This window comes from Pinus tabuliformis, chromosome 1_1 (assembly GCF_031772625.1).
Source record: "Pinus tabuliformis cultivar Carrire ecotype Pingquan chromosome 1_1, CPIR1, whole genome shotgun sequence".
Lineage (NCBI taxonomy): Eukaryota > Viridiplantae > Streptophyta > Pinopsida > Pinales > Pinaceae > Pinus > Pinus tabuliformis.
This window is the reverse complement of record NC_142297.1, coordinates 747,605,533-747,677,621: the sequence shown is the minus strand read 5'-3', so window position 1 is coordinate 747,677,621 and position 72,089 is coordinate 747,605,533. Positions and strand designations below refer to the sequence as shown.

At 37.3% G+C, this 72,089-nt stretch overlaps 2 pseudogenes; both read left to right on the top strand.

Annotated features, from left to right (window-relative positions):
- Window positions 1–13,555: 13,555 nt before the first annotated feature.
- On the top strand, window positions 13,556–14,110 carry LOC149216153 (protein SUPPRESSOR OF K(+) TRANSPORT GROWTH DEFECT 1 pseudogene; annotated as a pseudogene).
- A 30,926-nt stretch (window positions 14,111–45,036) lies between these two features.
- Window positions 45,037–61,548, top strand: LOC149216152 (uncharacterized; annotated as a pseudogene).
- The last annotated feature ends 10,541 nt before the right edge of the window (window positions 61,549–72,089 follow it).

Below are 72,089 nucleotides of genomic sequence, written 5' to 3'. Positions count from 1 at the left end.
TGATCAAAAGTATGCAATAAGTTGTGAGAATATTTGTTTTGACTAAGCTAGGAGGTGAATTAAGGCCAATTAAAGCCCATATAATTACCCAATGACAAGGCTCATCATCACCCCCTATTGAAAGTGTTGCTCATCCTCTAAAAAACTCAGTCAATTTCCATGTCCTTCATGGCTCTGGTAGCCTTTTTGACATCCCATGCTTCTATTGTGGTCTCTTATTCTTGTTTATAGAAGCCTGCTTTCCTTTCTACTTTTTCCCACTACCTCTCTTCCTCTTCTTCTTTTCTCCCTTCTAGCATGCCTAGGAGTAGTGGTGGACTAAGTTTTAGGACTATAAAATTGATCTTCAACCTTTGCATTGATTGCTTATACATAGGTGTCCTATTGAGTGCCTCTCTCAACCTTTGAGGGGAGTGATATTCTCTGATCTTAAAGTTGTGTGGCAGTGTTTTCCATCTCCTTTAGTAGAGATGTATATTATCATCTCTTAGCAGCCTAAACATATCCTCAAAATGTGAAATTTCTTTCTCTTGGGTAGCAAGATATCTAAGTGCCAGTTGAGGATCATTTCCAATTAGACTATGGGTGCTGATTAGGGCCATGGGATTTGATTGTTCAGCTCTGATGAAAAGAGGTTCATTTTCCTCTCTGGCCAATATTGTTTTCATCTCTGCAGCCCTTGACTTCTCATGGTTCATCTATGATGCCAAAGCCATTAATTGTAGATCTCCTAGCTCTGCATTAGGATCCAAAATATTCATGTCTGTGAGGGCCATGTTCTGTAAGTAAAAATTAGTCATTTTTGCCCTATCCTCTAGTGTACTTTGATCACAAAGATCAACAAACTGCATGCAGTCTTGAAATGGCATGGTACCCCTTTGTGCTAGTGTTTTTATCTAAAATTGCAGCCATTGCTCTCTGAGGTAAAGAGCATAGGATTTAGCTAGCATCCTACATTGGATGGCTTCCAAGAAGAGGCTGGCCATATATGCTAGTTGGTTTTCCTTTTGCTGCAGTTGTTCTCTCATCTTCTTTCTTTTGCTGTTCTTTCTCATCTCCATAAATTTCTTCCTCTATTTCAACATCATCCTCCTTCTCTTTTGCTTCATCATGTTCCTTTGTATTAGTTTCTTCTTCATCCATCTCATCCCTGTCTCGCTCTGTATCTTCTTTTTCTTGTTTTTCCTCCTCCTCAGTAACAGAAGGACTAACATCATAGGTAAGGGTTTCGATGTCCTCCTCTACTGGTAAGTTTCTAAAGATTGACTATGTTATAGGGATCCTGAGAGTTTGGAGGGCATCCTTAATGAGGATCCTGATCAACCCAAGGTGAGCCAACTATTGGGAATTCCATTCCTTTACTTTGCTGCTGGAGTCTATGAGTGATTGCATCAAGAAATAGGGTATGATGAGCCTTTGGTGAACTGGTGTTTCTACCCCAAGTCTTAATTATTCAAGCATTCTAAAATGGTTGCCATCACAACACTATCTATGGAACGGAAGATGAGGTGACAGGGTATGGTGAATGGGGTGGACAGTAATGAATAAGGATGGTGGATGACGTGGAGGAGATGAGATGGAGTGGAGAAATGGTGGTGGCCTATTGCGGTGGTAAGGAGTGTACAGGAAGGTCATTAGGCTTGAACCCCCACAACAGTCTCAGGCTGTAGATCTCGGTCAAACATCATGATGTCATGGTCAACTGCGGGGGTTGAACCTGAGTTATAGTTTGTTCTCGTTGCTCCCCCGTAGAGCAGTTTATCTGCCTCTCGAACCCACGTTTACTTAAATATTGTGCCACCTCTTGAACTTTAATATGGGTCAGGGCCCCACCTTATGTCACTGTTTTCGGACTCTTGCATTGTCTTTTTACTTATTAAATAATTTCCTTTTTTTCCACCTTTTCACTTATAAACCAACTACCTCATACCCTTTACAACTTTTGATCAAATGATGCATATGAGAGAGTGAGCGGGATACTTACTTGTGGTTTCGATGCCACACTGCAGTTGTCGAAGATCAGAGGTGTTGCTGATGGTCATTCTTCTTCCTCCTCTAGTGTCTACTGATGGTTTATTGGATTTTTAGGTCTCTGTGATTGAAGACCTGATGTTGTTGCTGCTGTTGTGAAGCTCCTAGATCATATTAGTGAAGACCTGTAGCTGACGATTGATATTCTGTGGGATAGGCCGCCACAATATTTCCTATAGGATGTCCTGTAGTTGATGTCCTATTGTTGGTTTGGGTTGTGAGGATGCTGCAATGAATGGACATAGGGAGTAGGAGTGTGTATGGATTTAGGAATGATGGTAATGGATGAGGTGAGGGGTTAGATAATGTCTAGTGAATTTTTGTGACCTAAATAATCTACCATTCAGGGGATCTTGTAGGAATACAGGGGATCCTGTAGAAAACACAATCTTCACCTTAAATTGAACCAATGAAGTAAGAAAACAATGGAATTGATGGAGGGATGCATGGTAAGGAGTGGAGGAGATGAATATATGTGAGGTAGGGTTCCCTTTCGATCTTCTCTTTTCCTTGATTATCTTTCTCACCCACCTACAAATAACAATTATGTCTTTTTCTTTTTTTTCTTTTATTAGTATATCGTTTTGAAAAACACCTAGGCTACCTCAGATAGGTTTTCACCCTAGATATTTTCCCTGGGCACCTCAAGGAAGGTTTCCACCCAGGTATCTTCTTACTCTTTTTCATTTTTTTTTTCATCGTTGGGCCGCCTCACAAGGTTTTCATCCCAAAGATGGGACTCAGGTGCCTCATGGAGGTTTTCACCTAAATCCTTATTCTTATTTCTCTTTTTTAGTGACCTGATGAGGGAGGAGATGGAACTTGCTCCACCATCATCACTATATTATTGATATTTTCAATGAAATCTTGTTTTGATAAATGCCTCTTCTACATTTTCAATTAGTGTCCATTAACTAGCAATGGATTGGCTTCTTCATTTATAGTTCTGATTTGCACTGAACCATTGTCATGGAATCTTTCCACCACATAAGGTCCGAGCCATATTTTCCTTAGCATTCCCTTGAAGTATTTATACCTATAATTAGCATTACCTTGAAGTATTTATTCCTAGTATCCCTTTTGAAATTGCTTCTCCTTAATATGTTTATCATGCTAGATCTTCCTTTGACACTGAACTATCTCTGTATGTAGGAGGGCTTGCATATTGAATTCATCCAAGCCATTCAGATTGAACAATATTTCTTTCTATGCATGACTGAGATCCAAATCTAGTTGGGCTACCATCCTCAATGTGTTATATTTAAAATCGATGGACAAAAAAACCTTTCTCCCATAGACCAACTCATAGGGTGTAAATCCAGTGGTTGTCTTCCATGTTGTACTATAGGCCCAGGTGGCCTCAACTAGTCTCTCCGCCCAATTTTTCCTACTAATACTCACTACCTTGGTTAAGATGTTCTCTAGTGCCCTTTTGGTCACCTCCACTTGCCCATTAGCTTGTGGATGATAAGGAGTGGAGGTCTTATGCTTGATTTTTTGATGGCTGAGCAGTTCTTCAATCATGTTCGAGGTAAACTGGTTGCCTTGGTCTATGAATAGCTCTCTAGGGTTCCCAATTTTTTAGAATACATTATCCCCTAGGAACTCAACCACCTACTTTCTCGTTTCTACCTTAATAACCTTGATTTCAACCCACTTAGTCAAATAATCAGTGCACACAATAATGTACTACTTTCACTTTGAAGGAGGGTTGATAGGCCTAATGAAGTCCATGCCCCACTTGTCAAATGGCTCGAAAGTCACTTGAGGTTGTAGGGGCATTTCATCTCTTGGAGTAGGCTTTCCCATATTCTGGAACCACTCACACTGACTATTGTACTTTTTCACACCTTGATGAAGAGTAAGCCAATAATAGCCTTCTTGCAACACTTTGAATGTTGCCCTCTTTATTGCAAAGTGACATCCACAACACCCATCATGACATGTTAGAAGGATGTCAAAGACTTCCTCTTCCCTTACACACCTTCTCGAGATTTGATCTAGGCCAAGTTTGAATAGATTGCCCTCGATCTAGATGAAGGGGTCACTTTTCTTGACTATCATGCTCTTTTCCTTGGGGGGAAAGTTTGGTGGGAACTGTGCTGATACCAAATAGTTTGCTATATCAGCAAACCATGGGGAGAGAACTGAAATAGAAAAAAATGCTTGTCTGGTAATTGGTCATCCACCATTCTTTCTTCACCTGTAGGAAGATTCATCATTAATAGAAAGTTTGCAATGACATTTTCCTTACTAGCCTTATCAATAATAGTTAGATCAAACTGTTGTAATAAAAGAAACCATCTTATAATTCTAGCATTCACATCTGGTTTGTTCATTAAATATTTGATTACAGCATGGTTAGTATGCACAAATGTCTAATAGCCCGTAATGTAATGCCTAAATTTGTTTAATGAATGCACAACAGGCAAGAGTTCCTTTTTGGTCACAGTATAATTTAGCTCAGCCTTTGACAGGTTTTTACTGGTAAAATAGATGGCACAGGGTAATTTCTTCTCTTCCTCACCTAAGGTTACTCCTATGGCTTTGTGTGAGGCATCAACATGAATATGAAAAGGAAGGGCCCAATTTGGACCTTGAATAGTTGGTGCAGTCATTAACATAGAATGTCTAAGGCCTCCTTACAACTCTTTGACCATATAAACTAAGAATCTTTGGCCAACAACCCAAACAAAGGAGAGGCAAACTTGCTGAAGTTCGTTATGAACCTTTCGTAGTATCCAGTTAACCCTAAGAAACTCCCGACATATCTCTGCCTTTGTGCACGTGGGACCCTTTGGATGAATGCTATTTTGTATGGGTCCACCTGTAGTTCTTGCTGAGATATTGAATGACCTAGTACAGTCCCTTCAGTCATTAAGAATTCACATTTTTCTAGACTAACAGATAGATCCATTTCAATCCATTTGTGCAATACTTTGCCTAGGTTAGTCAGGGCTTCTTGAAAATCACAGCCATAAGGTGTAAAGCCATCCATATAAATTTCCATCGAATCATGTACTAATTTAGCAAAAATACTCAAGACTGTTCTTTAGAAGGTGGCAGGAGAATTGCATGGACCAAAAGGAAGGACCCTATAGGAAAAATTACCCCAAGTATAGGTGAATGTGGTCTTATCCTGGTCTTAGTGTTAGTACCCACTGAATCCATATAGAAATGAGAAAAACTTCTTCCCTACCAGGCCATCTAGCACTTGTTTAATGAATGGTAGGGGAAAATGATCCTTCCTTGTGGATTTTTTCAACTCCATGTAATCTACACATTTCCTCCACTTACCATTTTTCTTGGGAACTAACACTAAAGAAGAGACCCATGCACTGTCTGAAATAGGGTAAACGAATCATGCGTCTAGCAGTTTTTGCAGAACTTCTTTGACTACATCTTTAAGAGCTTGATTCATCCTACTTTCTGGTTGCCTGACTGGCTTGCAACCTTCTTTGATGTATATGTGGTGAGTACACACTCAAGGGTGTACCCCCTTCATTTCCTTATAGCTGCAAGTGAAGGCTTCTAGGTTTTCTCTCAGCATGTTGCATGGATTTTCCTATTCAAGAAAAGAAAGAGATGGATTAATTTTCAAAGTTTTCTATGGGCCGAATTCTATGGTTTTGATACAGAGTGGGTTGGAATTGGCCAAGAATAAGTCAATTGGATGATTTATCTGGGTTTCCCTTACCTCTTCTTTTAATGGTAATGAACTAGGATTTGGACTTTGGAGGAGGTGTTCAATTAAATCATTCTTATCTTGTTGTCCTCCTCCTATGGTTGCTTCCAAAGCATAAAGTTGGGTAAAATAAACCTCATCTTCTTCCTCCTCCTCCAATGATAAAGGTAAATCATGCTCTAGGGAAGGTTGAGCAGGAGGGTACATGACTAACTTTTTGGAGATATGCCGATTCTTGATGGTCATATTCCTAGCTCTACAGCTAATTTAAGCATCAGCAGTGGCCAGCCATGGCTTCCCAAGGATGAGAGGGTAACCAGTGAGCTTAGCCTTAGGCTAGAGAACTAGAAAATATGTAGGGTACTCCTAGGAGTCAATGGAGACCATCACATCCTCCACAATTCCCTCAGGGGTGATTGTGGAATGGTCTTCAAGTTGCAGAACTGTTGTGGTCTTCCTCAATGACCCTTGGAGGTTGAGCTTCAGCATGGTGACCTTGGTCATCACATTAATGGCAGCCCCAAGATCATTCGAGTGTGTGGTACAATGGTGCCATTGATGTGCACATCTACTACAAGGCTTTCGAGGTCTAAATATTTTGGACATATTACCTACCCCAGCATTATGTCACACAACTTCCCACTGACATTAATGGTAGGGGCATCCATTTTTCTTCTTCCTATATGCTTGAAGAACTTCTCCTTAATAAACTTATTGCAAATGGGAACATCTTTGATTTCCTGGAGAAGGGGTCTCTTTACACATAGATTTTTCAATTCTCCCAGAAGTTCAGTTTCTTCTGGGGTAGGCTGGAGTGGTTAGGCTAATCTCTTAGGAAAGGGTGGATTTACTTTAAGGTTGTTTTCCTCTCTTTCTTACTCAACCTCCCTATGTGGAGAGGGAGGTTGTTTATCGGGGATAATTCTCCTAGATCTTAGGTTGATCTCCTGGATTTCTACAGCATAAGTTGGTATGATGTCTCTACACTATATACTTGTTGAGCCTTCCTATTATTCGGGTTCAGATTTGGCTGGGTAGGCATCTTGGGTTGCTTAGGTGGAGAAAAGTGCAGGAGATGTGGTTGGGTAGGTGGCAAAGGCAATAGGGCTGGAACATTGTTGAATTGGGGCCTCCATTCCTGGAGTTGGGTATTCCACTGATGTTGTGGCTGAACATAAGTTTGAAATTACTAGCTGGCTAGCTGGGAATGATACTGAGATGCATAGGACCAAGGAAGGGGTGTATACCAGGAAGGATGAGTGGGGGGTCTCCAAGAAGGTATAGTTGTGGTTTGGTTGGGGTTGTAATATGCATGGGCTAACCCTTGCATACCCTGCTAGAATGGTATAGGCCCAGGAAGTCTCCTTCGGTTGATGTAGCAAAGCTGCTCAATGACCCCTTCAACTCCTTAATATACAACTTTGAGTCTAAGTAAAGAAGGGTACTTGTCTGTGGAGTGGTTTTCCTCGTAGACTGAGAAAATCTTAATACAATTCAATGGAAATTCGTTCCTAGGATGCCTCTTAGTGCATCTAGGACAAAATATGGCCAAGGTTCTCTCTACTTCCTCTTACTTCCTTTTGATGTTCATGTTTTCCAATTGCAAGGAAAGGGTTTGCATCATATCACTTTTGAAATCTTCCAGCATATTTCCAATTTCACCCTTGATGGATGAGTTGTAGGATGATGTACTAGCCATAGGTTGACTACCCCTACCCTTTTTCCTGGCTACCCTAGAATGGTTTCTAAAGACATTCTTTATATCCTCATAGTGTAATTGGTAGATATCTCCTCCTGTTAACATGTGTAAGGTATCCATAAGATATTCCCTTACTCCTCTAAGCAAGACCAACTTTAGTGACCCAGGGTCAAGTGTGCACTTGGCCCTTTTGTAACTGAGTTGGAACCTTTCTTCATAGTCTTCTAGGGATTCATCCTAGCCTATGGTCATCGTGGCCTATGGTCATCCTGGAAATATCTTCTCTAGTATCCTTTGACCTACAGTAGTCCTTATATTTGTTGTTAAAAGCCTGCTGCATCTGAGCCCAAGTTGTGATGCTATCACCAGGTAAACCCATGAAATAGTACAATGTTGCATCCTTGAGGGTAGATGGAAACAGTTTTAACTTTTTCTCATCATCTGTATAGTCATAGGTTCGTCATATAAAAACAAACAAAAATAGGAAAGTGTCACGGTCCTCTATGGTTAGGCCATGGAAACGAGGTAGAGCAGAGGGGCTTATATTCTTGATCTTAGTGTCCCCATTAGTCTCCTTGATGGGGAAGGAACCCTCAATTCTCTCTCTATTTCCTTTTTCATTTCGGTTTTTAGCCATTGGTTCAGTACGAATGGGTTCTTCCTCTTCTTCTTCCCCTGTAGGTTCTTCAAATTTGTAAGGTTGCTCACCTAAAGGTTCTTCCAGTTCACAACCATCGAAGAAGATAGAAGGCTGAATGTTGGATGTAGTGGGGGTATTTGGCAATAATTTCCCTAAATTGTCCCTATTCCTACAAGGCATGAAAGGAAATGTTTTTGGGTTGGTTTTTGTAAGATTTTTTTAAAGCTAGAAAGTACTTTGCAGAAATGAAATTGCTGACTGAATGAAAACTACTGACAAAAAAAAACTACTTGTTGAATTAAAATTCTACTTGTAGAATAGAAAGGAAAGAAGATAATCAAAAATGGAAGATAGGAAGCTACTAGATTACTTTTGTAGAAATAAAATAATGGAAGAAAATTGAAGACTATAAAATAGAAGGAAGAAGTAATCATATTCTACTTAGATACCTCCCCAGCAATGACGCCAAAAAAGTGATGAGCCTAGGTATTGCAACAAGAATGCTGCAACTCCCAGTTCTACCAGCTTTACTTATCAACCCGGGTTTGTACGAACTTGGAGGTGATAGTGCTATATGCACAAGTAAAAATGAAGGTCCTACCTGTTGTCAGTGTTCATCTGGAAAGAGACCCCAGGGGTTCCAAGCCAGACTTCTATAGGGTCAGAAGAAGATTGATTCTTTGATGGAAGGAAAGAAAATCTATTCTAAGAGAGAGCTACACTACTACAGTAATGAAGAAAACAACATGTAATGCTAACTCAAACCATAACCTAATTAACCATTTAAACAACTAAACTAAGCAGAATTGCTAAATCACCACTAACCTAATGCTGCTATCTAAGTTCAAACCATACTATGGTGTAAGCAAAGGAACTAAGCTAAATCCTTTTTCAAGCGGAAGAGCAGTCGGAGATTGGCATTGGTGAAAGGAGGATGTAACAAAGCAATAATGCATAAGAACTATTGGATCAGTTGAATTAACAGTAAATGAATGGCAGAGATCATATCGGAGGTTTAAGTGAATAGGCAGATGGACAGGATTAACAGAAGAATGGGTTTCATAGGTGGTAAGCAGTTTCTCGCATGCCTTCAATGTTGTAAGTGGAATTCTAAAATTGTGCACGGTTAGCCTAAGTGAATGACACATAACATGGGAAAACCACTTTTCTCATGTGCTCTCAGGCAAATATTGATCATGCAAGAATCCACGCAAGGTTGCGTGATAGCCATTGGATCAGGTGGAGGTGATCATCAGTAGAGATTGGCCAAGCTAGTTGGCAAACGAGTGATGCGATAGCCGTCGGATCAGGTGAGGCAGATTGACAGTGGTGGTTTAAAGCAAATAAAGTATTGAGGTGATGTGATAGTTGTTGGATCAAGATACAGATCGACGGTGGAGATTGGGGCACATAAATTAGGTGGAATACATCATGCATGATGGCCGTTGGATAAACTAGTGGATCAGAAGGTAAGGAAATTATGCATGAAGAATGTGCTGAAGGAGGTTTCAATTAAAATGAAAGAAAAGCCATTGATGGTGAAGGTGGGCTAAGAGTGAGGGAAAATGATGAAAATTAAATGAAGCAAGTCACTGCATCAAACAACACAATCCAAAGCTCATGTGAGAACTAGAGACTTGTGTTTTTGGGGTTGCTGAAGGGTCTCCTCCTTAAGTCAGGATCCCAAAGCGAGGAGGTTAGGCTAAGACACTTGTGGAAAACCTTATGGTGATCTTCTTCTGCTAGCCAACCTGCTAATTGGAAGAAGGCACAAATGGAAGTAAACTAAAGCACAACTGATCTACTCTACACTACTGTAATGGGAATGCAACTTATTAAGAAAATGAATAGTTAAACCATGAATCTTGTACGTTATACTACTATAATGAAAATGTAGCTACTTAAGCAAATGAACAGTTAAACCATGAATCATCTACGCTATATTGCTGTAATGGAAATGCAACTACTTAAGAAAATGAACAGTTAAGTCATGAATCATCTATGTTGTATTGTTGTAATGGAAATGAAGCTACTTAAACAAATGAACAGAAAACCAGGAATCTATGCTAGCATACATGAATAATAAAGAGGAGTTTTTGCTACTTGGGTTGGGCCCTAACCCAAGAGCTTCAGCCCTCTGAGTTAACTTAGTGCTAGCTCAAAATGAAACTCCTTCTCATTATCAAAACCATGGATTACATAACAATTGTCACAAGTCTTGGAGCTCAGAAATAAAGTAGAGTTTCACAATAAAAATATCAATCCTACTCACATCCTAAGCCTCTCTACTTATACCTCTAAAGTTTCCAACGACTTCCTTCAAATTAGGGAGGCTCGGTTCCCCACTCAAGATTATCTGGTTTCTGTCACTTTCACTTGCTTGGCTGTCTTCTAGTCCTCATGATTTGGTTGTTTGCAATCTAAGGTGATGGAGGAATATTCGAATGGAGTGGTAGTAAATGAGGAGGATTTGCCTCCTATAATTCCTCTCCCTTGTCCCATTTGAGTTTTTACCAAGGTCTTTTCCATAGTTCCTTGCTTTTATCCTTTATTCCTACATTAAAGGAACATTAGACCACAAAGAAAAATATCCAACTCTGTTAAACAGACATGGACAGTAAAACAATAGGAAAGATAAATCAGTGAGTGCGATTTTTATTAACAAAAGATGTACATTTATAGTACAATAGGTGACTCTTGGGATTCAGATCCCAAGGTCTCTTGGACTGCTTTGTCCATTCAACTTCCACGCTAACCCTTTAGGATTAGGTGTCCAACATTCCCCCCCTTAATCCGAAGGGTTATGTATGAGTCCAAGAAGAGATCTGTAATACAAAATGTGCAGAAAATGCATGGCAGCACTAGGCTGAATGTGCTCTATGAAATGTTGGTAAAAACAGGGCGGTGGTTTAAGGATGACCACCAACACTGGAACGCTTAGTGCAGTTCCCGGAACTCTTCCAAAACTGGCAAGAAACTGAAGTTTTCTGCTAGAGGAAGTGTTCTCAATCTGTGATGGTTTAAGGCTGACCAACAACTCTGGAATGCTTAATGCAATTCCTGGAACTCTTCCAATACTGGCAAGAAGCTGAAGTCTCCTGCTAGAGGAAGTGTTCTCAATCTGTGTTCACGGGCATCTTTGTCTCTGGCTACAACTCTGAAACTGGTGTGGCAAGTTGTGGCTCAGGCTCGCTTGATGTGACTTTGAAGCTTGTAGATGACCATCATTTCCCCCCCTGTCAGATACAAGGTGAGAAGATGGAGAAAACTCAACTGCAAGACTGTTCAATACTCTGGAACAAGTTCTGACATGTGTTTGGAATATCTTCTTGGCTGTTGATGCCCATTGCCAAGAAGCGATCCATCCAAGATGAATCTTTGTTCTTGCAGGACGTTTGTTTTTGAAGCACCTGTGTGAAGAATGGCTGGTTTTATGACAGTGCTCACATGGATGAAGATCAAAACAGTGATCTTTCATATGGCCAACTCGGTCACAGTGTTGGCATTTCACGATCTGTTGTTGTTGTTGCTGTGGAAGAGGGGCAGAGTCTGGAACAGTTGAAGCTGAACTGTCATTAGGAGCAGGTGAACCGTCATTAATGAAACCAGCACTCTGAAACTGAATGGGCTTGGCATAGTCTGGAATATGAAAGGACAAGTCCTTGTCATATCCAAGACCGGTTCTGTGCTTGTTGTGGACAAGTTGTTCCCAAGGTCTGATGATGGGCTTGGGAAGTGCAGACTGAACCTCTGCATCTGCATGTAACTTTGCTGCTTTATCTTAATGAACTGTAACATTATTGACTTGTTTTTTATGGGAGTCTGCTTCATTGTTCTAAACAGAAACAGGTTCAGAATGATGACTCCACTGGTGTAATTCTTCCTGCTGTAGCTTTGTTTCAAGCTGCAAAAACTCAATATTCTCATGTGCAGTTTGCAGAGAGGTTTGGATGTCAAAGAGAGTTTCTTTGTTAACTTTGACCATCTCATCAACAGTGGAATGAATTAGGATATTCAATAACTTTAATGCATCTTCAAGTCTGGCCATTTTTCTTCAATGACACTTAAAAAACACAACTGAGTAAGCTGGATGTTACCAAGTTAAACTGCAATAAACATTTCTCGTCAAGCTACAATAAACATTGGTACAATTGGGCACATGGTAAATCAATAGTCCACAGTTCGTTTCAGACTTCAGAGCATCTAGCTGCTATGGAAATCATGCAAAATCTCTACAAGAAACTGCTCCAAAATCTATACAAGAAAAATGGAAGTTGAGAAAGTTTAAACTATCGATTTTATCTTTTGTTCCAATTTCTGAGAAACCACTCAATATTTCGTCTGAGCAAGTATCTGAACTCTTCAAACAGTTCTTACACCTCACAGTAGAGAATATCGTATAAGCTGGCACTGGGAATTAGACCATTGAACCTAAATGCGTTTTTATCTAAGAGTATATATCTCAATCAGACTTTGCTCCTTTGCTGACAAGTACATATTGTTTGCCCTTCAAATTAAAAATCTGAGCCATTTCTGCATATTCTCGAGAAAAGCGTTGACAATCACAACCCAGTCAACTTGTTTTCATATGAAATTCATATGTTTTCCGTGCCTGTGCACCGTCCCTCGTATCTTTCCAGATGTGAAATGGAGTTTAATTAAAAAGTAAAGCGGTTTTCCGTGCTTGTGCACACTTTAGATGATAACATCATTCACGTTTACAGTTCTGTTTACACATTTTGTGCTTGAGAAATTAGTCATGCTGTCAAAGACTCAAATGTACCAAATATATCAGAGTATTTACATACAATGACTGTAATCTGAACCCGTGTACTTTATTCTTTATCGCAGCAAAGTAGAACAGAATACAACCCGTTGGCTATGCAAATCCTTGAGAACGATACACCATGCCTATGTCGAGAATCAAGGCAGTGTCCACACTACATTAAATAGTCAAGGTCGCTCACGTTCTATGAATCCAAATGTTTCATAGCTTGAGTGCTTTGCCCACTAACTTTTCAACTTCAATGTCATGACAATAGATGAAGATGGAAGAATAAACATATACTGTGCTCTTATTTCCCATGAGCACCCGCGGACAACTGTTTGTATTCCTTCTTACATGCCACCTAGAAGATATATACAAGGATCATGACATACAATGAATCACATGATGCAATGGATTTATACATTTAAAACAACTTGCAAGAGCTCATAAATTCAGGGCAAGTAATCCACTACTTAGGCAGAGGAATCCTGGGCACAGTAATAATCAGAATCCATATACCACAGACTGCGTATATAACAAATTTCTCAACAATACATAGAAACTGCCATAAAAAATTAACTGCATAATACTAAAGCCCGTGCAGTCTTTATGATATCCAGTATTATGGCAAATGTTGCGTTCTACGAAAAGTTCTTTGATTGTCGGCGTCGAATTGGACCCAAGAAACTGAAATCTTTGCCCTTTTTTTAATTATTCAAGGAACATGCCATAGAGTATGTTAGACAGGCAGTGAAAGAAGATAATGCCGGGAATTTTGCCAAGGCCTTTCCTCTTTACATGAATGCCCTTGAATACTTCAAAACTCATCTGAAGTATGAGAAGAACCCCAAGATTAAAGAGGCCATTACACAGAAGTTTACTGAGTATTTGCGAAGGGCGGAGGAAATCCGTGTTGTGTTAGACGATGGAGCTAGTGCAGGGCCTACTGCAAATGGTGATGCAGCTGTTGTGACCAGAGCGAAGACCAAGCCCGGCAACAAGGACGGGGATGGAGATGGAGAGGATCCTGAGCAAACGAAATTGCGTGCGGGCCTCAATTCGGCGATTATTCGTGAGAAGCCTAACGTGAAATGGAGTGATGTGTCAGGGCTTGAAAGTGCCAAACAGACTTTGCAAGAGGCAGTTATCCTTCCTGTAAAATTTCCCCAATTTTTCACAGGGAGACGAAAGCCCTGGAAAGCTTTTCTTTTATATGGACCTCCTGGAACTGGAAAGTCATACTTGGCAAAAGCTGTTGCGACCGAAGCAGATTCAATCGACTTGTAAGATTCAGGTTTCAAAACCTAAAGGCAGCTCGGATGTTTCTCATACTCTGGTGCTTTGTCAGCTCAAAAAGAAGGCCGACAGGATCAGGAGCGAGAACATGCAATATATCACAGTTCATGAAATGATATTTCTAGAAGCAACTTCATCCATACAATAAGCAGTAACCCACTAAAACTAACAGCAGATTTGATTCTCAAACACCTTAGACATAGATTATAAAGTTCACTTCCTTTGATACGGCTACTCTGTCGCCCATAAGTTTATGTTCGTTGCTGATGAAAGACCATGCTATCTGCAGTTCAGTTCCATGGCATCATCGAACCGAATCCTTGCATTCATGAGTGACTTTTCTCCACGTCAATATATACGCACCAACACAGTCAACATACCATAACATACCAAGTTTTTTTTTTATAACTGTATTTCCAGGTTTCAATACATTTTCATAGCATTAAACGCAGGTCTCAATAGCACACCATTAACGCAGGTCTCAATATATATCACTGAAACGCGGTCATGAAGAAGGCACCATTAACGCAGTGGTCATAAGGACGCACTCAGCCAGCATTAAAAAACGCAGCGATACCATTTTCAATGAACAACCAGCCCAGATTTGAATGCACAGAACGCTTTCAAATGTTTCACCCAGACTATCCAATTTCACACATGAACATAAAGAAATGCATCACACCAATAATACGCGTTCATACCATAAAATGCCTCCTCTCTTTATATCTTACATACAATGGAGTTTAAAGCCAACGCACACCAATAACACACAGTCAAGCGTAGAGTAGTAGTCCAACGTTCCATTCAACGCAGGGTAGCCCAAACGTTTTACAGAAAAAACGCAGTCCATCAAATGAACAACACAGTCCACAGCATTTAGTATACTCATACCTCCATTAACAAAACGATACCTCAATTCAACGTACTGGCAGCAACGTACTTAATGGCAGAGGGCGCAGAGAGCATATGCAGCGCTGGTGTGTCAGATAAACGCTCAGGCTTAGAGGCGCAGAGACAGGTATGTCAGAGGCAGATTATCAAGGGTATATTTTCTGCATGAACGCTTATGCTTCTCAGGTGCATTCAATATCAAAAACGCCCATTTAGTAGCGCATAACTATGGACAATGCACATTCTCACAGAGGTGATCAGGACAGAGGCAAGCAGTCTCAGGACAGTGCTCAGTGTCAGGACAGAGGCACGCGGGACAGAGGCGCTCAGCTAAAATAAACCATGAAAAAACTACACAGGCCACACATCATTGCTCCGATACCATGTTAAACAGACATGGACAGTAAAACAATAGGAAAGATAAATCAGTGAGTGCGATTTTTATTAACAAAAGATGTACATTTATAGTACAATAGGTGACTCTTGGGATTCAGATCCCAAGGTCTCTTAGACTGCTTTGTCCATTCAACTTCCACGCTAACCCAAAACAAAATATGATCAAAAGTATGCAATAAGTTGTAAGAATAGTTGGTTTGACTAAGTTAGGAGGTTCACTAAGGCCAATTAAGGCCTATATAATTACCCAATGATGAGGCTCATCACTGATATATAAAATTTTGTTGTTTGACTTCTGATATTTCAACTTTCCCTTTACAATAAACTACTGAGGTCCCTATGTTCCAACCTCCAATATTCCAAATTTCCAATATGACGAGGTTCTTATATTATGAGACACTCACATCTAATAAATTCAACCCTCCTGCCCTAGTATTAGATCAAAAATTTCTTAAAAAGGACTTCCATTAATGACATGAAGTTCTGAGGTCCTGAGGTTTTGATATGATTCCTGCCAATGCTTCCTATATTAGGTTCAGATGTTCTGAGCCCTCCCTGATATCAAATGTTCTGGGAACCAACTCCCAATTGTTGGCGTGTTCCTTTTGAGATAAAAATAGGACCATTGAACACAATTACAAGAGGGTATTCCAAGTGACAATAGACTTGCGCATGGATCATTTTAATTAGTGTAGCAAAATCTTCCATATCAACACTTTGGTTCTCTCCTCTCCCCAAACTCTTGAGTTTAGAAATACCTCTCAGATGCATGTCATAAAGAATCTAAAAAGGACTTTTCTTGTGCTCCTATTAGGAGAATAATTATGGGAAAAGTCATCTCGTGGGATAAATGGATCCCATTGTTTATTATGTTCATTAACCAAACACCTTAGTAAAATTCCTAGAATTATATTAACTAGATTTGTTCTACCATCTGTTTGGGGCTGATAAGTTGAACTATATGCCAAATTTGTTCTTGATTTATTCCATAAATTTCTCTATAAATGACCCATGAACTTAGTTTCTTGGTTTGAGACAATTATAATAGGTAATCCATGTAGTCTCATCACTTCCTAGAAAAAACAAGTTTTCAATATGGGAAGCATCACTCATTTTAGAAAATGTTATAAAGTGTAACATTTTAGAAAACCTATCCACAACTACAAAAATTGAGTCATGGATTCTTCGAGTTCTTGGAAAACCCAGAACAAAATCCATACTTATGGCTTCCCAAGGCCTATTAGGTCTGGGTAGTGGCTGATATAGCCTTGCATTTTGTTGTCTCCCTTTAGCATGTTAGAAAATTATGCATCTGTCCATGAACCTTTTGAAATTTGTCGTCGTGTTTGGATAATAGTAAAAATATCTTAATTATGCATAGGTCTTGTGCTGGGAAAAATGACGAGCAAGTACTCCATCATGCTTGTCTTTCAACAAATTATCCCTCATTGATCCTCGGGAATTAATAACTTGTTTCCCTTAAACAACAATCCTTCCTATATAGGTTCATACCCAAGAGTGTTAATTTGGAATTCCTTCAAAATTAAAGATTTCCTGCTCAAATCGTCGACAACTTTATTAGCACTTCAAATAATATGCTTCAAAACAAAAGAAAAATTCTACATACACTTGACTTATTTTGCACGTTATTGGTTCATCTTGTCTTGTTTTCTTATATATTACAACGCCTAGTTGTCTGTGTACAAAATAAACTCCTTGGGCATAAGGAAACACCTCCACTTCTTTAGAGACTAAATTACTTCATAAAGTTTTTTAATCATAGGTAGAATAATTATGTCTCGTCTCATTCATTTTCTTGTTGAAATACACATCTGGTTTGTCATATTGGCTAAGGACAACTCCAATTATTGATCCACTGTCATCAAATTATACCTTAAAAGGCTTCTGAAAATCAAGAAAAACTAAAATAGGTTTCTTAGTGATTTTCTTCTTCAAAAATTTGAATGTTTCTTCTAGAGTTGTTGTCTATCTAAAAGGTTATTGTTCCTTTTTAATAATCTCCACTATAGGTGCACAAATGAAACTGAAATTTCGAGTACATTTAAAGTAAAAGATGGAAAACCCATGGAAGCTTCTCACTTCAGGAATATTGGTTGGATAAGGCGAATATTTAATGGCTTTAACCTTCTCAGGGTCCATTTTTAGCCCTTTAGTAAAAATTACAAATCCCAAATAAAAATTTATATTTTAAGAAAGAACACTTCTTCAAATTTATTAGAAGTTTTCCCTACTGCAATTTCTTTAATACCATTTTTAAAAACCTGAGATGTTCCTCCCTCATTTTTCTATACACATGGATATCATCCAAATAAGTAAAAAATTTACCAATGAATTCCTTGGGGACTTCATTCATGAGCCTCATAAACATTTTGGGTGCATTCATCAAGCCAAAAGGCATAATGAACCATTCATACAAGTCATCTTTGGTTTTGAAGTTTTTCTTCCACTCGTTCCATTCTCTCATTTAAATTTGATGATGCCGATTCTTTAAATATATTTTGGAAGAATAATTAGCACCACTAAGACAATCCATTTTATCATCCATGTGGGGTAAAGGGAACTTATTCCTGAGAGTTATCTTGGTAATGACTATGGATTCAATGCACATTCTCTATCCTCCATCTTTTTTTTGGACTCAAGACAGCTGGTACAACACAAGCGGTCAAGTTCTCTCTAATCAACCATTTTTCCAACAAAACCTGCCCTTATTTTTTGGTTTCCACATTTTCCTTGAGGGTCATTTTATAAGTTGTATTATTAGGTAGACTAGCACCTGGGATTAAGTCTATATGATGACTAATACTCCTTAAAGGTAGTAGAGTATCATCTATCTAACCCAAAATAACATCAACAAATTCATCTAATATTGTCAATTGAATTTTATAAGGAAAGTCATTTAGATTAGTATGTGTAAGAATGGTTTGAGGCTTACCAATTATAGTGAATTGTACCTCCCCTTCTCGCTTGGCCTATTGTAGAATCTCCTTCCTAGACATCATTAATACACTTGGAACTGCGTGCTCTTTGGCTCCTTTCTATTCAAATGGTAACATCACATGCCTGCATTTGTCTTTCTCAAAAGAGTAGGTATTCTTTCTCCCATCATGGATGACATCTGTGTCATACTTCCATTATCTCTAGAGAAATGTTTACGGAAGGAATTTTATTTTAAAGTTTATAAATCTTGGTGAATCTCGCTAGCGTCTAACATGAAAACTGTATAATGTTTGTTGATATCTTTATAAAAATATCCAAATTTACAATTATTTTATAGGTAGATTCCATATCATTTTTTCTATTTTTAGGGTAAAATGGTTTTATACTGTAAAACTTGGGTGAATTGTTTTTAGAAGAAATGGAAATTGGCAAAAAAAAAATTTGGAAAAATATTAGCCCCTAAAATTTTCAATGATGACATCCCTAATAAGACATGGAAAATTCATGGGCATGATGTTACACAACACTTCGTCCTTATTGCTACCGATTTGGAATTCCACCTGTTAGGTTCCTATACCAATAGGAGTCATAATTTTTGAATGGATGAGATTAAACCTGTAATACGTACATACCTTTTCTTTCTGCAAATGTTTTCCATGTTCAAAAAATAAAAAAATGTAAAGACAGTATGTCCTAAAAGGAAAATAAAACGGCAAAAAGAATAAAAAGGTCAAAAAAGATGAAAAGTATGAACCCCAAAGAAATAGAAGACCAGGAAAGTGTGCTAGTAAAAATGCCACTACTATTTACTTTTTATGCAAAATAAATGATTGTGTGCAGTTTGTAACCTATGCCACAAATCCATGATAGTCAAAATGTTTAAACTTGGCTATTTCATGCTTTCAATTTAATGTTTATAGATAGAGAAATAAGTTCTGACCAAACAGTGTAATCTTGGCAGATGATTAGATTAGGTATAGTGAATAAAAGGAGCTCAGCTATTTAATTTGAGCCCTTGGATGTAATAAAGTTAGACTTAGTTAGATTACTATTGTAAAAGAAACTAATAATGTTTTGATAAGGGTTTTCCAGCTTAAGTGCACACTAGTAAAGAGAAGTAAAAATGGTAGGGTGAGTAGATGGGTAAGTAGTAGAAAGGTTGCAGAATTGTGATGATTGTTAGAAAAAAGCACATTTATCACCCTCATCATGAAAATTCCAAGTTTGAATGAGCAATAGGGCATGCCTTAAGCTTACAAAGTCAACTGATTAATTTCCCCATTCATTTCACCCTTAATTTTACTAATTTCCAATAAGCAAAGTCTTAAGTACCCAAAATCTTAAGTTAAAGGGGCTCAGAGCATTTATCTGACTTCTGGAGGAACTAGACCCTTGGTCCAATGACTTATAGGTCCTAAGTACTAAAGTTCCCCCCAAAAACACTACCTCCCTTCACTATCCCTCATTTTCCCAAACAAATCCCTTTCCTAAGGTAAAACACCATTTTTCCTAAGGAAAAACCATTACCCCCAAGTAAACCCATTTTCCTAAGAAAACCCACAAAAATAACACTATGCCTAAGTTGTAATGTGTTTATACAAAGCCAATGAATTATAAATGTACATTGTACTTAGCGCTAAATCCATTTACCACTTTCGTTCATATTAACTTTTAATTTTATTTATATATTTCCCAAAAATACCTTCTCCCGTATCTATTTATTAAATCCCTTTAATTTTAATATCCCATCCTCGAAGTTTGTAATATAAACTTTATAAATAAGACCCTAACAAATGACGTAAATTAATCGATTTGCGATTAATTAAAAAGTCAATCCTTTCACCAATAAAATCACATCTGATGCATTAACCCCACCTTAATCCATCATTTAATTAAAACCACCATGCTTAAACATTAGCTGAACCCCTCCATTACCCTCTGCACAACTCCCAAACATGATCATCGTGCAATTTCCTCCCCTTTGATCCAACAATTATTAACCATATTGGGTGGGCTCGATGTTGGGTAGCGGAGGTCCCGCGTAAGGGTTTTGGGGCAGAAAGCTCGAAAAAAAGGATTAAATGATTGTAAAAACTCTGTTGAAAGTGTGGAGCATGAATCATAATAGGTTGAGGCAAAGGGTAGTCCACCCGAAAATAATGTAAAGAAATATAGATAGAGTCATCCCATGTAGGATCGCGGGCCAAGAAAGGGTATAAATAGAGTGCGACTCTATGAGGGAAAGGCAGTTCTTGGAAGAATGAAATGTAATGGGTACTTGACGAAGGTAATTTAGAAGCGTCTGTAAGTTCGAGTCAAGAGATAAGGGTAGTAGGTAGAGGCTTTGCAGCTGTGTGTGCAGAGGCATAGAAAGCCTGTAGCTGTGTGCGCGAACCCCTGCAGCTGAGTGTGCAGGGTGGATCTGGATGTATTAAAGATAAAGTGGAAATAAAGATAATTTCTTCTGAAATTCTTTGTTTCTTCTAAGCTGTCATAATATCTGTTTAATTTAATCTGCTTATGGTTTAAATGAATGTAAATTTGGGTTCATTTTAATGTGCGAATTAGTTATGTTGGTTAAATGTTTGCTTAAAGACCTTGGTAAGTGGTAACTACTTCATCTAATTGAAAACTGCACTAATAAGAAAGATATAATCAAGCTGGATCTGTGTGAAGACCGAGCAGTGCAGAGCTGTAAACCAATGTGTGAAACCTCTGGACCACACCAAGACATCCATAGGGTGTGGAAACCTAGTTCCAGCACCCTCCCCTGCTACCTTGGGTGAGACCTCAGTCCGCACTCCGCAGGCTGTTTCCAAAAGGGCCGGTAGCTGCGGGATTTGTTTAGCTAAATAACTCTTCCTAACCTGGGTCAGGTTCATATAAGCCGACACCAAATGTCCTAATGTTACCCGCCCGATATGAGTAGTTTTAGGTCGAGCTCCCTTACTACGTGTTGTTTAGTCTATGGAATCTAGTAGCCTCCCCCAAAAACCACCCAGCGGTCATAAGCGGTGCGAAATAAACCGCATACTGCCACTTGCTACATGACAACCCGTTTAGTATTCACTTTGCTCCAAAATTCAAACAAATCAAATGTTTACCCGCATAAACACAAAAACCCCTATTTTTCTCGTTTTTAGTTGTTTTTGTATTAAAACTTTGTGTAACCCTTATGCACCACCTGAAGGCCTTGCTAACCAATTCAAGCATGGTTTACCTCCTGAAATCATTTTGGACTCACTCCATAGACCTATAAAGCTCGACAAAGCCATTAATGACCCTCCCTGTCAACCCAACGTTTTCCTAACAATTTGTTTTGTTTTACAGGCGATCAAAAGACTGCAACCTTGGATAAATAGTCTTAATACTAGTCATAAGACCTGTTTACTCCAAGATTGTTATCAAATCTATTCAAACAGAGATGCAAAATAAAACATACAGTTAAAAGACAAGTAGAGGAAACATGAAATTAAATGATTTATTGTTGAAATAGACAGTGAAAAACCTTAAATATACAGTGAAGGTAAAAGGAAACAGTAAGGAACAGTCAAAGTGTATCAGGGTTAAAGAGTATCAGATTGAAGATCAAGTCAAGTAAATCAGCTAGCATGAAGATAAATAGCAAGGAAGACAGTATAGAGCATACAAATTCATGTCAAAGTGAAGACAAATGAAAAAACAAAGCAATAAAAGTAAACAGTAAAAGTAAACATGGAGGCAATAAGGGTTAAACAGAGATGAAATCAATTTCACCAGAAACAATGAAGTTTATCCAAATTAAATGTGAAAAACAGTTAAAAGAAATTTAAGATTAAAAGATGAAATCAGAGCAGAAATGGTACATTCTTTAGAAATTTCCTGTTTAAGTCATAGTTTTACAGAAAATATTGTAGCCAATGCAAGACATATTTTGAGATACTTGAGGAGGTTTTTGTTCCCAAACTACTAATCTACAAAAACCTATCTCATGTTTTACACAAGTGTTACCAAAATGGAGATAACTGTGTATCTTCAAAGCCTAGTTTTTGGACTGTGCAAAATCCTGTTTTTGACATCATTTTGCAGAGAATATTGTGAACATTTGGAGCTTAATTTTGGGACACGAAGAGAGGTTTATTTCAATAACATATTTATCTACAATAACCACTTTCATTTTTTACATATATATCTCGGATTGAGATATAAAAGCGTATCATTGGACCCTAAGTTTGCAGGATTTCTGGGGCAGAATGCACAAAGGAATGAGGCTAGTGACTTGGAAGCCTCATCATCACTTAAGAGTTGCTATCAAATTCGAATTTATATTCTTTGGTACCATAAATCCATAACCACAAAGCCAAATAGATTCATTAGTTTTGAGTGTCCTTTATTTAAGTTCTATTAATGTAAAATAGTTTGAGATATTTGTAAAACCAATCTTGATATTTTTTCAAGATATTTCAGTTTAGAATTTGTATAAATACTTCTTCATTTGAAGTATTTTGGGTGGATTAAAATACATTTCTGTAGAAATTTTATATCAGGCTAAGGAGCTATCGTATTCAAGGCTGGACTGGTTTTTGCTGGGTCATGAAATAAAGCTAAAGACATTTCATTGGATTATTGTGCATAGTTGGAACAAAATAAGTATTATCTCTTCATGTTTAATTATTGTTTTCTCGTCATGTTATAAATATTCACATCTTTTCTCTATGAAATCTGAATAGTAAACAAGGAATGATATTTCATAATTAGCTTGAATGCTCTTTGTCTTGACTGTTTACTTTCTCATTATTTTCTGCTAAACTATCTTGGTCTGGGAATTCTTAATTGCTCCCTTACTTTCGTAGTCCCCCCCCACTAGGTCCATAGTAAAGGGTTCTTAGTTTCCCTTTGCTACTAATCTCCTTCTGCTCTTCATCTTGATCCCAGTCTAAGGATTCTTCATTGCCCTTTCACCCTGGTTAGGACTACCTCATCCATTGGAACCTGAAGATTTTCCTTTTTCTTTGCTAGCCTGCCCTGCGAACTCTTCCTTTAATGATTGATCTGATCCAGTTAAGCTATCATTTGATTGACTCCATAGCCCAATGGCTTGAAAGCCTTTCTCTGTCCATCTGTTCCTAGAATTCCACCACCCAACCAAAATCAAAACCTTATGAGTACTAAGAACTAGCCTAAAGTCCCACCAAAACAAAGTTAAACTATAAAAGGAGAGCCCTCTCTGGACTTAGGTTGGCTAGAACCCGAGTCTAAAAGATTAGGTTTGTGGTTACCTCAGAAATTTCTTCCTTTAAGCTTAAGAAAATTCTGAGTGATAACACCACCTTGCTTTATTCATTGACTAAAACCTGATGTCCCTTTTGCATCCATGTAACCCTATAAGGAGTGGGGTGTGTCATCCTTTCTAGCCACAATTTCTCCACCATTTCTACAGAACCCAAGTTATTACTACTTCCATTATCAATGGTTACATTCCATAATTTTCCTTTAGAGGTTCAGACCGTTCTAAACAAATTTCTTCTTTATGCTGGCCCATGCATCTCCTCCTCTCCTTTAATTAAAATCCTCTTCAATAATAGAGACTCACGTAATTCAAGGGTTTCCTCTTTTACCTCTATTGTGGCTACCTCATCCCTATATTCTATAACATGCACTCCTATCTATCCTACTGATTTATTTTCATGACAGTTCGATGAGAAAAATCCTATCTTGCCACATACGTAGCATCTAACTTCACTCTCTCTACCTTTGCCTATTGGGAAAAATATTATTCCCCTTGACTATCCTCTTCTTGGAGATTGATTTCTTGAAATATTTGTTTCCTCTCTTAGAGTTTGGACTCTCCCCTTATTGGGAGATCCCTTCCTCTAGCTAGACTCCTTCCTCTATTGGGTTGGCTCTGCCTCCCAACCAACTTTTCTTCTACCCTCATCATTGCTAGATAGGCACCCTCCACAATATTCAAGGGTAAGAGGTTGATTTCATCTTGAATTTAAAACCTTATGCCATTTATGTACCAGGAACCTTCTCCACATCCTCCTCAATGTGATCTGCTCTTATATTCTTCATGTAAAATACCTTTGTGTATTCTTTCACCATCATGCATTTATGCCTCAAATTCTACAACTGCCTAAATAAATTGAGTTCGTAACCCTTGTGCATAAAATTTCTCTTGAATTTAGCCACCATCCTATTCTATCTTTTAATCTTCTCATTTGCCTTAATGATTTTTTCGATCTACCCGCAAATCATTCCACCATAATGCTGCATGTCCTCTTAGCCTGGTCATGAAGCACTTGACCATTTGGTCCTCCTCAACATCCTCATAGTCAAAATACTTATTTAGAGTGTTGATATAATCCAATAGCTCTTCCACATTCATATTGCCATGATATAACGACACTTCCATCTTCATTTTATACCTCCCCTCAGTAACGAGTTTGATTAGTTGTTCATTTATATCCTCTCTTCCTTGAGTTATTTCCACCTCTTCCTCAAAACTCGTGTCCTAACTTTCAGTGATGTCTCCTGCATCAAGTTATTGTCTTTGGTAAGCTTCCTCGACCTCCATTCTTACCTAGATGTTCCTCAATTATAATATCCAATCCTTGTCCATTCTCAACAATTTCTTCAAATTCGCTTGTAGTTACAAGATTTTTGCAGAGCTTAAAGGCATGCTATGATACCACAAATAACAAAAAGACAACATGTATTCAAACCTCTTTCTTCCACCAAAGAAGAAAACCATTATGATATAAAAGGAATGGAGTTCCCCTAGTCATTCTTGTAAGTTGGCTCCAAAGTACGCACCACAAAAAACAAATTTGAGACTACTCTAAGTTTTTCGTCCCATGATTTCCCTTGAGGAAAACTCCTTCGCGATTATAAAATTCAATCCATGAAACAAATATTATTATATCTTATTTCTCACTTCCCCACATGAGGAATATCCTTTGGACCCTCTTTTTGTTTAGGAAATTAGTCAACACTTTAAAGAGGATGGCCCACACATGACTCCCAAAACATATATGATTCCTAAGATTGGTCTAAAGTTGAGAATCCACTCTCTTGACTACCAGGTTATTGCACCAAATTTCTCTTACCGCCAACTAGATGATAATCTACTACATGAGTTTGAGGTTGGGTTGGAATGAGTTAGCACTTATATAGGTTTCGAAGGGTGTGACCTTCGACTAATGGTCTACCACCACAATATTCTTTTAATAAAATTAGAAACTTACGTTAATCACACTCTCTACAACAATTATTTCTCTCAATTTTGTGAGGATTCCAAATTTGTGTCATCATGATTCAACTTGGCCCTTTTAACTCGAAATCATAGGCATTCAAGCATGGAAGCTTGTCACTATTCGTGACTAGTAAATAATTTGGCTACAGTTCTGGATTCATTATACTCGAAATTAGTTTAGATGTAGATCATGGTAGCTCAAAAAAATGAAACACAGGAATTAACAAAAATAATCATTCAGACAGTAGTGAAACATAAATGAAATCACTTAAGGTACAAACGAAACATAGTTCCTTCTTTTTTCTTCTCTAACTCTTTTTTTCCCATCGGCCCTCAAGCATACATATATATAATCTGAAAATATAAAATATCCTCTAATGAACATAGGTATGCTACCAATAGTAAATTCTCTAAAATTGATAACTGGCCTACTTCTAGAAGCCACTAAGACACAATTACGCCTACTGTGAACATAAAGAAACATATGCTTAACTAATAATAATCAATTTGTACATGTGCCCCTACCAAGGGCCACATAGACACAACAAAATGAAATATATTTACAAGAATTGTTTCTAGAGAAAAATGTGGAGTGATGCTCCTACATCAATTAATACACAAGGCCTCACCCAAGACCTATCTATTTCTAGGAGACTGCACCCATTGTTTAGGTGGTTTAGTAGCTAGATTTTTAACGAAAGTACTATAGGAACCTATATCCCACTTTCCAAAGTGGTTTATTAGTTTACTTACCAAGCACTAAGTGGCTTATCATCTTCCTCAACAAGCACTTAGTGGTTTAACAACTCTTTTTGCAAGCACCATAGTGGCTTAACTTACTTGCATAGTGTTTTATTAGCCCATTCAGCAAGAAGTAAGTGTTTTAACATAAGCACTACATGGTTAAATTCTCCACTAAGCCTCCCATTATCCATATAGGATTTGACACATGTAGTTCATGGCCTTCTCATAATCTTACAAGAAATTTCATCCCAAACTTTAGGTAAATTTCATCCATGCTCCAGTTTCCTTCACTAGTTTACATTATTCCTTAGCTGCCATTAGTTTGTCTATGCTCTCACTAAGTTTCCATTTTGTTTGCTTCTTTCTCATATCCTTCTTGTCTACTCTCTATTTTTTTTATAATTGACTCCTATCATTTTCTTTATTACTACCCTTTTATTTTGAATGCCTATCCTCTTCACGTTGTTGGCTTGCCTCCTCTTCTCGAGGTATTTTCCCTCCTCGGCCTTGATCCACTAAGAGGATGGGGATGGAGCTATCCTTTTTGATCCTATTTCCACTAGAGAACTCCAATATTTTAGTTGGTTGGTAAAGAGAAGGTGTCAAAGTAGTTAAATGAAGTCAGGTATACCCCTACTCATGGCACACCATAAGCAACTCGACAAGAAAACAATACAAAACCCCCTCGAAGCTTTAGATATATACATCCTTCCATTTAAGTAATTCATCAATTAATTTTCCCATAGATTCACGTAAATATATAATTCATATAGTTGTGTTTACATACAAGGGGTGTTATGAAAAAGGGTTCTTACAGAACCCACCACTGTAGCGAAACACAACCTCGGTGTTCTAAAAGTAGAACAAAAAAATTAACTAGTGAGCTTTATATTTATAATTATTAAAATTATTTACAGAGTAAACAAAAATGGGTAAGATACCCTTATTTGATCTGCCATTTCCAAGGTGGCTTAATCTGGTCCAAAGTTCTTCTATTGCACCTTTACCTACTCTATCACTCAATTATGGAGTGCAATATGCCTCTAGTCTAAGATGCATAATGGTTCTAGTTAGAACTCTCCCTTGGAATCCACGTGTACCCCATACCAATCAAAAGTGTGCTTAGTGTTATGTACATACTTCTTAAGTAAAGAGATATGAAAACGTCATGTGCTTTCACTGTGGGTGGTAAAGCCAATCTATAAGCCATTGGCCTCACTCTTTCCAAAATATGAAATGGTCCATGAAATATAAGTGCCAAATTAACATAATACCCCACTTTCAGTGAGTTGTTATTTAGTCTAATGCAATGATACACATGCTCTCCCACTTGAAGTTCCTTGTGTATACATTTTTATTTTGCATAAATCTTTTTCCTATCCTATGATGCCTCCAATTTTTCCCTGATATCAAGCAATTTCCTCTCCATATCCTTTAACATGTTCTATTGGGCATAGATCAACTTGGACTAGATTTTGGAAAACAATTCGCATTTTTTGGGGTGGAGCGCATAGTGGAGCATGCAGGGGAGTGCAAAGTGAACCATTAGTGGAGCAGCAGGGCATAGTTTTAGGGATTAAATATATTGTGTGGTGTAAGGGATTCAAGGTGGGCCGAAGCCACTCCATTTTGTAAAAGCATGTGATTTAGTAAGGGACCAAGGGTTTTGTGACCTTAGTTTCTTGTTTTAGGAAATCCATGGTATTTGGACCATGGTACTTTGATGATGTAACCTTTCGATGTAATAGTATATATAGGGTAAAATAATAAGAAGAGAATCATCAATCGGTCCATATCAGTGTTATGGGTAAATTATTGTGATCCATAATTTGATAGAGAAAGTAAGGTGCTGTAGCTGAGTGCACAGAGGCTTGAGTCTGCAGCTAAGTGCGCAGACATCTTGCAACTTAGTACAGAGGTCAAGAACTCTTTGTTATTCAAATATTTACTATATTAAGCAAAAAATATTTTGGAAGTAGCCGTACACTAGGGTGAATCCTGGTAACTTGGTGTTTGATGTGTATATTTTCTTATTATCTGTTGTAGAGTAGAAGTTATTACAATTGCATTTTTATTTCAACACAGTGATGGTTTATTCTTTTATATGGCTTGTTGAAGTGATTAATCTAATGCGAAGAAGTGATTTATAAATGTTAAGAATAATATAACGTAATAATACCACATCTCTTAGTCCCTAAAAGTTGCAAAACTTGCTTCTACATCCTCCCATAGTAACTTCAAGTGTGATGATGATCTTCTTTCAGGTCATTGCCAAAAGGGCCAGTGCTTGAGGGTTTTGTTGGTGCACAATATAGATCAAACCCGGGTCAGCCCAAATCCTGCCAACAAATGGTTCCATTGCCAGGACCAGGATCTATTTGAGGGATATGCGGATGTGGTACCCATCAATGAAAGAGATTCAAGTCTGTAAATAACTACAAGAGCGAGAATTTGCAGATCAAGAAAACATAAATCCTCATCTGACATACGAAGCTTGGTTATAGAAGTATATATTTACAGATTGATACAAGATTTTCTTTGCTTCATTTCCTATTGAGTTGTATGATTGGATATCGAGGTTGACTGAAAGGAAGAGTTGTTTTAAGGGTGAAGAACCTATAGTGTGGACTCCTGAACGAATACATCGACTCAAGAGCAGTGACAATAGGATTTAAAAGGCTGTCAATTTCTAGATTGATATCATCTTGGGAGGATTCATTACTGAGTTCGCCGTAGACTTGACTGTGTCCTACAGCAAAGCAGAATGACCATTCTTAAAAGGACCACGGGGTAAGTATTTAAAATATCTGAAACTTTGGAGTAAGATGCTTCTGTGTGAAAAGGGAGTTTTACAGATGCAATCAGATTGCTAGTTTAATTATGTTTGGAAGAAGAGAAAATAAATATGAACAAGATATCAGAGTAACGTGAAGTGGAAAAGACCCAAACACATTTATAGAAACTAATTATAGTCCTCTTTTAAGTGAATCTAAAAGTGAAAGAGAAGAGAGCCAAGTTGATAACCCCCAGGTAGCTTCATAGTATTTTCCCTTCCATCCTGATAATTCGCAGAAGCCAAAATCCAGTAATAGCCAGGGTATTTTTGGCTTTCCCCCTCCCCCTTCCCCTCCCCCTCCTACCACCCATCCCCCTCCCTTTACTCCTCCACCTCCCCATCCAAGAAGAAGTATGGTTGATGATATTAAGCTACCTATTTTCAAAGGAACTGGATTGGAGGATCCGTAGCAGTTTTAGTTTTATGTGAAGCTATATGGACAACAAGGCATATCGATGATGAGAATATAAAGAAAACACAACTCGTTATGATGTTCTGAGATAGAGAAATGAAATTTTATATGAATTATTCAAATAATCATAACAAAACATTCACAGATATTAAAACAACCTTGATAAAAGAGTTTAAGAAGCCAGAGTCTGAGTTGCAGTGCATCACCGAGTTGAAAGAAATGAAATAGAAACCTACTAAGTCTATTTGGGAGTTTGATTAGATATTTAAGGTGTTATTGGATCAAGTAAGCTTCGACATATCTCTATAGAAACATCAATAATGGTTAATAGATGCACTGCTACCGCATATCATAATGCCATTGATGCAACAAAATATATAAAGTCAAGCTGAAACTCTACAAATTACGATGAAATTGGAAGCTTTACCTATAGGAGATACTAATGTAGGCATGCAAAAGATTCATAATCAACTAGTGAACCTAACCCTACATATATAATACATCAAGAAAAGTAAATAAGTTAGAGAAGAAGTATGGTGTACGAAGTGCAGATGAGAGGTCCATTCTAAAGAACAATGGCCTATCTTCAGAAATTACATGGCTAGTGGAGTGTCGAATCCCTTGAATGTAGGATCCAACTTGTGGCATGAAATATGTAGGACTATAAGATGATCTTATAGCATAGATAGAATAGCGGCGTGCGGAGTCGATCACTGCGCTCGAGATGCAGACGGAGGAAACTCCATCAGAGGACGACATGATGCATTACGAGGAAGCTAGTGGAAAGGATAAGGATGAACTAGAGTCAGAAAAATAGGAGAAATATGATGAAGGTCAGTAGGATCCTCCTGAAGATGTTAAGAAGAATAGAGAATCTAAAAATATAGAGAAATACCAAGATTTCACAGAGAGGAGGAAGATAGGCACCAAATACTCCATAAGAAGAAATGGGGACCTGGATCAGATTGGGGATAAAATTCAAGAAGAAATGGTAGAATCATGGAACAAGTTAAAGGATCACTACAACACACTTCTAACAGGTGTTGAGGAGCACATTTATGAACTAAAGATATTGGCACAGATGGTCATACAACTAGTGCAGGAAGAGGAAAATATTGGAGAGGAAAGACCAATAGAGCCTACACTTGCAGCACAGATAGCACCAATACCTATCGAAGCCCTATATTTTGACTCTGTCAAGGTATAGAAACAGGCCAAAGAGTGGAGCTATGTGAACACGAACATCACAGTAGTACCACTTTAGAGATTACATAAGTCGCACCTAGAGATCATAGTTGAGTTGAAGTTGTGCGAACATCACACTTCATAGTTAAACATTCAAGTAGAGAGAGAGAAATATTTGCTATAGTAGAAGCTTGACTAGGTGATCCAAGAGAGGGATCAAGCATTACAGTAGCAGTAGAATCTAAAGGAGGTGGTCGAAGCAACGTGCCATGAGATTCTAGACATTGATGTCTAAGAAGAGGAACTGGTGGAGGAAAAGGCCGTGAAGCACGGTCTTGCAGTAAAAGGATAAAATAACAACATCGCATATGTACAATTTACATATGAGATGAAGATAAATGAGGTATATATGAAGCTACAACCAACCACACCACAAGAAGTGTGAGAGAAGAGGGAGGCCGACCTGAAGGATGCAATGTTCGGCATCTCCACAGCAGTTGCAAATTGTGGGAAGTTATTGGATGAGATCTTATAGATTTTGAGTTCGTTGCAAGAATATCGAAATGCCCTGAAGATATAAGAGGATATTCAGCATAAGAAACAACAATTGGAGGATATTCAAGAAACTGTAAGAACCTTACCACTCTCAAAGAATATCGCAAAGATCAATGAGGAAAATGCCCTCTAGAAGAAGACAGAGGAGATGAGAAAGGAAGAGAAGACTCTGACAGAGAGGACTCAGCCATGGAAGTATAAGGCTCTCCAACTATCCCAAGCATTAGATGATAGGCTTCAAGAGATTTGACAGAGAGAGAAAACAATGATGCTGAATGCTACAAGATCTGTGACAGAATCATTGCTGGAGGAAGTGTGTAGTGAAGAGAAGAAGGTCACAGACATTTTGCAACAGTTCAACAGTGCTTACAACAACATTGGAGTGAATATTAGAGGAAAATCAGCTAAGTAACTTGGGACAAGTCACATGTGAGTGTTGGGGGGAATTTGGGCGCAACCCAACTTGGCCTAGATTTTTGCAAAAACTGCAGGTTTTTTGGGGTAGAGCGTGGAACAGAGAGTGAAGTGGACTGGGCAGTGGAGGAATAGAGTGAATTTTGTGAGATTAAAAATATTGCTCAGTGTAAGGGATTTGGGGTGGGTCAAAACCCCTCCTTTTTGTAAAAGTGTGTGATTTTGTAAGGGATCAATGGTTTTGGGACCATAGTTGCTTTCTTTAGGGAGTCCATGGTATTTGGGCCATGGAATTTTGATGATGTAACCCTTCGATGTAATAGTATATCGATCCAAATCAGTGTTATGGGTAAATTATTGTGATATGTAATTTGGTACAGAAAGTGAGGCTCTGCAACTGAGTGTGTAGAGGCTTGATTCTGTAGTTGAGTGTGAAGATAGCGTGCAACTTAGTGCGAAGGTCAAGAATTGTTTCTTGTTCAAAGATTTATTATATTAAGAAATAGTTCTTGTGGATGTATCCCTACATTGGGGTGAACTATAGCAATTTGGCGTTTGATGTGTATATTTTCTTATTATCTGTTGTAGAGTAGCAGTTATTACAGTGGCATTTTATTTCAACACAGTGATGGTTTATGGTTTTATATCACATGTTTAAGTGATTAATCTAATGTGGGGAAGTGATTTATAAATTTTAAGAATAAGATAGCATAATAATACCACATCTCCTAGTCCCTACACATTGCAGAAACCTGGTTCTGCATCCTCCCATATTCATTTCGGGTGAGACTGTGATCTACTTATGGGTTGTTTTTGAAAGGGCCAGTGATTGAGGGTTTTGTTGGTGCATAGTATAGATCAAACATGGCTCAACCCAAATCAAGGCAACATGTTATGCCCAAGGACCACCCCCTTTACTGGGTTAGGGATATATTATAGGAGTGGTACATTTTATGCCATATAAAGCATAGAAAGGGACACTCTTTAGCAACTCTTCATACCCGTTGTTGTGAGAAAATTAAAATACATCCTCAGCATGTCTTCTAAAATTCTATTCACTCTCTTGGATTTTCCATCATTTTGAGAGTGATACGTTGTACTAAAATTTACCTAGGTTCCAAAATCAATAAATATTACCTTTCAAAATTTAGAAATAAACTTGGCATCATGATCTGAAATTATCTTCTTTAGTATGTCATGCAATATGACTATTTCCATCATGAAAACATAATCCATGTCAATTTCCATGTGGGTGGACTTGATAGCTACAGAGTTGTTGTCCTTACTCAAATTTTCCACTACCACCATTATAACATTTTGATCCTTGGATGTCCTGCGAAGCCCTGTGATGATGTCCATATATATATATATGAGTTATGACTTCCACCTACAGATGGGTAGTTGTATGAATTTAGCTAGGTTTCTAATTTCCAATTTAACTCATTGGCAATTTAGTGAATTCCCTCTTCATACAAGGCCAAGAATATATTTCCTTTATGGATTTTAGCATTTTTTGATAATAGGATCACCTGAGTGAGTTGTTTTGTGAAACTCATCCAAGACGAGCTTCCTCAAGTCACCCGTACAAGGTAATACCACCTTTCCTTGAATTTCAACATTCCATCATTTTTGAACATGTACTTATTACTTAATGGCCCTTATGGCTCCTTCTGCAAGTGATATTTTGCATGCTGAAAGTGCTCATCTTATATCAATGCTTCCTTGATCTTTTCTTTTATATCAAATTGACAAGCGATCATGGCGATCATGGTGATCATGGCTTCCAAGTGTGCCAATTGTAGGATTATACTAAGTGTCTCTACTACTTTAATTTTATGGCCTTGGATGTGATTTATCTCAAAGTAAAACTTAATGATCAAATCCAACCATCAGGTGTGTCTAGTGTTTAGCTTGTGTTAGTAAAACAAGTATTCGATCCCTCCATGATTTGACGTCAACACCTGCTTCCTTCTAAGTGAGTAGGGCCTCCAAATTTTCAATGGACCACGTGTCATTCCTACATTAGGAATCCACCTATTCTTTACTTGGAAGAATTTTTGAGTACTAGGAATTACATTTGTGGATATATTACTCGCAATATAGGTGCACAAATAAGCAATTTATTATTCCATTCAAAACTAGCTATGCACTTTGATGTCCATTGGAATTTGACTCATTTTCTTTGCAGGGTTGTGACTGGATTCTAGATCTTTAAAAAAAATCGAATAAATAACATGTAATATCCATTCAATCCCATAAAATATCTCACTTCACTCACATTCCTGTGAGTGGACCACTCGCTAATGGCCTTGATATTCTAAAGGTCCACTAACACTCCTTCTCTTCAGATGAAATGTCCCAAGTATTTGTGATCAAAAGAAATCACATTATTGAGTTTCAAATAGTGCTTATGCTCTCCTAGTGAGTATAGTACTTCTTTCAAATCTTCTTCCTTATCTTCTATGGCTTTCGATTAGACCAATATGCCATCCATGAAGATTAATACAAACTTGTCCAAATAAGGGCTAAGAAAATTGTTCATCAAACAAAATCACCACAAACTCGTAGTGTTCATATGTTATCTTGAAAGTCATTTTATGGGTGTTTTCATCCTTAATTTAAAACTAATGATAACCAAATATTAGGCCTATTTTGTAGAACATTACAACCGCTTTCAACTAATCAAACAAGCCCTCAACTTTGGGTAATGGGTACTTTTTCTTCATTGTTACTTTATTCAACTATAAAATATTGATGCACAATCGGAACATGCCATCCTTTTCCATTATCAATAGCACTTGGGCATCCCATGGCGATAGACTGGGTGTGATATAACCCTGGTCCAACATTTCCTTCAGCTACAATTTTAGCTTCAATAACTCCAATGAGATCGTATGATATGGGGATTTTGAGAGTAGAATTGTTCTAGGAAGAAACTCAATGGAGAAATCAATTTCTTTCCTATGTGGCAATTGCCACATTTCCTTTCGAGACACATCATTGAACTAATTTATCATTGGGTCAGCTTCCATTCCAACCTATTTTTTCTCTGTCTCGCTGGTCACTTGAACCACATAGAGTGTACATCCCTTTTTGCTACACATATTTAATGACAATGCCAATATTTTCCTGATAGAAATGGGCTCCCTTATTCCTCGAAGCAGCATTTCCTCACCTTCATCGCTAAGAAATTCCAGCGACTTATTGTAGCAGTCAACTTTTTCTTTATGGGCCACTAGAAAATCCATGTCAATTAGAATATCATATAAGGCACAATTCCACCATGTTTATCACTTGTCTTTTGGTTGTCATTGCTTGTTGAATTTGGCACTATTTCGCATGGGCTTTCTTTTGTAGAGCACAATTTTCTATGATATTCAGGTTGATATAATTGATATTACAACCAGGGTCAATTAAAATTGAATTGGTCTATTATCGACCATACCTTCCATCTAGATTACCTAAGCTTCATGGTTGGCGTTCTTGTTTTCCAATGAAACATAAATTCATTGCACTTTCTAATCCACATCATTCACCATTTTTTCCTATTGTACATTGCACAACCTTTTTCCATTCTACTATTACTAAGGATAGTCTCTATGCATGTGGTTCCCTCCACATGTCCAACACTGTAAAGGCTTCTTCTTAACTCCAAAACCTCTTCTCTCATTGGCTAAGAAAGTTGGTATCTACTTGCAGTAACAACCTTGCATTGAAAATTACCCTTGGAGAGGGGTGAAATTCACACTTCTTCCTCTCCACATATATCCTAGGGGAACCTTATCTCCCTTTTTCTAGTCCGTTCAAAACTTGGCCTTATGATTGGACTACTCATAACAATATTTAGCCTTTCTAGTATAGTCCTCTACGTTTTTTGGCTCATCAAACTCAATTTTATCTTCATAAGTTTGAGTTAATAGACTAAGCTATCGTTTAATCTTCGATGTATGGTGCATACCTCAACAAATCTAAAAATATGTTAGTCTACTTACTATTAGTAAGCTACGTTAGCTTATGCTCTTGAAATTATTTAACTTTGTTGTCATAATACTCGTGAGACAAGTGCTTCTAACAAATGCCTTTCTCAAGCCTTATCCATTACAACTCCTTCTCACTAATTCCTTTTACATTTATTAAATATTCCCACAACATGTCAGATTTACCTTTTAATCCAAAAATAGCCACTTTGGCCTTCATATTATTAGAGTAGTCATGGACATTGACATACTTCCTCATTCTTGACAGTGAGGTTTCTACCTCTTCAGCCTTTTTATTTTATCCATCAAAAGGGGGAGACTTATCTTACTTGAACAACTTTGACATTGGGCTCTTCTCGCTCCTCCTTTGTCAGAGGTGTCTCTTGGTTGTTGGAGTAGACATTTGGTTATGACTACTTGATTCTCTTTCTAAAGTAGTAAGTGGTATTTATCCCATCATGATGTTTTCACTAGATCGCCTATGTATCTGTTGGGTGTGGATCTTGATTATCTTCTTTATTTAGAGGTATCACCGCATTGGACCCCAGTTCGTAATGTGGCGGGAACGCCACCCGTAAATATGCACCGCTAGGAGGGTCCAGGGGGGCGACGATGATTATTTGGAGCCCCACCTAGCTGGGGATCGAGGGCAGCACCCTAGAAGCTCAAAATAACTTTTAAATTGCCTTGTAAAATGTTGTAACTTCATAGTCAATCTGAGCCATTCATTAGGCAGAAATGTGACAGTAGAAGTTATGCTTAATTTAGGCTCTTTTTACCTAGAAGGAAACCCCTCACTATATATGAGGGAATTGTATTGAAGCTATGTAGATGTGTATTCTGAGCAAGAAAGAAAGAGGAGATTGTTTGAGAGAAAAGAGGGAATTACAACAGATTTGCTATAGGTTGTATCTGTTCATTTGGCTAGGTAATTTAAAAGGAAGGACTGACTGTTTCTTCGTGGATGTAGCCCAAATTGGGTGAACCACGTATATCTATGTCTCCCTTGTTTTATGTGTTTTCTGTGTTTATACTTATGCAGTATAATTTATTTGTTCCATTTCTCTGTAATATATAATTTTTAACAACTAGTATCAGAGACGAAGGTCTATTTGGCTGATAAAATCGCAGGAGAGAAGGGTTCCTGGTTCGAGTGGGAGAATGGTGGAAGAAGGTAGGTTTAGGGTCAAAAAATTTAACAGCCAAAACTACAAGTTGTGGAATATGTAGATGGAATATTACTTGTATAAAAAATATTTGTACCTACCATTAAGCATAAAGAAAAAGAAGCTGACGGATATGATAGACACATAATGGGATATTCTTGACAGAAAGGAATTTGGAACAATATGGTTGTACCTAGAAGCATCGATAACCTTTAATATTTCAAAGGAAATGACAACAAGGGGTTTAATGACGACATTAGCCAAACTATATGAAAAACCCTCAGCCTAAAATAAGGTACTTCTTATGAAGCATTTATTTAATATGAAGATGTCAAAAGGTGGATATCTTGTTGATCATTCAAATGAATTTAATACAGTTACTAGTTAGTTAATCTCTGTAGGGGTAAATTTTGATGATGAAGTTAGGGCTCTGTAATTTCTATTCTCATTGCTAGAAATTTGGAATGGTTTAGTTATGGCCATTAGTAACTATGTCTCTGGATCTAGTACTTTAAAGTTTGATGATGTTGTCGGTGCAATCCTTAGCGAGGAAATGCGACAAAAAATCTCCGGTGAGACATTAGGTAATTCTTTGACTGTAGAGACTAGGGGATGAAAAATGGAAAAAGGAAAGAGCCTAGGATGTTGCAGTAAGTGAAGGAAAGACAAACCCAAGTCCAGATCAGGGATAGTGTGCTAGAAATGTGGGAAGAAAGGACACCTAAAGAAAGACTGCAAGTCTCATAAGGGAAAAGAAGTAGACGTGTAGTAAGAAAACAATCATGAGGAAAATGTGACAGGTGATGTGTTGCAAGATGCTTTGATTCTTTCATTAGAAAATATTATTGATGCCTGGGTGGTAGATTCAGGGTCCTCATTCCATGCCACACATGATAGGAAACATTTTCATGCTTATTTTCAAGGAGATATTGGAAAAGTTTGATTGGGTGATGACAAACCCTGTAAAATCATTGGAATGGGTAGAATTTTCATAAAACAACAGAATAGAAATCAATGGTTGTTGAAGGAGGTAAGGCATGTTCCGGATATGAAGAAAAATCTAATTTCAACAGGTCAGTTGGGAGGTGAAGGTTGTGTAACTACTTTTACAAATAAATCCTAGGTCACTAAAGGAGCCTTGGTAAAAGCAAAGGGACAAAAGGTTGGTACATTGTATTTATGCAATGATATTTCTAATTCTATTAATGCTTTAACCTCTATAGGAGAAGATACGACTTTGTGGCATCATAGGATCGGGCACATAAGTGAGAAGGGGATCCAGATTTGAAGCATGTTGATTTGGAATTCTATGAGAATTTTGTTTATGGAAAGCATAAGAGATTTAGATTCCTCAGAGTTGGGAAAGAAAAGAAGAGTGAAAAATTAGAGCTTGTGCATATAGATGTATAGGGACTTGCTCATGTATCATCTCTCGGTGGCTCTCGTTATTATGTTACTTTTATTGATGATGCAACCAGAAAAACCTGGATTTATTGTATTCGAAATACATCTGATGTATTTGATACTTTCAAGAAATGGAAAGCTTTGGTTGAAAACGAGATAGAAAAAATATTGAAGTGTCTCAGATCAGAAAATGGACGTGAATATTGCAGCAAAGATTTTGATAGGTACTATTCAGAGAATGGAATTCGTAGAGAGAATATAGTTCCAGGAACGCCACAATAAAATGGTGTGTCAAAAAGGATGAACAGGACAATTATGGAGCGTGCAAGGTGTATGAGATTGCATGTAGGATTGCTTTTATAAATTTTGGTAGATGTTGTAGATATTATTGTTTATCCAATATTACATAGGGCTTTCAAGTTCCTTGGATGGTGGTATTATAGAGGAGGCATGGATAGGTAAAAAGGAAAACTACTCATTTTTAAAGACTTTTGGTTGTGAAGCCTTTGTCCACATTAATAAAGAAAATAGAACGAATCTTGAGTAAAAATCAAAGAAATGCATCTTTATTGGATATAGTGTTAATGATTTTGGTTATCTCTTTTATGATTATGAAAAACAAAAAACCATTAGGAGCAAAGATGTCACATTCAATGAAAAGGTTTTGTATAAGGAATATACGCAAGAAAAGAAACATGAAAAACAAAACAGAGAATACACAGTGCTTGATGAGATCATAGAGAAAGTGAAGGTGCCTGAAAATCATAATGATCAACAACCAGAACAACAATAGCAACCACAACAGCAAAAAGCACCTCAAACACCTAAAAGTGGTATTAGAAGATTTACCAAGATAAGTAGACCTACTTAGCGATACTCTCTTTCATTATATTATGTATTGTTGACTGATTCTAGTGAACTAGAATGTTATGAAGAAACAGTACAGGTAGAAACCAGGAAGAAGTGGGAGCAAGCCATGAAAGGAGAGATGGACTCCTTAGTACGTAAGCAGATTTCGGACTTAGCTAGGTTGCCTAAAGGTAAAACCACATTGCAGAATAAATGAGAGTTTAGGTTTAGGGAAGAAGATGGAGGTAGAAAAAGGTATAAAGATAGACTTTTGGTGAAGGGGTTTGCACAAAAAAAGGGTATAGAATTTCATGAGATATTTTCTCTTGTTGTTAAAATGACTTCAATTAGGACTATTTTAAGTCTAGTAGCTGCTGAAGATTTTCATCTTGAGAAGTTAGATGTAAAGGTAGCCTTTCTCCATGGGGATTTGGAGCAAGAGATATATATTCAACAACAATAAGGATATGAGGTCAAAGGAAAGGAGAAAATAGTGTGTAGGTTGAAGAAGAGCTTGTATGGCTTAAAATAGGCTCCAAGGTAGTGGTATCTAAAATTTTACAAGTTTATGTATGAACAAGGTTATACTAGATGTCACTCCGATCAACGTGTTTATCTCAAAATGAAAAATGATGGCAGCTATATTATATTGTTGTTGTATGTACATGACATGCTGGTTGTAGGTTCTAACATGCAGGAAATAAATGTGCTCAAAAGAAAATTGGAAAAATCATTTGCAATGAAGGATTTGGGTGCTACAAAACAAATCCTTGGTATGAGAATAACTAGAGACAAGAAGAAAATTAACATTGTCTCAAAGTGATTACATACAAAAGGTGTTGAAAAGATTTAATATGCAGAGTGCAAAACCAGTTAGTATACCTTAGGCTATCCATTTGAAACTAAGTAAGGATGTGTGTCCTAAGACTAAGGAAGAAATGACTTATATGTCTAAATTTCCATATGCATCAGCAGTTGGAAGCTTAATGTACGCAATGGTCTGCACAAGGCCTGATATTGCACATGCACTGGGAGTTGTAAGTAAGTACATGAACAATCCAGGAAAAGAACATTGGATGGTAGTGAAGTGGATTCTCAGGCATTTGAAAGGTACCACAAATCAAGCATTATTCTTTGGTGGTTCAAACATTGCTCTACAAGGATATGTTGATGAAGATATGGCAGGTGATACAGATAACATAAGGAACACCAAAGGGTATGTGTTTACTGTGGGTGGAACAACTGTTAGTTGGGTTTCAAAACTGTAAAGTGTTGTTGCACTCTCAACGGGAGGAAGCAAAGTATGCTATTGCTAGAGAGGCTAGTAAAGAAATTATTTGGTTACAAAGGTTTCTGGATGTGTTGCGTAAGAAGCAAGAGTTTGGAAGGTTATATAGTGACAACCAGAGTGCCATACATCTTGCAAAGAAATCTGCATTTCATTCCAATACTAAAGATATACAACTCAAGTACCATTTAATATGATCAGTGTTGGAAGATGGATAGTTGAGGCTGGAAAAGATACCCACTAGCTAGAATCCTACAGATATGTTAACAAAAGTTGTAACCAGGGAGAAAGTGACATTCTTTTGAGTTTCAATTGGTCTTCAAGTATGATGATGAAGATGAGAAATAATGACCTCCAAAGTGGAGTCATTGTACAACAAATGAATCAGTGGTGGAGTTGCTATAATCAATCTCCATGTGGGAGGTTGTTGGGTATGGAGCCTGATTATCTTCTTTATTCAGAGGCATCACCACATTGGTCCCCAATTCATAATGTGGTGGCAACTCCCCCTGTAAATGTGCGCCGCTAGGAGGGTCCGGGGGGGGCACAATGATTATTTGGAGTGCCCCGTGGCAGGGGATCAGGGGAAATGCCCTCGAAGCTAAAAAGAGCTGTGAAATTTCCTTGCAAAATTTTGTAACTTTGTAGTCAATCTGAGTCGTTCATTAGGCAGAAATATGACAGTAGAAGTTATGTTTACTTTAGGGTTTTTTTTTTCCCTAGAAGGAAACCCCTCCCTATATATGAGGGAATTGTATTGCGGCTATGTAGACATGTATTCTGAGCTAGAAAGAGAGAGGACATTTTGTGAGAGCGAAGAGGGAATTACAACAGATCTCTTGTAGATTGTATCTCTTCATTTTACTAGATGATATAAAAGGAAGGACTAGTTGTTTCTCCGTCGATGTAGCCCAAATTGGGTGAACCACGTATACTTTTGTCTCTCTTGTTTTATGTGTTTATATTTACGAAATATAATTTATGTGTTCCATTGCTCTGTAATATACAATTTTCTAACAATATATTCCTCAACTTAGTGACCTTCTCTATATTATCCTTTAGTCCTCTTTTTTAGGTTTTAGAAGGAATTTACCTGGATTTGTGCCTATCTACATATCTAGCACCAGGATAATGTTACTTCTACCTTTCCATATCTAACAGACTCTACAAAATTACTACATTCACCTATATTCATTTCTCTTATGTTCAAACAATCCTCTTATATTCTTCCTTGCAACTTCTAAATTAACTCTCAAAATCTTGAGGGTCCCCATCGAGTTAGGGGAATTTTTTTCCTGATCCTTTTTTGACAGAGTCCCCCTCTTAATGTTGATAGGATTTGGGCATGTTGAAATCTGTTATTCTATTACTCATTTCTATATCATTGATGGAATTTGTGCCTTATTGTCTCTCTCTTTATATGTTATTGGATACAAATGGTTGTTATCGAATCCAAAAATAAATCAACTAAATTTACAAATCACCTTGGCATATCTACATTAGGAATGGTGATCTGGAACTAATTGAAAATTCAAATTCCATGAGATTATATAGGTTAGAAATAAATAAATAAAAAAACATATCATCAATATGTCAAAAAAACAATCACATTAGTTTCATGTTCATCATTAGCACACATGTATTTATGTGGCAATCAATCCATCAGGTCAAACATTTTAGCTAGTGAGTATGAGAGCCTCTTCAGGTTCAGTGTTGAATACCTTTCTCCATGATGAATCACTGTCATTAGAGAAATTTTGAGGTCGAAAATCGGCCTCAAAACAAAAATTTACAACAAAATATAACTTTTATAAGAACTAATAGGATTCAATATGATGATGTCAACCGTGGGGAATGATTCACCATTTTTAGAGTAAAAAGACAAAAAAATTAAGAAAAAAAATAGTTACTTTTTTAACTCATATTTTCAATTCATCTCCTTACTATTTTACTCAGATTTTAAGTGGGAGCACTCATTAGATGTAGAATTTAATTTTGTATCCAAGGAGTACCCATGTTTCATACTTTCAGTGGATCCTACTGCACAAAAAATGTTAAATACATGAAAAACATGATCACGTATTTTCATGTATTTCCCACTTTTCATGTAGTAGGGTCCATTGAAAATAAGAAATATGGGTACTCCTAGGATGCAAAATTAAATTGTGCATCCAATGAGCGCTCAAAATTTGAGTAAAATCATAAGTAGGTAAGTCGAAAATACATGTTGAAAAAGCATTTTTTTCTTTTTCGCTCCAAAACTTGATGAGGTAATCTAATATTATTTTATTATATGCACTATTATTTTATAATATTCCTTAGGAGGCTCATTTTAGACCTCAAAAATTCTCTAATGATGACTACATAATAAAGGACTAAACTTTCCCTTTCAAGGTTCATCCAATCCAAGTGGTAAACATGGGCTCTAATACCACTCTATTGGTATCAAAGTAGGTTCCTTTTGTGTCATCCTAACAACTAGAAGGTAGGCCTAGTTGAGTCATGGACTCTCAAAATGTACTTGTGATTAGTACTACAAACTTTCATGAATGGAGAGAGATGGTAAAAGCATAACTGATAGCTTATGGACCTAGTGTATGGAAGCTAGTATGTGAAGGATATAGTAAAGATTCCCCCTCAACACAAGAATAACAATGGAATTCTTAGGCAAAATGTGCAATTTATAATGACCTTGACAATATGGATCTTGAGATAGTAATGGATCTAAAATTTGCGAGATAAATATGGGATAGGTCATGCATCAAGGAGAATAAAAATGCCTAATAGAGAAAGAGTTCACTTGAATGAGACATGTTCTAATAGTGTTAATGTACCTGAATTTCATTAGGAAAAGAAAGATGAAAACCAAGCTAAGCCTAACTCGGTTTTGGTTGAACTTGAAAGAATTGCCAATGAAAACAATGACCAAAATATATTATTGGAAATATGTGATTAAAGAGAGTGTGGGTATAAGTAGGAGATTATTAGCCTGAGGAAAAAGTTTTAAGAAGCTAGAAGAATTGAAGAGATGATGAGTAGTCAACTGAAGGAGAGAGAGGAACAATGTGAAAAATCAGAAGCTAATATTTTTTAAGATAGAAGTGATTTAGATCAAAAGAAAAGCCAATATAAATATCAAGAAGAGGAGCTTGGCTCCATGAGAAAAAAATCAGAAATTAAAGTAGCTCAAAAAATGTTTGAATAAGGTACCAACAACATGGTTAGTAAGAAAACAATATGAAATTACAGTAGAAACATCAAAATAATGAGTCAAAGAAGATTTCCTTGGAAATCATGTCATCTTCTCCTTGAGATGAGTGGAGAAAATTTGGAAGGTGCAAAAGGAGATTCTTTTCTCCTTTGAAAGATCTTATATGTTTTTATTTCCATAAACATGGACATGTAGCAACAGAATGTAAGAGGAACCAAATAAATACTAATCAACACAAGGTGTAACAAACAAAGGATCTACCTCAAGCAAACAATCACAGAAGATTCCTTATAACGAGATCATCAATAACCAAGTACACAAATACATTCTATGGCTACCATTATTTGTGCAATGGTTTTGGACATAAAACTGTTGACTACAAATCACATATAAAGAAAATTAGGAACACATATGTGGATAATATAACAAGAAGAACAAACCATGTCCTCCATTTCTTGGCCATACAACATGTTATCTATGTAGCGACCTTGGCAACATAGCCAAAATTGAAAGCTATTGCGTACCTTGAAGAAGTCTAGACAAAAGATGAAGTCCACTAAAAGAAGACCATACAATAAGTTAGAAGTAGATGCACACAACAGAAAGAAAACCACTAAAGACTAGAAAAGGGAGAAAGACCAACATGTGACTTCAATGACAAATTGAAGTCAACATGGCCTTAGGGGGAGCTACTCAAGAAATCAAAATATGTTAGTTAGTATTATAGAATCATAATCTCAAGCAGAGACTATATTGCATAGGGGAAGTTAAATTCTACTAAATTCTTTATGTTTGAGGAGGTTGTATTTTGATTGTGCATGTAAAAATAATTGATGAGGTATGGGTGGTGTAGTATGGGCATTGAAGAACTTGCTTGATAACAATGAGATAAAAAATTGAAAATTCGTAATAGAAAGTTGCACTAATGATATTGCAGAGGAAATGACATGTGTAGAAGGAACGAAAGAGGTCCTGAATTCTAATATTTTCAATTTAATTACATATGGGGACTCACAACATGATCCAAGTAGACTTAGATCATTATAAACCTTTCAAGAAATAATTCATAAGGAGATAAACAAAAGAAGGTGTGGAGTGTTTCCAACATTAACAACACCTTCACATTAGCACACAACCAATTATTAATACATTAAGACAACTTCATGCCTTAGGAAGATTTGATCGACCACATTACTACGAGGGGAACTTTTTTTATGAGGCTTTGAACCTGATTCATTATCATGGCCAAAATAATAAACTCAAGAATATTTGTGACCTACCACAATCACTAATTTGAAATCAAATTGTACACTGCATTTTGTATGGAAGTTATGACTAATAATAGATGCAATCTACTAGATTATTATAGCTAAACTATGCATAGATATGCGAGAAACATGTCATATATAGATAATATTTCTCTAAAGCCTCAAGTTATTCATAACCACCACTAGAATGATAGTTTCTATCTTGATCAGCAAGCCCTGAACCATGTTTTTATATCACGTCCCTCTACATGGGATATTGATGCAAGGCCAAAAAAAGGGAGATCCTCACAAGTATCAAGGAGCCAAATTTCAGGGAGTAGATAGTGGAAATATGCATATATATTACATGCACAATGATGGGAAACGAAATCCATTTCATTATAGAAATGAAAAAGGTGTTGCACAAGAACATGATGAGGGATATGGAGACAATAATTACATGGAGGAAGTAGATGTCCAATCAAATGGCGACAATCTCACAGGACCCTAGTTCATTGTCCCTTTACGCAGTTAGGGAACAAGTCAACTTACACTCTTGTATCAAGGCACTAGAGAAGGTACAAAAGTTTCTTCTATTGTTGGGGGTTTAGTAAATACCAAATAACATGGTTGGCTTGCCCATTTCCAATCCTCATCATCAAAAGGACTTGTCATATGTTTCACATCAGTTAAATGAACCAGAAAGACTTCCATATCTTACAATAATTTGAGAAAAGTGAAAGGAACATTGTTTTGATAAAAAGAACCATTACACTATATGAAAATATGTTTCTCATAGTATTTCCAACATTAACACTATGTAATAAACATAGATGAGACTTCAACATAGAGAAAATAACTAGTGCATAGACTTATAAGCATTCCAAAGTTACAAGATTCATGGAGGAAAAGAAAAGGTTCTTTAAAAGGTCAGGATCCTTTAAAATGATAGTTGACCAAAATAATGGCATTGAAAAAAGGCTCTGAAAATTTCCATTAATGAAGTTGAGCTCACTGTGATCCTATGGTATGTATTCTTAACTAGTGTTGAAGCAAAATTTCCAAAGGAAAGAGCATGAAAGTTCTCATGGTATCCAAGGTTATAAAGTTGGAAGGGACAGTTGGAATTCAAATAAAAAATTGTATTGAAGTGTAGGAAATTGATACTGAGATTGAAGATGAATATTAGCAAACAATGACAAAGATATTGAAAAGGGGTGTGTAAGAAAAGGCATAAGGGAAAGAGAACAAAGTGTGTCAAATGTGGCGTCCAAAGATGAGGGACCGACACTAATGATGCTCAACCTCGGAAATCAATAGCGTCTAGACACACAATGTTTTACATTAATATTAAAGGGAATGAAGCACTTCGATCACCAAATCCTTCTTGAAAGATGTGCCGCTTTTCCTGCTAAAAGTTTTGTAGCTGTGGGGTCTCAAGTTGACATTCCTCTATTATTGACAACATTCTCAGAAATGGTCCCACACATTATAGTTATCAAAATTAAACTTAATTGTTTCTACTCATTAGTTACTCTTAATTACTTGTTATGAAGGTGCAAAATTTTATTTTGTTGTATGAAATAGTCACTCCCATTGTAACTTCATTATGAAATGGTAGCTTGTAATCCATATCATGTTGTGGTATCAACGAATACTACCATTTGGTTCCTATCCTTAGTATAATAATATCAATGATAGTGAAATATATTATCACCAGAGGATGAGAGAGGTACGTGTATGACATGGTCAATGGTCAATGGATGCAGAGGATGTTACGTATATTTCCAAAAGGCTAGATGCTAGATGACAAGGATGTTACAATGTCTTCAGAATCTGGAATATTATAAGGTAGTGTATGTTACATTACATAATGGGCATATGATGCATAGGGCATTAATTAGACCACCGCAATGTTAGATTTCAAATGACAAGAATGATAAAGGAAGCATTAACGACTTAGAGTAAATGAATTGGACCAAAAATGCTCAAGTTTGATAGACTATACATTAAAAGTTGCAGTGAAAAATTGATACACCGAAGATAGAGATCATTTCAAGTATTAATGGTTATGACAGTACTATAGAAGAAAATATTTTGATGCTCTCGTACCAATCTTATGATAGTGCATCAGAATGCAGAGGAAATTCCAAGCTGATTTTTTTATCATTTTACGCACCTACATGAACTGAATACATGAACACAATGTTTGTTTAGGGTTTTGTTCCCTAACTCTAGTGGAAATATATATTGATGCACACAGTTAGGAGTTCAATGGACATGGGGAAAACTGTATTTTGTATTATCCATCATGTATAGATATTGTTAAAGGATTCAATGAGTTATTGTTGATTAAACAAGAAGGTCAAATTATATATGGCGATCCACTAGGTAACCATTCAATCCATGTAATAGAGTACTTCCAAGCTATTGAAGGTGTTATCACTCAGAAGTTTTCCCTAGAAGTTATCAAAAGAAGGAATAATCTGAGGCAACTACAAACCAAATCTTTTAGACTCAGGTTCTAGCCAGCCTAATTCTAGAGAGGGCTCTCTCTTTATAATTTAACTTTGTTTCTATTAGATTTTAGGCTAATTCTTAGTGTTCATGAGGATTTTGATTTTGATTGAAAGTTGGTGGTGAAATTATTAGAACAGATGGATAGAACAAGGTCTTCAAGCCATTGGGCTATGGATTCAATCAAAGGATGGCTTAACTGGACCAGATCATTAAAGGGAGTGTTCACAGGGCAGGCTAGTAAAACAAAAGGCAAATCTCCAGGTTTAATAGATGAGATGGTTCTAACCAGGGTGAAAGGGCCATGAAGAATCCTTGGACCAGGACCAGAATGAAAGGAAATAGGTAATCATGAGAAAATGGAAGTTAATAATCCTTTGTTATAGACCAGGGGAGAAACTATGAAAGTAACGGAACATTTGAGAATTACCTAACTAAGATAGTTTAGCAGGCCTTCTCCAATTGGAATTAAGTTGATATGTGATTCAGGGAATTCTGTAATTGGTGGGCTGCGATGGTTTTCCTTGTCAAGGTGGAGTAAATCATCTCCCCTGTCTGCTTGTGCAACACAATCTGGTCAATAGGATGTATGTCCTTTTCCAGTACTTTGAAATATATCTTTTGAAGTTTGTTGTTGATCTTTGTTGTTGTGTGGTAGGCTTCATGAATGTCATCTACATTTTTCCTTCTTTCACATCATAGGCTGACATAAGCCTTGTTTGATTGGTAGGTGCCATATTTAGGTACTGTGCACAAGTCTGGGCTTTTAGTCTGTCATTCCTGTGATTTATATCTTTGTACCTTTCTCTTATATCTTGGTCCTTTTCAGCTGGCATCCTAAATGAGGATAGTTCAGCACTCTGCTACCTTTCCAACATCTAAGTATATGATGTGGAAGGTTCTAGTCTGCCCCTAGAAGGAGTGGTAGGGTTGCTTCTTTCTCTTTTGATGCTAGTGGCCCCAACTATTTCTTCTGTGAATTCCTGTTCTATAACAAGATTTAACCTTTGCCTTTTGACCAGGCTGGTCTCTACATATGTCTGTGTGGTTACTCTACCTGATGTCATGGCATCTTCCCTATCTCTTTTAAGGCTTTTCTCCTCATTTAGAGGAGTTTGCAAGTTAGGGGGAGTACTCATAATGGGGTCTTGGATACCTATTTGATTTAATTCCTCTGATAGGCCTCGTTGTTCTGACTCTTCTTGGGCCTGGGATTCTTCTTCTATATGTGATTCACTTTCTGCCTTAGATTCTCCTTGTGCCTGTGATTCTTCTTGGATTTGTGACTCTCCTTGGACTTGAGATTCTCCTGGCACCTACAGGAAAGAACCCTCATCAAGCCTTTTCTGTAAGTCAATTACAACATTTTCAACTACAACTTCAGTGCTATCCCTGTCCACTAAAGTATTCTCCACCCATTCCAATTGATTTGCATATTTTTGTATTTCAGGGATTCGGTGGTGAATGTAGGGAGCCATCTTGTTTTTCTCTCTTCTGTTGTAGATGAAGTCACAGGGATCATATCTCCACAAGAAGCTTTGTTTTAGTTTAAGTATCTAAAGGATTTCCTCTGCTTCTCTTCCAGCTTCTCGACTATTACATACAAAGGGGGCTAATTGATCTTTGATTCTGAGCTGAGCCTTCTTTTTGGCCTTAACAAAATGCACCTCATCTGATTTGATTATTTTCCTATAGTACTCCAGAGAAAATAACCTCATTGGGAGGTATCTGGGTAGTTTATATGGGCCAACTCACAGCCATAGATCCTAATTTCTGTGTGATTGTGGTACAAGTACCAACCTCCCACTTTGTGTTGTTTTGACAACTACATGATCCTCTTGATGTCTAAACTGATTCTTGGAGGAGGAATTCCTAGCAACATGGTCACTAATGGATGTACAAAAAGATCTATGAAGTTTGTGTATGGATATGGGGAATCATACTTATGGATCAAAAGAGTCAAAAAAATCACTGACCTAGGATGACCTTTAGTATCAAGCTTTTGGAGAATGAAGGCGAACTTTCCAGCTTGGTAATATAAGAAAAGGTGGTACAAATCTAAGGAATACATAAATACTCTTTCATTACTGATTCTCAGAAATTGTTCATACATCCTATCAGCTATGTACTTGGCATATTCATACATGACAACAGGGGGTTGTCCTGGAGAAAAAATGGACATGAAGGCTAAGATGATTTCATCTGTGTATTCTCTAGTAGTATAGCCTAAGATACTAGATACCATTGACACAATGTCTAGGGCCAATTGAAAAAATATGGTATACATATATGGCGGAGGGTCTTTTGGAATATGTTTCACTTCTAAAATAAAAATTTGAAACATTTCAGCAAGTTTGGTAGTGGTAAGCTATTGGGTTGTGTTATATTCTTTCCACGACTATCCCACGAAATGAACCATGGGGTGAGACGGGGGGTGAAGCCCCTTCTTCGTTTTGTCGACTACAAAATGGGGGGGTTGTACAGGGGCGGGTAGCCCCACTTTACGGGGTCCAAGGTAGCGCCCCGGGAAATTTTTTTTTGGACCTTATATTAGGTTGGGGGGACCTACCTATGGTTTTTGGTCCATGGTTTTTGACGCGATGGTTTTTGGTCCATGGTATTGGATGCTTCGGCATGTATAAATATGTATTGTAACATTGAAAGGAACATAACAAAAAATCAAGATGGTAGTCCTGGTTTTAGGATCTAGGGGAAAATCTCTATGTATATGTGTTTTATGTGTTATGCTCTCGCATTGTTTATTTTCCATGTTTTAGAATTTGTATGCAGGTAATTTATGTACGGGGTTAAAACCTACATAATCTTGGGGAATTTTTTCAGCGGGTCTCCAATTGAAATAGGGGTTAAATTTTTCCCTGGTTGTAATTGCATCATTTCATTGATTGACTCAACAGTTACGGTGAAAAGTATGGTATGGTCGGAGGACATTACTACTCTTTGGCTGGGAATGTAGTTTTCATGGAAATAATGGGCAATTTCTGGAAAGATGTGTACCTCAAGAAATTGATACTTGGAAAAATTAGAATCCCAGAGACCTATTTTATTAGCTTGGTTTAGGTATTGATCTATGTATCGACAATATAATTTGTGTGGGGATTCACGAAAATGGATGTCCTTGATTTGGAAGTCTTTATCAGCAAGGGGAAGGTAATCCAAGTCCAGGTGAGGAGTGAAAATATGTCTGACGTCCATGGCAATTGGGGTTGTCACTCTCAGTTCTTGTGGATTTGAGAATGGGGGAAGTAAATTGTCAATCTTTAATGATATTGGTGGTTCAATTCCAGGTGGCTTTAAGTTCCTAGAGTCCCCTTTTAATTTCAATTTAAGAAAACTTAGTGATTGGTTCAGAAATTGACAGGGCTTTTAATGGATTCTCGCTTAAATACCCGGATTTGAAGAAAATTGGGTCTGAAGTAGTTAACTGGCGATTCTGAATGGTTGAAAAGGCTTCAATCAGGCTAGGAGGAAATATGGGAGCTTTTGGCATCTTTAGAGTGAAAGTGTATGTGGGTTGAAAACGATAAAAACAATTATTTGGGGCTTTTTTTGGATTTATGCACAAAAAATCAATTTGGCAGGTCTGCGTGTATAGTGACCATTTTTTGCGTAGCGGGATGAACAGTGACAGATTTGGTGGGTAGCAGGCTAGCGGTAAGTGGATTGCTTTCACATGTCCTTTTGGCGTTCGGCGGTATTGGGGGGAGGCTACCCGATTCCACTCATCGAGCATGACATCGCTTCGAGGGCCCACCCGAAAACAACCCATTTGGGGCGAGTATTGTTCGGGTTTCGGGCCCTTATGAAATCAACATGGTTCATCAGATGGGGAGGGGGAAGATCGTGTGGTGTTCAGGCATGGGAGTTGCACGGAAGGTAATGGAGGGGCCCGACGAGCAATTAAACGTAGCGGTTTTAGCATAATGAGGGGTTAAAGCGTGGATTAAATTATCGGGTGGGATATGATTGGTGAATGGGTTTGAATTTAATTAATCGCAGATCGGTTAATTATGTCGTTTGTCGAGGTTTGTATATTATAAAGTTTATAAAACTTCGGGGTATGGATATTAATATTAAAGGGGTTTAATAAAAAATATACAGGAAATGGTTTATTTTTGGGAATTAACATATAAATAATGTTAAAATTTAATATGAAAATTGCGGGAGGTAAATGAAGTGCTCTAAGCATAATGTGTTTTTGTAATTCCTTCACTTTTTACAAAGAAACATTACAACTTATGCTAAGTGCATTTTTGTGGTTTTTTCATAAAAAGGGGTATTCATGGGGCTAATCACTTTTCCTTAGGAAAATGGTGTCTTCACCTTAGGAAAAGGGATTTATTAGGGGAAAATGAATGAATTGAAGGGGGTGAATGTTTATGGGGGGATTTTAGTACTTAATATCTATAAGTCATTGGGCTGAGGGTCCGGTCCCTCCAGAAGTCAGAGAAATGCTATAAGCCCCTTTGGCTTTAAGATTTTGGGTACTTTGAAACTTATTTTAGGAAATTAGTTAAGTAAAAGGTGAAATGAGTAAGGGGAAATTAATCAATTTGACTTTGCTAACTTTATATCAGCCCAATTTCTTATTCATACTTAGAACTTTCATGATGAGAGTGATACATATGATTTTTTCTAATCAATCATCACAATTCTCAAACCTTTCTTCTACTTACCCATCTACTCATCCTATCATTTTTACCTTTTTTTATTAGGGTGCATTTAAGCTAGCAAACCCTTATCAAACATTTTTATTTTCTTTACAATGGCAATCTAACTAAATCTAACCTTATTACATCCAAGGGCTCAGATTAAATAGTTGAGCTCCTTTTTATTTATTCTACCTAATCTACTTATCTGCCAAGATTACATTGTTTGGTCAGATTCTTATTCTCTATCTGTAAACATGAAATAACCAAGTTTAAAATTTTTGAGTATCATGGATTGTGGCATAGATTACAAACTACACAAAATCATTTATTTTGCATAAAAAGTAAATAGTAGTGGCATTTTGACTAGCACACTTTCATTGTCTTTTCTTTTCTTGGGGTTCATTTTTTTTTTATCTTTTTTTACCTTCTTATTCTTTTTGTCCTTTTGATTTTTATTTTAGGACATACCCTATTTACATTTTTTAATTTTTTGAATATGTAAAACATTTGAAAAAGGAAAAGGTATGTACACATTACAGGTTTAATCTCAGTCATTCAAAAATTATGACTCCTATTGGTATAGGAACCTAACAGTGGCTCCACTTGGGGATGACATTTCAGGGTGAAATGTCAAGAACTTGTAGATCAATGGCTTTCTAAATTGCTGAGATATTCTCCTACAACTTTTTCCCTTTCACTTTTCTTCTTTATTACTATTTATGATAGTAAAACCTTTGAAGCTTAGGGCCTTCTCTTCGGGCTTCAACTCCAAAGATTCAGTATCCAATCAACTCTAGACTTCAAAAAAAAATATGTACAAATGATTAGTGGAATCAGTAACTAGGTTCAATGTAGTGTTTAAGCATTCGACCATTAACTGGTCCTCCTTCTGCTTTTGTGCCATCCATTTCTCTGAGGAAGAAAGCATTATTACCTCTGAATGCATAGATGACATATGGGCCTTTCCATAGGAAATCAAATTTCCCATGTTTACCTTTATCCTCTCTTCTTGAGTCCCATTTCAAAACTTTGTCTCCTAGGTAAAAATCTTCTGCCTTAGTCCTTTTGTCAAAAGCCTTCTTGATCCTTTCCTGCACAACTTGAGATCTGATGTACACTTCTTCCCTGGTCTGCTGCAAATGAATTGTTTGGTTGATTCTCCTTTGAATGTCATTTGGTTCAACCTGCAACTCTTGGAGCAACTTCATCACTGGTGTTCCCAAGGAAGATGGGAAAACAACTTCCATTCCATAAAATAATTGATAAGGACTAGTACCAATGGATTTCTTTATGGTTAACATGTCTGCCCATAAGGCATTCAATAGCTTCTTGTTCCATGTTTTCTTGTTGTCTTATAACAGTTTTTTGATGATATTTACAAGACTTTTATTTGAGGATCTTGCTTGTCCATTTCTTGGGGGTAATAATCTGTGGAATGGCCCAATGTTATATGGTACTTATTATAGAAATCAATCATTCCCTTATATTTGAAGGTTGTTGCATTATTAGTGATGATTTTGGTTGGGCACCCAAATCTAGGTAGGATGTTGGATTCAAGGAAGGTTATAATAACAGTATTAGTGGCTTGCCTTGATGGTATGGCTTCTATCCATTTGGTAAAGTAATCTATAGTAGTGAGAATCAATTTGTGTTGGGCAAAGGAAGGTGGATGGATTTCACCAATGAAGTCAAGACCCCATTGTTGAAAAGGTGCTTCAGCAGATATTGGTTTTAGGGTCAGGGGTAAAAGCTTTTTCTTTCCTTCGAAAATTTGGCATTTATGACATGAGGTTACAAATTTCTTTACATCAGAAAACAAAGTGGGCTAATATAAATCAGCTCTATGAATCGTTTCAGCAGTGGTTTTCCATTAAAGATGTCCTCCATAGTCACTTGCATGAAACTCTTGTGACACCTTGTCAGATTCTTCCTTTAATAAAATGTTAAGAAGGATACCTTCATGATTACTCCAAAACAAAGCATTGTCAAGTATGAATTTTTTTAAAGATTTCATTTTTAAAAACCAGCTTTTGGTCCTGGATAATTCAGGAGGAGCTTGAAAATTTTGTAAAACATATATGATGTCAGCATACCATGGTGATCCAATAAAGGCCTGGTTGATTGGTGGAGTTGCCATCTCCTCTCCGTTATCCATTTCTGCAATAAAATTTATTTCTAAGGCCTGGCGGTTTGATTCAGCCATGAGCTTGGCTAAACCTTGGCCCTTGATTAACTTTGATGGCTTGATTTCTAGGTCATATTCTAATATAGTAGCAATCCATTTCCCTCCCTTTCCATCTAGACCATCTTGAGTTAGGATGCCCTTGACTATAGCATTGGGAACATAAGCTATTACATGAGAATATAGAAGGTAAACTTTGAAATCTTTGATAGCTTTGACCAAAGCAAAGGCTTGCTTTTCCAGTATGTTGTATTTTAGAGGGGCATCTCTCAGGGCTTTGATTAAAAAAGGAAATAGGTTGTTCATATCCCTCATCATTTTTCTGTAGTAATACTGCAGCAACTGTGTGTTCTAAGGCAAAAGAAAATATAATGAAATCTCTATCAAACTTTGGACTGATCAAAATTGGTGTTTTTGTTAACGCTAGATTAATATCTTCAAAAGAACTCTTAGCCTCAACTGTCCATTTTATGGTCGAATCTTTCTTCAACATGTTATTTAATAATCTAATTAATTCTACTAAGTTTGAAATGAATCTCCTAAGAAATTTCATTTTTTCTAAAAAGGCTTGTAATTCCCTAATGTTTCTAGGATGTTGTATCTGTAAGATGGCTTCAATTATTGTAGGATCTATTTGGATACCATCTTTGGAGATTATGTGGACTAAAAATTTTCCCACTTCTAACCCAAATAAAGATTTTTTTAGGATTCAAATAAATTCCATACTTTCTACATTTGATAAAGACCTGCCTTAGATGATCTAGGTGTCTTTTATCAGATTTTGAGAATACCGTGATATCATCTAAGTATATTACTAGGAAGTCATGAATTTCCTTAGAAAAAGCTATATACATAGCTCTTTAAAAAGTGGCCCCTGCATTATTTAATCCAAAAGCATCTTCACATACATGAATGTGCCCCAAAAAGTAGTGAAGACAGTTTTTGCCTGGTCATCTGGGTGAACTAAAATCTAATTGTAACCAGAAAACGATCCAATAATGAGATTCTGGTTGACCCTACTACCCTTTGTAATATATGATCCATTTTAGGGAGAGGGTAATTGTCTTTGAGTGAAACTTTATTGAGATTCCTTTGATCAACACACAGTCTAATCTCGCCAGTTCTCTTCCTTGTGGGTTCCAAATTTGAAACCCAATCATAGAAACTAATTGGTTCTATGATCTTGGCTTCATACATTCTTCTGATTTCCTTTTTAATAAAAGGCTATAGAATAGGATTAATCCTCATAAGCTTCTACCTAAAAGGTTTCTGGTTTTCTTTTAAGGGGATGGTGTGTCGTATTATGCTAGTGTCATAGGACTTGAGGTCCTCATAAATCCAAGCGAAAACATCTTGGAATTCCTTTAATAGTTCTATGTATTTCACTTTTTATGTAGGAGGTAAAAACTTTGAAAGTCTTATCAATTTCGGATTTTCCTCAATCCCTATGTTACACTCCTCTATATCAGATTTTAAGGTTTCCATTTTTGTTTTTCTAGGGACATCATTTTAATCAAACATGTCTTCCAAAGGAGTTAATCCTTTGGGAAAAAAATTGTATTTGAGATTAATGATTTCAGAGTCTTTGTCAATTATCTCATCAATTTCAACTTGATTTAGGTTTTCTACTTCTAATTTTGTAAATTTAGTTGGATGAAATCTATCTATCTCTTCATCTTCTAATTTGTTAATTTATATTTTATCTGTAAAGCAGGGATCTAATTTTATGTCATTATCTATGTTACTATTTACAAATTCCTCATCTAAGGTTAAAAAATTGTTTATTTGTTGATCATTAGAAAATACTTGCTAGTTTTTCAAGTTATTCGGGATAGCAGGTTTGTGCCTAACCTGAACAGTGTACTGATGGTTAGGTTGAAATGGTAACTTACAAGTGCTGACAAACATTGCTAAACTATGAGCCTGCATATTATGTTTTCTTGGGATGAGAGTAAGCTTAGTTTCTAGAAAGGTATTCAATATTTCTACAACTGATCCTCTATAAAAACTTAACCTAGGAACTCTGGTCATATATACAACATTAATTTGTTTTATAACCAACTCAAAATCTCCCATAATAGAAACTCGTATGGCTCCTAACCTTTTAACCAATCTGAGACCTAAAAGAAGTGCTTCATACTCAGCCATTTTGTTAGTGCATTTGAAGTTTAGCATGTAAGCATGGCCCTCTGAGTGATCATTTTCTAAATTGTATATCCACACTCCTGCTCCTACACCTAGTTTGTTCACTGACCCGTCAAGTTCAAGATGCCATAATATTTCATGTTCATAATTTTTACTGTCTGGGGGAATGAAATTTTCATTGTTTGAGGTGTTTTGATTATCTTTTTCATCTGAAAATTCTTTAATTTGGACAGTTTGATTTTCAGTTGTAACTACAATTTATTTTGGTTATGAAATAATGTTGTTTGAAGTATCTTCTTATGTTTGTTTAGCATTGTACAGAAGAAAAGAATCGATGTCAGAATGCATGGTATAGACAGGAAGGTTTTGAGGCCTATCTAGGCTACTCACTACATATTTCATTAGGGTCTCTCTATACAATTTTTTAGGATGTCCCAAGACTGAAATTGTGGCATATGACATGTCAAGTTGCAAAGATCCTTGGAGTTTAGCCTCCCATGATATAGAAAATAGCATGCCATATTTAGGTGGTATATCAGCAACAACTGTGTCCATAAGAATGGTCTTAGCAGGGTATTTTACTAAGGAAACACACAAAACTTTGATTAGTCATAGGCACTTTACTTGACTTGAATCAAATGAAAACAGGTCCTTGTAAGGCCTAGTGATTTCCAACTTCAATTTTTCCATAATATATTTAGGCATTAAATTGTGTGAAGGCCCAAAATCTAACATTGTATTGTGTAATATTTTATCATGAAAATTAACGCTAATGTAAAAGGGTGGTATCCCTCCTTCTAATGGTTTGCCACTAACATTAGGACTGAAAATAAGCTCAGTCTGATCATCAAATAAGTTAAAAGAGTCTTTATTCTCAACGAAGTTTAAATATTTGCTTATTTGAGACTTGTAAGTGTCATTTTTAATCAGCTTTGTTAAGGTAACCGAGATTTTCGGTTTAGCCACCTCTGCTCCCAAATTGAAAGGAAAAGGGTGTTTCTTTGTTTGAGTGTTTGGATTTTTCATGGTAGGGGTTTGGGTAGGTTGTTCTTCTTTTTCTGTATTTTAAGTCTTTTTCAATGGATTTTCTAATATTATGTTTGGAGACTGTTCCATTGTTTCCTTGGAGGGAACTGAAGTGGAAGGTTGATCATTAGGGGGTTGGTCATTGGTTATATCTACAATGGTGGGATGAGAAGGGTTCTAATTTGGTCTAGAGAGGATTTGGAGAGTTTTAGTAACTGGAGATGTTTTAATTTTCTTAGGTTGATTTGGTATTGCTTTCTTGTTTTGGCCAGGAGTGTCAGTGTTCTTTTTACTCCTCAAATTGAATTTTTTGTGCACTTCGAAGATAACAGAATCATACCCTTTCTTGTAATAAAATGATTCTCCGGATTGGGTCTATAATTTCCGAAGCATATGTAATTCCTGATCGTCCTGTGTCAAGAAGATAGTTCCTCATCATCTAATCCCATTTAATTAATTTGTGTGCCTTGTTCAGGGTCTTCTGAATGGGATGCTTCAACATAGTTTTCTTTAAAAGGAGGCCTAATATTTTGATTAGGCCCATTTTTTCCAGTATTTTGATTTTGATTCTTTTTAAAATTTGGATTTCTCACTGGAGGTGCCTATTGATTATCTTAGTGAGGCTTCCTTTCAATGTTCTCTATCCTATCCATCAGTTTTTCCATTCCTTTAGATAGAGCATCCATTTTAAGGTCAAAGGGTGAGGCTTCATCTTTCAAGGGTCTTGTCCTTTTGTTCATAACCCTAGCTCTTTTTGCTAGCAAATTAGCTTCTATACTAACTGCTACACTCTGCATGTCTTTTAGAGTTGGAGGGTTTCTCTCTCTAAGTTGGAATACCTTATGATTATCAAACCTGTCAGGAAACTTTATCAGAGCTAAGCTAGATGGGGATCTAAGATAGACTGGTATTGCATTGTATATAGTGTTAAATCTAGTAAAGTAATCCTAGACTATCTCATTTGGCCCTCTCCTCATGTTTTCATATTCTGAAAGGATCTGTAGAGGGTTCTTTTTCTTTTCCCATCTATTTAAGAATTGCTTATAAAATACTTCTAAGCTATCTATGCTATTAGCAGGTAAAGATCTAAACCATGTGCTTACATCACCAGCTAGTGTCTGAGCAAAAAGTCTCATTTGGACATCTCCAATATTAATTTCATGCAATTCAAAATAATATGTCATCTTGTTTGCATGTTGTTGTGCTTTATAAGGTCATATGCCATCAAATGGGACAATTTTGTTTTGGCAGTCTTGTGGCAGGGCACCTAGTGGAGCAGGTAACATAAGAGGGGCATATCTATTTTCCATAGATCTAGGTTGGGCAGGACTAAGAAGTGTAGTCGGGGTACTAGGGGATGATACAGTAGTTGATGGAGAGCTGGGAGTAATAGGTGTTTGATGGGTAATGATAGGTTGGTGGGGGAGTGAAGCTATAAATGGAGGTGAGGAATGAACTTCAGAGGTGGAAGGGAATAATGGTGAACTAAAGGGAGTTGAAACTATTTCAGAAAGCTCAGGGATATTGGAAGTAGTAAGGGATGACTGAAGGGAATTTAGAATATATTGATCAATTGACAAGTTTGCCTTTTGGACTTTAAGATCTGTGATAAAATCTGGATCTAGAACATGTCATCAAGTGCACTTTCAGACCTAGTTCTAAATAGTGAAAGGTAAAATGACTCGTTAAAAGGGAGGTCTTCTAGGAACAACCACTCATTACGACAAGAATTTGCTTTGATTGACGATATTGGGCTTACTGAACTTTCTTTTCTTCTGGATATTATCAAAATCAGGTTGGGATTATCAAATACTGGGGTAGGATTTGGATCAAGATTGGCCCTAATATAGTGAGTTCTTCTTGAAGACAGATTTCAAGCTTTTTCTAATTATTTTTTTTTTGTGAAATTTTATAAATAACTTCTAATAAACCCTTCAATAGGCTTGAAAAAAAAAATTGAAATTTCTCAAAGGTTTATTAAGACTGAGGGTTCGGTTTCCCAGTATGGTCCTCACTATGTTATCACTTAGAATTTTTCCCTAGAAGTTATCAAAAGAAGGAATAATCTGTGGTAACTACAAACCAAATCTTTTAGACTCAGGTTCTAGCCAGCCTAAGTCCAGAGAGGGCTCTCTCTTTATAATTTAACTTTGTTTCTATGAGATTTTAGGCTAGTTCTTAGTGTTCATGAGGATTTTTATTTTGATTGAAAGTTGGTCATGAAATTCTTAGAACAGATGGATAGAACAATGTCTTCAAGCCATTGGGCTATGGAGTAAATCAAAGGATGTCTTAGCTGGACCAGATCATTAAAGGGAGTGTTCACAAGGCAGGCTAGTAAAACAAAAGGAAAATCTTCAGGTTTAATAGATGAGATGGTTCTAACCAGGGTGAAAGGGAAATGAAGAATCCTTGGACTGGGATCAGAACGAAAGGAAATAGGTGATCATGAGTAAAGGGCAATTAAGAATCCTTTACTATAGACCAGGGGAGAAACTACAGAAGTAAGGGAGCATTTAAGAATTCCCTAACTAAGATAGTTTAGTAGAAAACATGAAGAATGCAAACAGTCAAGACAGAGTGCATTAAAGAAAGTTCTAAAATATCATTCCTAGTTTACCATTTAGATTTCATAGAAGCACATATGATTATTAAGAAACAAAAGGAAAAACAATAATACACATGAGAAAAATAATTATTTGATTTTCTCTTTACACAAGAATCCTATAAAATGTCTAAGCTTTATTCCATGATCCAGCAAGCCAATCTAGTTTTGTTACATAGAACTTTGATTTGAGATAAAACTCTACAGAAATGTCCTTGAATCCACCCTAAATACTTTGAGATGGGAAGTATTTATACAAAAAATATTACAAAATATCTCATAACAGTTTGAGATTTAGTTAAGGAAAATAAAAATATCTTAAAGCATGAAGATAGAGACAAATGGAAACTGCATCATGTCATCCCTTTGATTGTGGTAGTGTTGGCTATTGCAGTTTGAATTTGAGCTCTTTAAGTTGGCTGATATTTGTACGCTAGAATCATCTTTTTCTTTAATCTATCACTGATAATCTTTAACCTTCTACTCTTTTACCCTGTTTATCTGTCCTTTCACCTACCTTCAGATTTGCTATGGTAAGTTATAGTAAATTTGTCATCTTTTCCCACCATACATCCTTAGGTAATTTTTCTTTTAACATTCTTCTGTAAGTTTCATCTGCCTCTGTGTATTTGGAAAAATTAGGCTTGATGACAAACAAATGTTTCACCTCATGTTGCAAAAAAAACAATTTCTCCAAAGTATTATAAAATACTTTTGCAGTTGGCAAGGCTTTGATACCTGAAGTGATTGCTTGTTCCTTCTCCAACTTCCTTAGTCTATCAGTGTAGTACAATTGGGTCATAAGTTTATCATGGATGACCATAGGATTGGGAAGGGCTTTATCCCTCAAAATTTGAAATTTGGCCATGAATCTGTCAATGCCCACCTGCATGTTATGGCATTTTTCCTCCAAGTTAACCATGAGGTTTCTTTTAGAAAGAATTGTTTTGACTTCTACGATGGCTTCAATCCTATCCTCTATACCAAGTTCATTAAGATCATGTCTATTCTTACTGTTCAGGAAGTGGATGAGTTGATTGGCATCCTGAGGCATATCACCCAACTCTTCTTTTACTTTCTAAATTGCTTTAGTGGCCACTTTTACCAATTCAGTTTGCTAAAATATAACTTGAATTGATGGCAAAATATCATTGACAGAGTCAATGATATTGGCCTAGAGCATCTCTTTGGTCTGTCCCAGTCGCTTTTGCAGAGTTAAATCTTTTTCTAGGACCTTTATCTTCTCATCAACTCTGAGGGCTTTTTGTGTTTCTTCTCTCTGCTGTATTTGGGCAAGCTTGAAGTTAGTTTCTAAGCTTGACACTTTCTCCTTAAGCATCTTAAGTTCTATTTCCTAGATTGACATAACTTCCATGGCTTTTACTATCTCTACTATTTTTTCTATTGAAGTACCTGCTGTTGTAGACTCGGTTGTGACTGGCAGTGCTATGGCAGGTGGAACTGTTGGTGCCAAAGATATTGTTAGTGTCGAAGGAGCTGGAGTTGCTACTGTGTGAATGGCATTTGTAGAGGTGGTGGCAAATTCACTTTGTTTAGACTGAATCAATGTGTCGAATTATTTCTCTGTTTCTTTCAGTTGGTCATTTAGCTTTATGACCAAGTCCATAAGCTCTTCTTGTACTTTTTGGATTTCTAGGACTTCTTTTGTTTGTGGATGATGTAGTGGTGGAATCTTGAGTTGTTTCTTTATAGTAGCTATGTCATCATTCTTCTTCTTTATCAGTTTTTTAGTGGTCTTTACTTCTTTGGGATCATGTCCCAACTCAATTATTAAGTCCTCATAAGGACTTGATTCTGGTGTCTTTTACCTGTGAAGAGGACTTGTCCAATTGGAATTGAGCTGATATGTTATTTAGGGAATTCTACAATTGGTGGGTTGTGATGGCTTTCCCTGTTAAGGTGGAATAAATCATCTCCCTTGTCTTCTTGTGCAACTCAATCTGGTCAATAGGATGCATGTCCTTTTCCAGTACTTCGAAATCTATCTTTTTGAAGTTTATTGCTGATCTTAGTTGCTATGTGGTAGGCTTCATGAATGTCATCTGCATTTTTCCTTCTTTCACATCATAAGATGACATAAACCTTGTCTGATTGGTAGGTTCCATCTTTAGGTACTGTAAATAAGTTTGGGCTTTTATTCTCTCATTCATTGCTTTTATATATTTGTACCTTTCTCTTATATCTTGGTCCCTGTCAGCTGGCGTCCTAAATGAGGACACTTCACCACTCTGCTGTCTTTCCAACATCTGAGCATATGATGTGGAAGGTTCCAGTGTGCCCCCAGAAGGAGTGGCAGGCTTGCCTCTTTCTCTTTCTGTGCTGGTGGCCCCAACTGTTTCTTTTGTGAATTCCTTTTCTGAAACAGGATTTAACCTCTGCCTTTTGACCATGCTAGCCTCTGCATATGTTTGTCTGGTTTCTCTGCCTGATGTAGTGGCCTCTTCCCTATTTTTTTTAAGGATTTTCTTCTCATTTAAAGTAGTTTGCAAGTTAGGGGGAGTACTCATAATGGGCTCTTGGAGGCCTCGCTGTTCTAACTCTTATTGGGCCTAGGATTATTCTTCTATATGTGATTCACTTTGTGCCTAAGATTCTCTCTGTGCCTATGATTCTTCTAGGATTTGAGACTCTCCTTAGACTTGATATTCTCCTAGAACTTGTAGGAAAGAACCCTCATCAAGCGTTTTCTCTAAGTCAACTAGAGAATTTTCAACTTCAACTTCAGTGCTATCCCTATCCACTAAAGTATTCTCCACGCATTCCAATTGATTTGCATTTTTTTCTATTTCAGGGATTCGGTGGTGAATGTAGGGAGCCATCTTGTTTTTCTATCTTGTGTTGGAGATGAAGTCACAGGGATCATATTTCCACAAGAATATTTATTTTAGTTTAAGTCTTTGAAGGATTTCCTCTGCATGTCTTCTAGCTTCTCGACTATTACATACAAAGGGTCCTAATTGATATTTGATTCTGAGCTGGGCCTTCTTTTTGGAATTAACAAAATGCACCTAATCTGAGTTGATTATCTGCCTGTAGTACTCCCGAGCAAATAAACTCCTTGGTAGGTATCTGGGCAGTTTATATGGGGCCAAATCACAGCCACAGATCCTAATCTCTATGTGATTGTGGTATAAGTACCAATCTCCCACTTTGTGTTGTTTTGACAGCTGCAATATCCTCCTGATGTCTGAACTGATCCTTGGAGGAGGACTTCCTAGCAGCATGGTCACTACTGGATGTACAAAAAGATCTATGATGTTTGTGTATGAATATGGGGAATCATACTTATGGATCAAAGGAGTTCAAAAAATCACTGACCTAGGATGACCTTTAATATCAAGATTTTGGAGAGTGAAGGGGAACTTGTCGGCTTGGTAATATAATAAAAGGTGGTACAAAATTGAGGAATACTTAAATACTCTTTCATTACTCATTCTCAGAAATTGTTCATGCATCCTATCAGCTATGTACTTGGCATAATCATACATGATAGCAGGGGGTTGTCCTGAATCAGAAATGGACATGAAGGCCAATATGATTTCATCTATGTATTGACTGGTAGTATAGCCTAAGATACTAGATATCATTGACACAATGTATTGGCCCAATTGAGAATATATGGTATACATATATGGGGGACAGTCTTTTGGAATATGTTTCACTTCTACAATAAAAATCTGAAACATTTCAGCAAGTTTGGCAGTGGTAAGCTTGTGTAATTTGTCCAATAGGTCTCCAATTGAAATAGGGGTTAAATTTAGCCCTGGTTGTAATTGCAACATTTCATTGATTGACTCAGTAGTTATAGTGAAAAGTATGGTATGGTCAGGGGACATTACTGCTCTTTGGCTGGGAATGTAGTTTGCATGGGAATAATGGGAAACTTTTGGAAAGATGTGCACCTCAGGAAATTGGTACTTGGGAAAATTAGACTCCCAAAGATCTATTTTATCAGCTTGGTTTAGGTATTGATCTATGTATCAGTAATTGAGTGGGGATTCATGGACATAGGTGTCCTTGATTTGGAAGACTTTATCCTCAAGGGGAAGGTAATCCAAGTCCAGGTGAGGAGTGGAAATTGGTCTAACATCCATGGCAATTGGGGCTGCCATTCTCAGTTCTTGTGGATGTGAGAATGGGGGAAGTAAATTGTCAGTCTTTAATGGTACTGGTGGTTGAATTTCGGGTGGGTTTAAGTTACTAGAGTTCGTTTTTAATTTCAATTAAGAAAACTTAGTGACTAGTTCAGAAATTGACAGGGCTTTTAATGGATTCTAGCTTAAATACGTGGATTTGAAGAAAATTGGGTCTGAACTGGTTAACTGGCGATTCTGAATAGTTGGAAAGGCTTCAATCAGGCTGGAAGGCAATCTGGGAGCTTTTGACTTCTTCAGAGTGCAAGTGTATGTGGGTTGACGACTTTCAGTTTTCACAGGCACGTGCATGGTAAATTACAGTGAAAAATGATAAAAACAATGATTTGGGGATTTTTTTGGATTTATGCACAAAAAGTCAATTTGGCGGGTAAGGGTGTACAGTGATCATTGGTTGCGTAGTAGGATGAACAGTGACAGATTTGGTGGGTAGCAGGCTGGCGCTAAGTGGTTTGCTTTCACACAGCCTTTGGGCATTTGACGGTATTGGGGGGAGGTCACTTGATTCCACTCATCGAGCACCATGTCGCTTCAAGGCCCAACGGAAAACAGCCCATTTCGGGCGGGTATCGTTCGGGTTTTGGGCCCTTCCAAAATCAACATGGGCCGTCAGATGGGGAGGGGGAAGATCGTGTGGTGGTCGGGCACGGAAGTTGCATGGAAGGTAATGGAGGGGCTCGGCAGGAAATTAAATGCAACGGTTTTAGGTTAATGAGGGATTAAAGCGGGGATTAAAGTATTAGTTGGAATATGATTGGTGAATGGGTTTGACTTTAATTAATCACAGATCAATTAATTATGTCTTTTGTCAGGGTTTGGATATTATAAAGTTTATAAAACTTCGGGGTAGGGATATTAATATTAAAGGGGTTTAATAAAATATATATGGGAAATGGTTTATTTTTCAGGAATTAACATATAAATAATGTTAAAAGTTAATATGAAAATTGTGGGAGGTAAATGAAGTGCAGTAAGCCTAATGTGTTTTTGTAATTCCTTCGCCTTTTACATAGAAACATTATAACTTAGGCTAAGTGCATTTTTGTGGGTTTTTCATAAAAAATGGTATTCATGGGGGTGATTGCTTTTCCTTAGGAAAATGGTGTTTTCACCTTAGGAAAAGGGATTTATTAGGGGAAAATGAATGAATTGAAGGGGGTGAATGCTTATGGGGGGATTTTAGTACTTAAGATCTATAAGTCATTGGGCCTAGGGTCCGATCCCTCTAGAAGTCAGAGAAATGCTCTGAGCCCCTTTGGCTTTAAGATTTTGGGTACTTTGAAACTTATTTTGGGAAATTAGTTAAGTAAAAGGTGAAATGAGTAAGGGGAAATTAATCAATTTGACGTTGTGAGCTTTATATCAGCCCAATTTCTTATTCATACTTATAACTTTCATGATGAGCGTGATAAATATGTGTTGGCATTATGATTCAGGTGTTGTCCTTGATGGCAAACCATTCAGCTGGTAGATCACTATTCTTGATGATCAACTCTCTATTTTTAAGAAGGACGTAGGCAATCTGTTCAGAAAGTGCGACCCCGCAGGTATACCATGTAGAACCCGCGTCCAGGGACGCAGGCCAGCCGTTCAGGAGGTGCGTCCACCCAGTGCACACATTTCAAGTCAGAGAAAAGCACATGGGGGTTTCTTGTGTGGTATCTAGCCGACGGTTTTGTGTTTCTATGGTGTCGGCTCGTGGTATTGTTCCATGTTTTGGGGAGGAGCTTGCCTATATAAAGCAAAGGAGTTCATTTGGATTTAGCATGGTCTTGGATTGAATATCTTTTGGTGAGATCTAGTCCAGATCTATGAGGGCGAATCTTCTAATGGACTGTGATTTCTATGGCGCATGATCAGATCTGCAGATCTGACTGTTTGGGCTAGTTCTGTAGTCTTCATATCTTTTATATCTGAAGGGACGCAGGTTCAGTGAAGGGCAAGTGCGCCGAGACGCAGTACAGTAAGGGCTCAGGTGCGTCTCTGAAGTGAAAGACGCGGCGCGATAGTATTATTGGATGCGTCTCTGAAGCAAAAGACGCGGCGCGATAGTATTGTTGGATGCGCCGGTACGCAGAGCAGTTTAAAGGAACAGTGCGTCGGCACGCAGAGCAGCAGAAGGTAAACTGTGTCCAGTCGCAGGCCACAGAAAGAAAAATTGCGTCCCTGTCTTAAGATGATCTGTTGACTGTATTTTTCTGTTCATAAGGTGTTCTGGGTTAGTTCTGTGATTGCTGATCTGATAACTGTAGTGGACTGTAACTGTTGTATACTTGTTGATCATTTGATTCTTCATGAAAAGAAGTAGGGGGTTGTAGCTCCCTTCCAGGAGACACTGGAAAACGAGAGAGAGTTGTAGCTCTCTGCAGGTTGCAGCCTGCGTACTGGTAAAGGACTGCACCAGTACAAAATCATTGTAAAAGAATTTCTAAATTGAAAGAAGATAGAGACATATTGCAGCACGTGGTTTTCTCCCACATTGGGTTTCCACCTTACATCTTGTGTTCTTTGGTGTGACTGTCTATTTTCTTTGTTCATGCTCATTATTTTATGGTACTAATATGCAAGAATAATTCAAAAGATCAAATAAGGAAGATTTGTTTTATTGCTAGATAATACTGATTCACCCCCCCTCTCAGTATTATTTCCAACAATTGGTATCAGAGCAGGTCCTTCAGAAAAGCTTGATCGCTTGAAGGTAGATCGTTCATCATGAGCAACTACGAGAGAGAAGCATCAATCAGGCCACCGGTTTTTGATGGGACAAACTTCAATTATTGGAAGGTAAGAGTTACTGCATATCTTCAATCTCTTGGTACATAAGTTTGGGACATTGTAGAAACAGGCTATGCTTTTCCTTCAGCTACTCCTACAGATCCAGCTGAGAAAAAGAAGTATGAAACAAATGCAAAAGCAGTCAGTACTCTATTAGGAAGTATATCCCAAACAGAATTCATGAAGGTAATGCACTTCAAATCTGCAAAAGAAATATGGGACAAAATGATCACGAGCTATGAAGGAGATGAACAGGTAAAACAAGCTAAACTTCAAACTCTCAGGATTCAATATGAGACTCTCAAGATGTATAATGATGAAAGTGTGGCTAATTATTTTCTTCGGGTAGATGAGATTGTTAATTGTATGAAAAATTTGGGTGAAGAAATAAAAGAGTCTATAGTAGTTCAAAAGATTCTAAGATCATTATCCCCCAAGTTTGAATCTAAAGTATCTGCAATAGAAGAAAAAGAAAATCTCCGTGTTCTCACTATGTCTCAGCTACATGGAATTCTAACTGCTTATGAAATGAGAAAGGGAGGTCCATTAGACAGAAGGGAGGCTGCTTTTAAGGCATCAGGCAAAGAAGATCACTATGAAGCAAGCCATGTTCCAGAAGAAGAGGAAGAAGAATCAAATTTTGTCAGAAATCTTCAAAGGGGTTCTGGAAGGTTCAGAGGTAAGCTACCTTTCAAATGCTTTGCTTGTGGAAGAGTAGGTCATTATGCTACGAAATGTCCTTATAAGGATAAAGGAAAGGAACCAGCTAGATGGAACAAGAAACAAAGTGCAAATAAGAAAAGCTACTGCACCCATGAAGATAGTGATGGCTTATCAAACAGTGATGAAGATGAACAAGGTAATAAATATAGGTTGTTAATGGCATTTGAAGATGATGATTATGAGGATGCTGTAGATGTGGATAACCTTTATGATGAAATTACTAGACTCAAGAGATGTATAGAAGAAAAGAACATGATCATTGATACTCTACAATTTCAAATTGATGAAAAGGAAAAACATCTTGGAAAATTAGAAGGTGAAATTGTTGGTCTTAGAAAAGAAATTGAGAAAACAAAAGCTATTAATCTCAAGTTTGTCAAAGGATCTGAAACTTTGGATGAGATTATAAGTGTACAGCGGTCTCCACTAAATAAGACAGGTCTGGGCTATAATGGAGAAACTTCTCAAGCATCCACTTCAAAAAGTTATCTTGATGCAGCAAGAAGAAATGAGCAAAAGCACAATGAAGATCATCAGGTAAAGCAGGGACAAACTTCAAACAGAAACTATCAAGGGCAATCCAGCTTAAGGGTGAACAAAAGCCACAACCAGCCACAGGTAAAATCTTCCCAGCTTGGTTCAAGAATAGATGAAAATAGAAATTACAATCAGTTGGCTAGTAGATTCAATAACCGCAGAAGCTTCTTCAATGGACAATGCTTTTCTTGCCATAACTTTGGTCACAAAGCAGCTCAATGTGTTGCGTATAAAACAATCATGACTAGGGAAGCTCAAAAACAAAGAAGTATGACAGGGATTACAAAAAGGACATATAACAACTTTTCGGCTCTTGAAAATGAAGTTGAATGTTCTATTTGCAATAATTTTGGTCATGAAGACTTTGAATGCAGAAGCAGGTTTCAGGAAAGAAAGGAACAAGAACGGAAAAAGGAACAAGCCTCAGGCACCAAAACATGGAGAATAAAGGAACCTCAAACAGAAAGATGTGGGATAGCATTTTATGCAGAAGGACAGGAAAATCTATGGTACATTGACAGTGGATGTTCGAAGCATATGACAGGTGATAAAGAAAAACTTGAGTCTTATTCTATTTTAGAAAAGGGAAAGAAAGTCTCTTTTGGAAATGATACTCCTGCAATTATAAAAGGAAAAGGTATTGCTCCTTTAAAAGAAGATGTTAAGGCTGGAAATGTTTTATATGTTGATGGATTGAAGCATAATCCTCTAAGTGTCAGCCAGATGTGTGATCAAAGAACCGAGGTTATATTCAGATCAAATGGATGTCTTGTTCGTGATCTTGATACAGGTAAAACAGTTCTCAAAGGGAAAAGAACTCCAAATAATCTATACATATTTGAAGAAGGACAACAACAATGCTATCTAAGCGAGGATGAAGAGCACTGGTTATGGCATCGAAGATTGGGACATCTAAGCTTCTCACAAATAAGGAAAGCATGCAAATATCAGGCAGTTCGCGATCTTCCAGATATCAAAATTCCTGACAACACCATATGCAGATCATGTCAGTTTGGAAAACAAACCAGGACTAACTTTCCAGAGAAAGAAGGATCAGCTAGCATGCCTCTTGAGCTAGTACATACAGATGTATGTGGACCATTCAGGAAAAGAACACCTAGAGGAGAGGAATACTTGATATTATTTATTGACGATTTCTCTAGGTTTGTTTGGTTAGGACTTATGAAGCACAAAGATGAAGCATTCGAATGTAAAAATTTCTGTTTTCCCACCCCGGTTTTCAGTTTCTCCTTATTTCTCCCATTTAGTTAAATGCCCATTCCCATAACCATACATTTAACAGACTGAAAAAAAATAAATATTGCTGAAAACACAAATTCTGGAAATTTTTCAGAATGCTGGAAATTGCAGAATTAAAAATCAGCAATTAAAAACAGCCATTAAAACACATTAAAACACTGATATTTTTGGTCAACTTGACCCTGGAAAAACCCCCTACAACTCTTGGGGAAAACCAGTTTGAGAGCTCTTCTTTATTTTTGAAATTTGTCTTTTTACAGTGAGAATTATTTAGCAAAAATCAGCAAGCAAATTTACAACTTATCTCCTTTCCCGTGCCTCACAGCAATCTGGAAATTACAGCAAACAGGACAGCAATAAATGCTGTACGACCTCCGTTTTGTGTGCAGAAAAATCAGCAAACTGCTCCTCGATTTTTGTGCAAAAATCTGCCTTTCACTATGTGCTGAATTAGCTGTACAAATCTGCTCAACTGCTGCCTTGGAATGTGTGCCAAGCTGCTGTCTCCTTCTCCTTCCTGCTCAGAAATCTCTCTTGCTCTCTTGCTCTCCTTCTCCCAATCTGCTCATGAAAGAATGAATGGCCTTTTCCTCCTTTTCCTCCTTTAATATAACTCCAAGTGACTTTTGGGTGATCCAAGTGACTTTTGGGTGATCTCTAAATCCAATGGCTGAAATAGATTTAGATCAATGGTTGAGATTAAATGCTCATTTAAATCTCACTTTCTATTTTTTAATTCACCCCACTTTAATAAAGACCCACTTAGTCATTTATTTCCAAAGTCACTTTTCCTTTCTAATTTTTCATTGACTTTATAAAAGTCACTTTAAAATTAGACTTAATAACTTTATCACTTAAAGTCACTTTTAAATTAGATTTAACTTTATAAAATTATAAAGTCACTTTAGGAGAAAAATTAAATTCTTTTGGACACTTTTCCCTAGGCCAAAGATCAAAGCCTAAGGGAACCACCTGTCCTCCGGTACCAAATTTCAACACTCCCTCTTACCGAGGAAGGTGTTCCTCACCACACCCATCTTGTCTCTGAAGTAGACATGCTTGCCCCGTGGTAAGGCTTTGGTAAGGATATCTGCAACCTGCTCATCAGTGGAAATATACTCAAGCTTCACAGCTCCCTTCTGAACATAGTCTCTGATGAAATGATATCTGATCCCGATATGCTTTGACCTGTCATGAAATACTGGATTCTCCGTGAGTTTAATGCAACTCTGATTATCACAGTAAATCACTGAAGGTCTCAACGGCTGACCAAATAAGCCAAACAACATCTTGCGAAGCCAGATAGCCTCACAACTAGCTAGACTGGCTGCCATATACTCTGCTTCCGCTGAACTCAGTGCTACTGACTGCTGCTTCCGGCTGAACCATGACACTACTGCTGAACCCAACCCAAAACAACACCCTGAAGTGCTCTTCCTATCAGAAGCACAACCTGCCCAATCAGAATCAGTGTATCCTGCCAATCTCACTCCATCTCCCTGCCTGTAGTCCAGACCATAATCCACTGTCCCCTGCAAGTACCGCAAAATGTGTTTTGCAGCCACCCAGTGAACCTTCCTAGGCTCACACATAAACTGACTCATCGTGTTGACTGCAAAACAGATATCTGGTCTAGTGTTGACCAAATACATCAAGGAACCAATCAGCTGCCTGTACAATGTGGGATCCACCAACTCGGAATCCGAAGCATGAAGCTTCTTCCAGTTGGTGATCATCGGTGTCGACATGGGTCTACAATCCTCCATGTGGAATCTGCTAAGGATGTCCACAATATACTTCCCCTGCCCCAGGAAGAAATGCCCCTCCTCCTGCCACACCTCCAAACCCAAAAAGTAATGCATCAAGCCGATGTCCTTCATCTCAAACTCCGTCGCAAGATCTCTCTTGCAGTGCTCTATGAGTCTCTCTGCACCTGTAATGATCAAGTCATCCACATACAGCACCAGAATGAGAGGCTCCTCACCAATCACAATAAAGTAAAGGTTCGGATCTGCCTCACTCTTTGTGAAACCCATCCCCTGAACAGTACCTCATATCCTCTGTCCTCCAAAGCTGAGACGGATATGAGGTTCTTCCTCATCCCTGGCACATAAAGAACCTCTGACACTTTCAAGGGAGGTTTGGACTCCCTCTGAAATGTCACTGTCCCCACCCCGACTGCTCTAACAACTCTGTCATCACCGAGTACTACCTCAATATCAATACCACTCTCTGAAAGCTCTAAGAAGTACTCACGGACTCCTGTCATGTGACGTGAAGCCCCACTGTCCACATACCAGATACCTGTAGATGCTCCGCTAATCGAGGGAAAAGCATGCTCCCTCTGAACCTGTTTGGCAGGTGATCCTGCACTAGAGGACTCACATGTAGTGAACGCAAACTCTCGGTCAAAACGACCAACAAAGTCCTCAATCTCTGCTGAAGCTGCCACGTCCTGGTTCTTCCCCTTCTTCTTCTTCTTCTCCGGACACACAACTGCATAGTGTCCCATCTTTTGACAATTCCAACACTTCACCTTGGAATAGTCCTTCTGTGTGTTCCCCTGTTTACCTTTACCTTTGCCTTTG